General features: G+C 42.9%; 2 long non-coding RNA genes across 2 annotated transcripts; both read left to right on the forward strand.

The window, feature by feature from the left end:
* Window positions 1-22,454: 22,454 nt before the first annotated feature.
* LOC148686363 (uncharacterized) lies at window positions 22,455-29,820 on the forward strand. Its single transcript, XR_015949387.1, has 3 exons — window positions 22,455-22,543; window positions 27,799-27,915; window positions 29,637-29,820. It is a non-coding gene; the product is annotated as an uncharacterized LOC148686363 (long non-coding RNA).
* Window positions 29,821-38,080: 8,260 nt separating this feature from the next.
* On the forward strand, window positions 38,081-45,984 carry LOC148686364 (uncharacterized). The gene is made up of 3 exons (XR_015949146.1): window positions 38,081-38,300; window positions 44,486-44,584; window positions 45,678-45,984. It is a non-coding gene; the product is annotated as an uncharacterized LOC148686364 (long non-coding RNA).
* The last annotated feature ends 26,105 nt before the right edge of the window (window positions 45,985-72,089 follow it).

Below are 72,089 nucleotides of genomic sequence, written 5' to 3' on the forward strand. Positions count from 1 at the left end.
AACGACTAAACAAACAACAAACAACAAAACAAGCCTTTGGTTTGCCAGGTTTTATCTGGAGGTTTTGTGCTGCATGGTGGAATAATGGGTGGTAAGCAAGGGGGATTAGTGGGGATGAGGTTGGGGATGGGGATGGTTTGCCTATTTGAAAAGCACTTTGTTGAGCTAAAAAAAACCCTCTCATTACAGCCTTGCTGGTGCCCCACACTACACTTAAATCTGTTTCTTTATTTAGATTGAGGTAAACAAATTCTTGCAGGGACCAAAGCCCCTTATTCACAGTTCGTTCACTTTGCAGTATGGCATCATTTAACCTCCACCTAAATGAAGAACATTTTTCACCTGCTATTGTCATCAGAATAGCATTATGGTCAGATAGTGTTTTAGGTTGAATTCCACCTGGTTATTAAGGAATTATGTGTGCTGGTAAAAAACGTGAATTGGCATTCTAACAGATGCTTAATTTGCCATAAATCAATTAGACACCATGTTAAAAAATATAATTGGTAGTTCTTTGACTCTGTTTTCCTTATAGTTCTATTCTACATCAAGGGAAACAACACCATTGAAGTCACCCATCATTATTATTCTATTATTCTGTTTTCTCCTATATTGTCCTTCAGAGACTAAGGATGGAGGAAAGAAACTCTGTGATCACTAAAAGTCAGCATGGGTTTCTGAAAAATAAGTCATGTCAGACTAATCTGATCTCATTTTTTGACAGAATTACAAGCCTGGTAGATGAAGGGAATGCTGTGGATGTAGCCTATCTTGATTTCAGCAAGGCCTTTGACGAGGTGCCCCATGATATTCTTGTAAAGAAGCTGGTAAAATGTGGGCTAGACAATGCTACCATTCAGTGGATTTGTAACTGGCTGACTGACCGAACCCAAAGGGTGCTCATCAATGGCTCCTCCTCATCCTGGAGAGTAGTGACTAGTAGGGTGCCACAGGGTTCTGTCTTGGGCCCAGTCTTATTCAACATCTTCATCAATGACTTGGATGATAGGCTTGAGGGCATCCTGAGCAAGTTTGCAGACGACACCAAATCATAGCTGCCAAATCTCCTGTATTCCCCATGAAACTCCCGTTTTTCCAGCTGTCCCCAGCCGAAAAAACAGATTTTTTTCTTTTTCCCCGGTTTATTCTGGCGCAACGGCCATTTTAGAACTGGGCGGAGCATGCTCAGAAGCGACTTTTGATGCTGCTCTGTCCAGTTCCAAAATGGCTGCAGCGCGACTTCTGGTGCGGTGGCCATTTTGGAACTGGGCACAGCAGCATCAAAAGTCACTTCTGAGCATGCTCCGCCAAGTTCCAAAATGGCTGCCGCGCTACTTCCGGTATGCTACTTTCGGTCCGGTCCCTTATTTTTCAGAGAGAAACTTGGCAGGTATGCACCAAATTGGGAGGGGTGGCTAATACCCCAGAGGACAGGATCACACTTCAAAATGACCTTAACAGATTAGACAACTGGGCCAAAGCAAACAAGATGAATTTTAACAAGGAGAAACGTAAAGTACTACACTTGGGCAAAAATAAAATAAAATAAAAATGAAAGGCACAAATAGAGGATGGGAGACACCTGGCTTGAGAGCAGTACATGTGTAAAGGATCTAGGAGTCTTGGTAGACCACAAACTTGACATGAGTCAACAGTGTGCAGCGAGAGCAACGCTGCGCCCCTTAGAACCCCGGGTAGAGCGTCCCGGCGGCGAAACTGCTCAGCGGAGCCCCAAACCGGACTCCCCAACTCTCCGGCAAGCTCTAATAAGAGCACCGGAGCGAGAAGGGTAGAAGTCGCGGGGGCCATTTTTGAGCGCCATCATTACCCTGGTGGAGGGAAGCTCCGAGCCGGAGGCGGAGAGCGCTGGATCCTTCCAAAGAAGATAATTAAAGAGACTGTGAGTAAAGATCTGAAAATTATCATTTGTACTTCAATGTGGAACAAGGGAAGAGGCTTACAAAAACGGAAGTCGGTCTCTCCCTTTTGATTGAACTAATAAGCAGAAACCGGTCCCAAAGCCAGTAAACAAAGGGTTAAAACCGGGAAACCAACAAGGAAGATCTTCGAACTCCCCAACCTGAGGCAGGGCGAAGGGAGGGGAGATATTTTAAGAATAAAAATCCCTGCAAGTAAGAACCCTGGAATTGTCGCCCCAGGAGATACAGCAAAATGTTTTATGAATGAGAGTTTTGACAGCTGTCAAAGAAACTTTGTCGCGAGGACTGGTTAGAGGCATTAACTGTGTTGCAAAGTAAGAAGGAAAGAAAAGACGGAACTTTGTTTCAAGAGAAACTACTAGTGGATTATAACATGGATCTTTTTTCCAGCCAAGATGGCTAGATGGCAAATCCTAGAGGTCTGAGACCCCATTGTTCTTTTCCCTCCTATCTCTATTCTGACCTTGAAGGAGAAAGAATGTCAACGTCCGGAACAGATGTTTTCCAGAGGAAAGTATTGAAGGCATTGAAGCTGCTTGGAGATTTGTTGGAAGGGCAAAGACAATTTAGTCTACTTTTAAAAGGACCTTTGGACCAGGAACAGGAACAACAACCAAAAAGGAACTTGGAAGAGGAGAAAGAAGATGAAAAAACTGTCCCTGAGGATAATGGGCAAAAGGAACCAGATGTAGCACCACAACAAGAAAAGAAGGAACAAGAGACAATTTCGAACTTGGACATGATGGGTTTTGAAATGGAAAACCAAAACCAAAAAATGAATGGGAGATTCGAGGAAAGATGGGAATCAAAGACTAAGAAGAGGCAGAAAGAGGGGAGGAATAAAAGAAGGATTTTAGAATGAGAAAGAGTGGGGGTAGGATGAAAAAAGGGCTGTTTATTTGTGTAACAGGACAGAAATTATATGTTTTGAAATCTTGGCTGTATAACGGATTTGCTGTATTGAAGGGGGGGAAATTCTAGGGAAGAGGATGAGGTTAAAGTGTAATATTAGGCTAGAGGTAATGTTTGAACAGAGAAGTTTAATTTAGGAAAATTTTCTTGGAGGAAAGATTAGGCTGAAGGGGGGGGAATTAGATAAATTTGGAAAAATTAGAGGTATGAGGCGGAAAATCTGATTAGATTAGCTATTAGATATTGGAATAAGGGGAAAGATAGCTTGGTGGCTCACTGTCTCTTTCTCTCCCTTTCCCCTGGGACCCCTTGGTGGCAGGGAGGGGCTCTAGGAGGGGAGGGGGGCGGTGAAAGACCAAGCTATAAAATGGAACATCTTCAACTGCCTGTCACTCATGGGGCCTTCTCGTGGCAGGAGGGGTTCCATGGGATGGGGGGATGGGAGAAGATGAATTTTACGATAACCAGAATAAGAGATAAAATGTAAAGATAATGAATAGCTATATGAATTTATGTTTAAAGATTATGTGAGGATATTATTAGAACGAAACTGCTATTAATAAGTATGATAAGGTATGAAAATCAATAGGGGAAAGATACGGGGAAGTCACAAAAATAATGTTAATCAATTGAGGTTTGAATTTATATGAGGGTTTTTTTTGTTTCCCCCCTCCTTTTTTCTTTTTTTCTTATTTCTTATTTCCTTTTTCGATTTTTTCCTTTTCTGTTTCTTTTTTTAAAAGACATGTAAGGAAGGATAGCTGGGTGGACATCCTCCTTTGTCCTCTCTTGTCACCCTGGGGCCCACTGGTGGCAGAGGTGGGCTCGGGGGGGGGGAGGGGATAAACCCAGCTACAAATTGGACCACCTTTGACTGTTCGCCTCGCATGGGAATTCCTTGTGGCAGGGGGGGGCCGTGGGGGGCAGCGGGAAGGGGTGGTTTCTATTAAATCTATTAAATCTAAAGACTTACAAGGGTCGGAGGCAAAAATAGGGGGGTGAGCACTCAATACACCCCCTCCTTATACAACAGCAAAGCACGGGGCTTTTCTGGAGAAAGGAACAGCGGCGTAAGAAGGCAGAACTCCGTGCCGGCACCCCTCTTATCAGTGGTGGTGGAGGCGACGGAGAGGAGCCGAACGTAGATCGCAAACGCAATCAAGTTGCCTATCGACAGAGCGCCCCCGAATCCGCCTAGTAAGCGCCCAGGACTCCCTGATCTGAGAAGAGGAAAAGTAACTGGTTTGGCAGCACGGAAGAAAATTTAAGATCAAGGATACTGTAACAAACCGGAGAAGAAAGATCAGGGGATTGTTTGCAACATCGCGAAAAGAACCTGCTAAGTATAACTCTATATGTTACTTTTTTAAAGGGACTATCTAGTGAGGAGCTTGTCACACTGTAGCATTGGGAGAGACTGAACTGAAAGAAGGATTTTAGACTCCCGTTCCCCCCCCCCAATCGGCTCTTTAAAATAAACTTCAAAGCAGAGAGAACAGGACTTTGGAAAGGAGTGGTGGGGGAGGAAGAGGCTGAAGTGCCAAAAGCAATTTACAGCGTGTATCAAAGAGAGGAGTAAGGACATTTTGCCTATTCAACTTTGCTTTTCACAACTTTATGCGAGGGGGAAGACCTTGGAGAAGGGCAAAATGGAGACCTAAAATGTGCTAAGTCACGTAGCCTTTCTTCTTCCACCTTCTTTACGGAAACAGAGGAGCAAGGAGAGAGCAACTAAGGGAATAAAGTAAAGTGGCCAAAGGGAAAGCAGAGACAGTCAAACAGTGACACCCTGTGTATAGAAAGAACTTTTACAGCTTGCAGTTCGTAATTTTAAACACATTGTGCCTAAAGACCAGCTAACATATAATAGAGAGGGTGCTGCATCTGGTGGACTGAATGTTGTATAAGACGCTAAAGGGAAAATAATGTCTTGCTGAAATTGAGCCAAGGGGGGTTCCCAAAATTGAAAGGAGCAAATCAGGACGTGTTTATAAGTGTGGGCAAGGCTTGTCTCTCTTTTGAAAAAATATATTGGACTTTGTAAAACATTTCAGGATAGGAAAATGATGTCAACAAGGAGCACGAAAGCAGGTGCATCAGGAAATCAAAATAGAAGACAATCGATGACTGCAGACAATGATGCATTAGCTGACATAAAGGAGCTGATTACTGAAATGAATAAATCGTTAAATGAAAAATTAGATTCGATGGAAGCTAAAATTGAACAAAATTCTAAAATGATTTCAGAAAACTCTAAAGTGATCTCAGAAATGTCGGGTCAGATAAAGGAACTGAGTGGCAAGAATAAGGAATTAGATAAAGCGGTGAAAGAGGTGAATCTAAAAATAAATAAACAGGATGATTCGATAAAGAAGATAATTTCAGAAAATAAAGAAATACAAAAAGTACAAGCAGCAGAAGAAGAGGAAAGACAAAGATTGAAGCAGCAGCAAGAAGAGTTGGCAGACCAGATAGCCATGCTGGAAATGAAACAAAAAGCTTTAATTCTGCGCGTGAGGGGCGTGCCAGAGGTCCCAAATGAGCAAATAGATGAAAAAATAGTAAAGGAGCTAGCAGCATGGCTAAATGTTAAAGAAGAGGATCTTTGGTTAGATATAGATATTCAAATGTACAATTATTGTACAATTTATTGAAAAATGATTTTTGGTAACTGCACTGGATGGTGGAGGCTCGCTAGGGTTTCATGCAGGACCTTTGCAGAGCTACTAGTACCTGGAGATGCTGGGGTCCTTCTGCATGCAGGACAGATGTTCTGCCAGTGAGCCACCACCCTTCACCAAAGGGACTGGCTGAGGTTGACTCACTGGAGCTGCTTTCCTGGTTCCAGGGTTTAAGGGCCAGAAGTATAAAGCAGCATCCTATGTTTCTGAGGAGAGGGAGAGGGAGGGGAGGGGAGGGAGGGAGGGAGGAAGAAAAGAGGGAGTGGGAGGGAGAGAGGAAGGAAAGAGGGGAGAGAAAGAAGAGTAGGAAATAAGGAAGGGAATAAAGAAGGAAAGAAAAAGAAAGAGGGAGAGAAGACGGAAAGGGAGAAATAAGGAAGGAAGTAGAGGGAAAGAAAGAATAAGAATGAGGGAGAGGAAGAAAGATGGGAAGGACAGAAGGAAGGAAGGAAGGAAGGAAGGAAGGAAGGAAGGAAGGAAGGAAGGAAAGAGGGAGCAGGAGGGAGAGAGGAAGGAAAGAGGTGAGAGAAAGAAGAGTAGGAAAGAAGGAATAAAGAAGGAAAGAAAAAGAAAGAGGGAGAGAAGACAGAGATAAAGAAGGAAGGAAGGAGAGGGAAAGAAAGAATAAGAACGAGAGAGAGGAAGAAAGAAAGGGAAGGGGGGGTCGCCACCTTGATTCAGCGCCAGAAAAGAGCGCGAAGGGACCCAGGGGCAAAAAGCATTTCCCGTGCAGCGTGAGGCAGAGGGTGTCTGTTTTAGGAGAAGTGCGTAAAGCCTCAGAGTTGCACGTTCGTGAGGCTGAGCCGCGGCAGGAGGAGGAGGAGGTGAGGCAAGAGGAGGAGGAGGAGGCGGCGGCTTGCCAGGTCGGTGCCCGGCAGTGCCGTGCGGAGAGTCCCGAGCCTCTGGGACGCAGCAGTGCTCTGTAGCACTTTGAATCCTCCTCCTCCTCCACGAGGCGCTGCTGGGTGCTTTGTCTGTGCTTCAGCAGCAGCAGCCATTTCCAGACACCGAGCCGTGGCAGGAGGAGGATTCAAAGTGCTACAGAGCACTGCTGCATCGCAGAGGCTCAGGACTCTCCGTGGGGCGCTGCTCCGGCCGCCTTTCTACCCCCCCCCGGCCCAGCTGTTTGTCGGCACTTTGTCGGCGCGGCGCTTCAGCAGCAAGGTCCCACTGCTGGGTCCCGCTGGCTGGGGCGCTCGGCGGGCCACATGACGAGGTCTGGCGGGCCGGATTTGGCCCCCAGGCCTTGTGTTTGACACCCATGAGATAGAGCATGTATTGAAAAAAAGTCAATGGGATGTGATATGCTTACAAGAAGTTCATGTTGCAAAAAAGCATGAAAGAGTTTTGAAAAATAAAAAATTGGGGGAAGAATTTGTTTCGCTAGACCGGAGAAAGAAAAGAGGGGTAGTAACATACATCAAACGTAATATCAAAACAGAAAAGATATTTCAAGATAAGGAAGGGAGAGTGGTCGGACCGAGACTCTATCTCCCCAACGGTAATGTTATGGTAATAAATATCTATGCACCAAATTGGGGGGGGGGATTTTTTTCAAGAAATTAAGTGATTGGATAGGAGACCATGTGAACGATGAAGAATTAATTCTGGTAGGGTACTTTAATGGGGTGGTGAGACCGGATCTAGACAAATCAAATAATGGGAAAAAGAATAAAGGGAAATTACCAGGCGTGTTTTTCAATATTGTGGAAAACTTTGAATTGGTAGATTGTTGGAGATTGAGAAATGAAAGGGAGAGAAAGTATACATTTTTCTCAGAATCTAAAAAATCAGCTTCAAGAATAGATATTATGTGGGTATCTAAAAATTTAATCTCAAAATTAGTTAAAACTGAAATAATGACAAAGTCCTTGACAGATCACAATCCGGTGATGTTGAAGATAAAAGATAATTATAAGAAATTAATCCGATGGCGTCTAGATGAGAGTGTTTTAAATGATGAGAATTTTGTAAGCAAAATGAAGAAAGAAATTAAGGAATTATTCCAAATCAATGAAACAGAAGATATGAGCCTAGAAACAGTCTGGGATGCAAGTAAAGCATTCATAAGAGGTATGTATATACAACAAAGAAGCAAAATAAAAAAGGAAAGGGAAAAGAATTTAAACATAATTAAGGGGAAATTAGAGGAAGGAGAAAAAGAATTAGCTAAAAATCCTAAAAATGAGAAAGCAGCAACACAAGTTAAAATTTGGCAAAATGAGTTATCTGCATTAATGGGCTATGAGATAGAAAAGAAAATCAAATGGGCAAAACAGAGAACATTTGAAGCCGGGGGGAAAATTGGGAAATTATTGGCATGGAGGTTAAGGAAACAACAAAGCAGGCAAATAATCACAAATATCAGAAATGGTGGAGAAAATTGGACTAAAAGAGAAGATATACAAAAATGTCTTGTGAAATATTACAAGAAATTATATACAGGGAGGAAAGTAGAGGGGGCGAAAATAGAAGAATATCTAAAAACTTGCAAAGTACCACAGATAAATGAAGAGGAGAAGAGAATTTTAAACAACCCAATATCAGCACAAGAGATTCATGAAAGCATAGGTAAACTCAAAATAGGGAAATCACCGGGACCTGATGGCCTTTCAAATTTACATTATAAAGTATTTAGATCAGAATTAGAAGAGACGTATCAAAAATTAGTAAATAAAATATTGGAGAAAGGTGTTATTCCAAAAACTTGGCAAGAGGCGTATATAACATTAATACCTAAAGGAGATAAAAGTAATGACCATCTCCCTACTGAATTCAGATTATAAAATTTTCACCGGAATTTTAGCAAATCGTCTGAAAGGGATTCTCAATAGAATTATAGGAACAGATCAGCAGAGTTTCTTACCAGAAAGGAAGATGAGCAAAAATGTGAGAATATTATTAGATCTCAAAGAGTTTTTGGACTGGAACCCTGGGAAAAAAGCAGTGTTTATATTCCTGGACGCAGAGAAAGCTTTTGATAACGTAAATTGGAATTATATGGATAAAATGATGGTGAAAGTAGGAATAGAAAGGAAATTTTTCCAAGGTATAAATGCAATATATAAAAAACAAGTAGCGAAGCTGATCATTAACGGGGAATTGTCAGATGAATTTGAAGTGTCAAGAGGGACATGTCAGGGGTGCCCATTGTCACCTCTCCTGTTTGTGTTAACGATAGAATGCTTGTTAAAAGTAATAAAGGAGGATGAGAACATCAAGGGGATTAAAGTTGGGAATAATGTGTTTAAAATCAAAGCATTCGCTGATGATGTACTGATAATGGTAGAAGATCCAATAGATTCAATAAAAAACATTAAATTGGCGTTACAAAAATACGGAGAGGTGGCAGGGCTAAAGATAAATTGAAAAAAAAACTAAAATAATGGTTAAAAATATAAGAGGAAAAGAAGAAGAGGAGATGAAAGCAACAGCAGAGTGGGAAATTGTAAAGAAAGTAAAGTATTTAGGAATTGAAATAACAACAAATAATATAAATTTATTTGAAAATAATTCTGTCAAAATTTGGAAATCTATTAAAAAAGATTTAGAAAGATGGGGAAATCTAAAATTATCATTCTCAGCTAAAATTGCAGCAATCAAGATGTCAGTTTTACCCAAAATGTTATTTCTTTTCCAAATGCTCCCTATTATAGATAAAAAAGAGGTTTTCGAGAATTGGAGAAGGGATCTAAGCAAATTTATATGGGAGGGAAAAAAGCTAGAATTCAATTTAGGTTACTTACTGATATTAAAGAAAGAGGGGGGGGTGGGGAGTCCCAGATTTAAAGATTTATTATGCTGCGGCAGGCTTGTGTTGGGTCAAGGATTGGATAAAATTGGAAAATAAAGAAATTTTTGATTTGGAAGGGTTTAGAAATTTAGCAGGTTGGCATACATATTTATTAAATGAAAAGAAAGGAAATTTAAAAGAATTCTCAGACCATGTTTTTAAAAAAGCATTATTAAAGATTTGGATGGATTATAAACACCTGTTGGAATCAAAAACGCCTTGGTGGACATCACCTTTGGAGATGACGGCTTTAAGTAGCAGAACTTATGATAAGAAATGGTTAACGTATCAGGAATTATTAATAAAGGAAAATGGGAAATTAATATTGAAACCGTATCATGAAATCAGGGATAAGTGTTTGAGCTGGCTGCAGTATCATCAAATGCAGAGTCTATTGAGCAAACATAGGGAAATTGGTTTTGCAGATAATAAATCTAAGTTACAGGAGATATTATTAGACAACGAAAGTAAACCATTGGCAAAATTATATAGTCATCTGTTAGAGTGGGAAATGAAGGATGAAGAAGTGAAATGTACAATGATAAGATGGGCACAAGACCTAGGAAGACCAATTTATAGAACGCAGTGGGATAAATTGTGGAGGGAAGGTATGAAATTTACAGCTTGTACAAATATAAAAGAGAACATGATGAAGATAATATATAGGTGGCATCTCACACCAGAAAAGCTAGCAAAAATTTATAAAACTAATTCGAAAGAATGTTGGAAATGCAAAGAGAAATTGGGAAATTACTTTCATTGCTGGTGGCAGTGTGATAAAATTTATGAATTTTGGAATAATGTGTATGAAAAGCTAAAAAAAGATGCTGAGGTTTACATTTGAGAAAAAACCAGAAATACTTTTATTAAGCATGGTGCCAGACAATTTCCCTAATGATAGGAAAAAATATTATTATATGCATGTGCAGCAGCACGCCTCCTTATAGCAAAGAACTGGAAAGGAGAGAGAGTACCAACAATTGGTGAATGGCAAGAAAAATTAGTGGAATTCATGAATTTGGCAAAGATGACAGCAGCAATTAGAAATATTTCAATACAGAAAAGCAAGGCAGAATGGAAATATGTTGAGGACTATTTTAAAAAAGAAAAGATAAATACAAATTTGGTGATATGCTTCGATTAAAATACATATAGAATGAGCAACAAACGGATAATAAATAGAGGAAAGATCAATTTAGCAGATGATATGTGGATAGAGATAAGTATATATGGATATATTGGTGGGGGGGGGGAAGATAGAGCAGGATAAAGGAAGAACTGACAAAGGGAAGTGATGTTCAAACAATAGGAAGTGTTTTTTAGCTGTACTGTATTTTAGTGTTTATGTATGTGGTGTTGTTTTTTTCTGTGTATGTATGTGTACATATATCTCATATGCGAATGTATGTGTATGTATGTATATATATATATATATATACTGTATTCCCCTTTTTTCCTTTCTCTTTTTATCTTTTTTTTCTTCTGTGCATCCTTCTTTTGTTTTGTTTAGGTCTTTTCTTTTTCCTTTTTCCTTTTTTTTGATTTGGAGTTGGCTTTGTACAATTCAATGTATGAGTTATGATTTATGATTTTGATTTATGTTTCTGCTTTGTAATTATAAAATATGAAATAAAGACTTTTTTATATTTAAAAAAAGGAGTATAGCATCTAGATCAAGGGAAGTAATAGTACCACCGTATTCTGCTCTGGTCAGACCTCACCTGGAGTACTGTGTCCAGTTCTGGGCACCACAGTTCAAGAAGGATACTGACAAGCTGGAACGTGTCCAGAAGAGGGCAACCAAAATGGTCAAGGCCTGGAAACGATGCCTTATGAGGAACGGCTTAGGGAGCTGGGTATGTTTAGCCTGGAGAAGAGAAGGTTAAGGGGTGATATGATAGCCATGTTCAATATATAAAAGGATGTCATATAGAGGAGGGAGAAAGGTTGTTTTCTGCTGCTCCAGAGAAGTGGACACGGAGCAATGGATTCAAACTACAAGAAAGAAGATTCCACCTAAACATTAGGAAGAACTTTCTGACAGTAAGAGCTGTTCGGCAGTGGAATTTGCTACCAAGGAGTGTGGTGGAGTCTCCTTCTTTGGAGGTCTTTAAGCAGAGGCTTGACAGGCATATGTTCAAGAATGCTTTGGACTAGATGACCCTTGTGGTCTCTTCCAACTCTGTGATTCTATGATTCTATGAAAAACTAGTTTGGTTGGGATATTTTTTAAAATAAACTTTTATTGAAACACACATTACAAATCATACACAAACTTCGCATTACCAAGGAAACACACTCAAATACAAAAATTCTTAATTCTAAATTCTAATATCATCACAGTTAAAAAATTTACACCAATAAATTTATACATTCCCACTTTCCCACCCCCTTCCCACTGCCCCTCACCCATATGTAATCTCAATATCCTCCTTTTTATCCTTCAATTGTGTTAATTTACCATTTATTTATCTTCCGATTCATTTTGTTGATCTTATCTTGTATTTCCCTGCACGTTTTACACCTTATCCATCAATATAGTTATTCGTGTATTCCTGCACACCTTCCCACTCCTTTATTACTTTCTGAATTGAATGGCCTCTGATGCATGCTGTAATTTTTGCCATTTCTACAAACTCGCCAAATTTAATTCTCCATTCCACTAATTAGTAGTTTGGTTGGGATTTTAAAGTGTACTTTACTAATCTGAACATTCTAAGCGAAGATTTGAACCTTAGGAGAACTATTAGTTCCCCCTAAGTAAGACCACATTTTCAGAACCACGGCTGAAGTTTCCTCATACTTCCCTATGTATTGAAATGGTGGTGTGAATTGACCCTCATGTCGTCTCTTGGAGTTACCATTGTCCCCTTTCTCTTTTTTAACTGCTTTAGTCTATGATACCTTGAGTGAACAGCCTTCTTTCAGACCTGGGAGAGGGAACTTATCTTTATGCGGAAGGAAGAGAAAAGCACAAATAACAAGGAGCAGGAATGGAAGCATGGAGGACATATTGGAATCAGAAGAGTTCTGTGCACCACAACAAAGCTCCTGGTTCTTCAAAGGAGGAACAATGATTTCCACTCCCTCCCAACAGGACGGGACAACCTCTTTGCTTCATCCCTTTACTGGCATGTGTCCAGAAGCATTCTGTCCCCATTAACTGTGGACATAGAGAGTCCAGTGGGCATTGACTGGAAAGAAAACGAACACACAGTGTAACACTGAAGTGAGTGGGAAGACCACTGTTTTGTACATCCTAAGACACAATGTGAACCTTTCAAGAACTATCCTTGGAAATTGGCACTCATCTGAATTTTGTACATATGTTGAACGCTTCATGCCTCACTTGAAAGTGCAATTATTATTTTGCAAGTCATTGCCCATGGGACCCTCTGTCTCTGATAAGAATGGAGTGTACCTAAGGGTACCTGGGCAGATACATCATCAAATGGATAAAAGGAAGCTGCTTGTCCGCCCCAGTAGAAGTGAGTGCAGATCACCATTGTCTCCTCTGTAACCAAGAGCTCTGCTGTGGCGACAGCAAGATGTCCCTCATGGTTCAAATGCTGCTTCTGGGTATCTGTGTTAGCCTCTGCCTTCCTGCTGGAGGTAGGTTCCTTTCCCCAGTGCTGGGAGGAGGTTTTCCAACTTGTAATCCAACCTTGGATTACCATTTGTTGAGAATCACAAGTGCAGAAAGTGCTGTGGAGCTCAGGTCCTACTTGTGGGCATCTAGTCAAGGACTGTGAGAAGAGGATGCTGAACTCAATGGGCCACTGCCCTGATCCAGCATTGCTCTTCTTAGGATCTTCTACATAGATTATACTTGAGGTTGCAGGTTGGTATCTTGGAGTCTGAGAGGGACTCCATAGCAGCTTCTACCTCCACAGTCAGAGGCGATATGTCCCCAAATACCATGGGATTCACAAGTGGCTGAAGTGCCATTGAGGTCACATCCTACTTGTGAACTTCCCAAAGGGATCTGTTGGGCCTCTGTGAGAACAGGATGCTGGACCAGCTGGGCTATCGGCCTGAACTAACAGGCTCTTCTGGTGTCTTATGCATTGATTACCCATTCATTATCACCTGAGTTTCAAGACTGATATTCTGATATCCCTCTGGTTCTGTTTTTGATGCAGATGCATTGACATGTCGAAGTTGCATGACCGTAGGTGAAGTACCATGTCGCCGTCCAGGTATATGCTTAATAGACCCTAGACAATTTGTATGCAGTGTCTGGAGGTTGAACAAAGGTAAGAGATTTAGATTTCCCCATTGCATATAATTATGAAGGGTGGTTAATATATCACATAAATACCTTTATAAGGAAATGTATGTTGCTATACTAACATGGCGATCAGGGACACAATGCTGGCCATGAAAAGTTAATCAATATGACTTGCTGCAGAAATTCCATATTATTACAGTCCTTTCTCCTTCTGGAATTTTGTTTCCTGTCATGGAAACGACAAGACCCTCTGAAACAGTTTGTCTAACGTCCTGTATCCTGGAAGAGAATCCATGGCTTAAAGCAGAGATGGAGAAAAGGTGAAGCTCCCAATTTGTTGGACTACAGTTCCCATTGGCCTTTGATATTGTCCAAGTTGGCTGGGGCTGGTGGGAGCTTTAATCCACAACAGGTTGGCCACTCCTAAACTCAAGGATAGGCCGAAAACTGAGCAATGTTCCATTATTGGGCACTGGCAAGGAGCAACTCCTAAGTGTCCTTCAGATCACACACTTCCTGTTCTATTTTAACTGAAGACCTTCCACATGCAAACCATTTGCTCTGCATGCTTTTTCATTATACTGTTGTGCGTTGCAGTTTTTACCCACAAAAATAGTCTAGATACACAGCCGTGTCCCTCCTGCTTACGTGCATGAGCCGAAGAGAGAGGGCTGCTCCATGGATGGGCAGAGCAGATGTGCAGGGAATAAGCCTCCCTGCATATCGGCTCTGCAAGCCAAAACTGTCCCTCCTGCATGCAGCCTTGCCTCTCTGGCTGCTGCATGTGAGCCACATGGACAGGGAGGCTTGCAGAGTGATGGACAGGGTGTCTTCTTCCTGCATATCAGGTATTAGCCGGGAGCCTTAAAAGCCTCGTCTTAGCTCTGCTGCACCTCCAGCGCATGAGAAACACCTTTTCAGCGCCCTTAGAGGATATCCCCTTTGTGGGATGTTTAGAAAGGCAGGAGTGGATACATTATTTTATAATATGCTTCCTAACTTGCGCTAGCAAGTTCCATATCCTAGCAGAGTTCCAAACACCCCCCTTTTAAAATTACACAGTGGTTAGCTTGTTGCTGGCTCGTTTGCGCCTCACTCTTTGAGATTCCTGGTAATTCCCTTTTTATATCCCTCCTAAAAGAATGGACACGGCCATCTGATTAAACTTAACATAAAAGTAGTTTACTCACAGATTCATTCAGGTTCACAGACAGATTCCTGAAGGCAGGCTTAGGTTACGTAACTATATATCTACATGAATGGAGAACACACTGAGCAGAACATGGAGGCTGTGTGCTCCACTGTCCAAGAAGAGGCCACACCCACATTAAGTCAGATGCAAAGGAAGTTTGTAGCAGCTCAGGAGGAAGGAGCGAGTTTTCTTCTAAGTGATACAAAGCATTCCCCAGCGTGTGCATTGCAGGAGTGTTGTATTTGACTGCAATCCCACAGAGTCTTCTCATGAACCAGAGGCAAAAAAGAATAAGGGCTGGTAGTTTCATGACACTCAGAAGTCGGGGGAATGAACACCCAGGGAATGAACAATTCATTTGTTGTACTCTGATAGATCATGGTATTATGTCCTGATTTAGGTGTAGTGTCCAGGAGGCAAAAACATAAATGTCTTTTCTTTCTCTCTCTCTACGTTCATTCCGCCTGCCACCATAATAGGTGGGGTAAATGTGATGAAACGTTTTAGCTGCCTGCCGAGGGGAGCTAAAGAATGTCACGACCCCCCCAGTGGGAACCCACCATATACTTCAGAATATAGCTGCTGTGATAACAGAGACTATTGCAATTTGGATCTGTAGACGGGAGCTGAAAAGAACCTGAAGAAGACTGCAAATTGAAGCATGTATAGGATCTTCTGCTTATGGCCACCGTTTCCCATATCATCTCCTTGTGCTTATTTCATGCAGTTTTCAATGTGTGTGTAGTTTTTAAAAAATAAATAATAAATAAATAAAGGCAACTGCTACACACAAATACAGCTAGGAGCAAGATGATTATGATTATCTATTATCTATCATCTATCTATCTATCTATCTATCTATCTATCTATCTATCTATCTATCTATCATCCATCTATCTATCCTGCTTGGATGCCATAGTGGCTTTTAAGTGCTTTATAATCATCAGATCAATGATCAGATCCAAATGTAATTAAAAAACACAATAAAATAATTTCACCAAAACAACAGAAATGTTCATGTCATTTCCAGATTTTGGAGATGCACCATTTAGAGTGAAACTGAGTTGTCTATCAAGCATTGCCACAACATTCAAAACCTATAGTTCATAACACAAAGGCTGCTTAAATGTGATTGCGTGTATGATGGGGTCAATATGATAAGATATCTTTATTGTCATTGTCCCCTTGCGGGAACAACAAAATTACTCGGCTGCTACATCCACTCAGATAAAGCATTCCGCATAATCCAAAATTACAATACCTAATTAAAAACATAAATATAATACAAAATAACAAGTAAAATAAGCTGACTTCAAAGTCCAGGCTTTCCATTTAAGGCCAAAATCGCTCTAGAGAAGAAACTGTTCCTGAGACGGCTCGTTCTTGCCTCCGGCATTGTTCTATATCTCCGTCCCGATGGCAGGAGCTCAAAGAAATGGTGACCAGGGTGCGTTGGATCTCTTGATATGTCTAGTGCTTTTCTATGGCACCTGGTGGTGTAGATTTGTTCTAAGGTGGAGAGTGAGCAGCCAATAATGCTCTCTGCTTTTTTAATAATTCTGCATAGCCCTGCTCTATCCTGAGAAGTACAGCTTCCGTACCACACACCTAAACCATACGTGAGCACGCTCTGTATGGCACAGTGATAGAAGGCAAGCAGCAGCTTTTGTGGAAGATGGTTTTTCCTTAAAATTCTCAAAAAATACAGTCTCTGCTGCGCCTTCTTCACAAGACCCCTTGTATTAACACTGCAGGACAGATCCTCCTGTAACTCAATGCCTAGAAATCGAAACGTTGTTACCCGCTGCACACAGAAAAGGAAATTAAGGAAGTCATAAAAAAAATGAAAAAAGGAAAATCACCAGGGCCAGATGGCATTCCATTAGAATATTATAAAGAGTTAGAAGAAATTATAATAATCCCCCTAAAACAACTAATGAATGAATTACCAAATAAGGAAAATATCCCAGAAAGTTGGAGGGAAGCAACAATAACATTGCTTCCAAAACCAAATTTGAATTCGGAATCACCAAATAATTATAGGCCCATATCATTATTAAATTGCGATTACAAAATTTATGCGGGAGTATTGGCAAACAGATTAAATTCAATTTTAGGTGAAATAATACATGAAAACCAGGCGGGATTCATTAAAGGGAGACAAATAAGAGACAATATTAGGAATGTAATTAATATTTTAGAATATCTGGAGAGTGATAGAAGTAAAGAGGGCGGAATCCTATCGGTAGATGCAGAGAAGGCATTCGATAATGTTTCATGGTGTTTTTTGGAGAAGGTATTGCAGGAATTAGAATTAGGGGACAAATTAACCAAAGCGATTGGAATTATATATAAAAAACAAAATGCAAGAATCGTGATAAATGGAAAATTGACAGGAAAGATAGAAATATACAAAGGGACTAGACAGGGATGCCCACTGTCCCCCTTATTATTCATAACAATATTAGAAATTCTAATGAAAAATATAAGAGAGGACAACGAAATTGAGGGGATTAAAGTTGGGAAAAACAGATATAAGGCGCGAGCCTTTGCTGATGATTTAATAATAACGACCGAGAACCCGTTAGAGTGCATTCCAAAGGCAATAAAGAAAATAAATGAATTCGGAAAATTGGCAGGATTCAAAATAAATTATAAAAAAAGTGGAATGTTGGTAAAAAATTTGGAAGAGGAAGATAAAATAAGGTTACAGGAGTTAACAGGAATTGAAATAATGAAAAAAATAAAGTATCTAGGGATACAAATGACGCCAAAAAATATTGATTTGTACCAAGAGAATTACGAAAGAATCTGGAAAGAAATAAAACAAAAATTAGGGATGTGGACAAAATTAAAACTCTCAATTTTGGGAAGAATCTCAGTTATAAAAATGATTGTATTACCCAAGTTAATGTTTTTGTTTCAAAATTTGCCAATTTTAGGGGGGAGGGTAAATTGTTTCAACGAATGGCGAAAAGAAATAATAAAATTTGTGTGGGATGGAAAAAAACCTAGAATAAAGTATAAAATTCTAATAGATGCAAAAGAAAGAGGGGGATTTGGTTTACCAAATTTGGAAATATATCACGATGCGGCAGGATTGGTTTGGGCAAAAGACTGGATAGAATTAAAAAATAATTTGGTGTTAGATTTAGAGGGAGTGGGACTTGGATTCGGATGGCATAAATATCTAATGAAAGAAAAAATGGAAAATCATAATTGCTTCATGGAAAATATAATCAGAAAGTCAATATATAAAATTTGGAAAAAATACCACAAAATTTTAGAACCCAAAACACCATGGTGGATATCCCCATTTGAAATTGAAGCCGTAAGAAAAATCAATATGAAAACAAAATGGCCGACATATGAGGAGATTTTGGAAAAGAAAGATGGAAAATGGAGCTTAAAAGATTATGAGAAAATAAAAAATCATTGCAATGTATGGCTGCAATATTATCAGATAAGGCAAAGATTTCAATTGGATTGCAAATTAGGATTCGAAAACGAAGTGTCAAAATTTGGGAAAATCATATTAGGAGGAAAAGGAAAATATATAAAAAATTTATATCAATTGATTTTAGAATGGGAAACAAAAGACGAATTAACAAAAGAAACGATGATCAGATGGGCACAAGATTTTGGGAAAGTAATAACAATAGAAAAATGGGAAAATTTATGGAAGCGGGATTTAAGATTAGTGACAAATTATGATTTGAAGGAGAATTTTTATAAAATGCAATACAGGTGGTATTTGACGCCTTCTAAATTATCCAAAATGTACAAAGGAACAAATAATATTTGTTGGCGGTGCCAAGAAGAACCTGGGATCCAATTACATATATGGTGGAAATGTAAAAAAATTAGAAAATTTTGGGATGAAATATATAATGAATTTAAAAAAATTCTAAAATACCCCTTCAAAAAAGATCCAGAGATGTTTCTGTTAGGGATAATAAGTGTTGAAATAAAAATAAATGATAAAGTATTAATAATGCATGCGACAGTCGCCAGCAGAACATTAATCGCAAAGAATTGGAAAAGTAAAATAGTACCGACAAAAGAAGAATGGTTGGAAAAATTGATAAATTATCAAAATTTGACAATTAGAGCGGAGAGAACAAAAGGAGTGAAAGAAGAAAAAATAGGAAAAAATTGGAACTTATTTAAACAATATCAGAAAAAATTAGTAGAAAAAACCACTCTTCTAGCGGATATATAAAAGACACAGGATAAGAACAAGCCACATGGACAGGGAGGCTTGCAGAGTGATGGACAGGGTGTCTTCTTCCTGCATATCAGGTATTAGCCGGGAGCCTTAAAAGCCTCGTCTTAGCTCTGCTGCACCTCCAGCGCACGAGAAACACCTTTTCAGCGCCCTTAGAGGATGTCCTCTTTGTGGGATGTTTAGAAAGGCAGGAGTGGATATATTATTTTATAATATGCTTCCTAACTTGCGCTAGCAAGTTCCATATCCTAGCAGAGTTCCAAACACCCCCCTTTTAAAATTACACAGTGGTTAGCTTGTTGCTGGCTCGTCTGCGCCTCACTCTTTGAGATTCCTGGTAATTCCCTTTTTATATCCCTCCTAAAAGAATGGACACGGCCATCTGATTAAACTTAACATAAAAGTAATTTACTCACAGATTCATTCAGGTTCACAGACAGATTCCTGAAGGCAGGCTTAGGTTACGTAACTATATATCTACATGAATGGAGAACACACTGAGCAGAACATGGAGGCTGTGTGCTCCACTGTCCAAGAAGAGGCCACACCCACATTAAGTCAGATGCAAAGGAAGTTTGTAGCAGCTCAGGAGGAAGGAGCGAGTTTTCTTCTGAGTGATACAAAGCATTCCCCAGCGTGTGCATTGCAGGAGTGTTGTATTTGACTGCAATCCCACAGAGTCTTCTCATGAACCAGAGGCAAAAAAGAATAAGGGCTGGTAGTTTCATGACACTCAGAAGTCGGGGGAATGAACACCCAGGGAATGAACAATTCATTTGTTGTACTCTGATAGATCATGGTATTATGTCCTGATTTAGGTGTAGTGTCCAGGAGGCAAAAACATAAATGTCTTTTCTTTCTCTCTCTCTACGTTCATTCCGCCTGCCACCATAATAGGTGGGGTAAATGTGATGAAACGTTTTAGCTGCCTGCCGAGGGGAGCTAAAGAATGTCACGACCCCCCCAGTGGGAACCCACCATATACTTCAGAATATAGCTGCTGTGATAACAGAGACTATTGCAATTTGGATCTGTAGACGGGAGCTGAAAAGAACCTGAAGAAGACTGCAAATTGAAGCATGTATAGGATCTTCTGCTTATGGCCACCGTTTCCCATATCATCTCCTTGTGCTTATTTCATGCAGTTTTCAATGTGTGTGTAGTTTTTAAAAAATAAATAATAAATAAATAAAGGCAACTGCTACACACAAATACAGCTAGGAGCAAGATGATTATGATTATCTATTATCTATCATCTATCTATCTATCTATCTATCTATCATCCATCTATCTATCCTGCTTGGATGCCATAGTGGCTTTTAAGTGCTTTATAATCATCAGATCAATGATCAGATCCAAATGTAATTAAAAAACACAATAAAATAATTTCACCAAAACAACAGAAATGTTCATGTCATTTCCAGATTTTGGAGATGCACCATTTAGAGTGAAACTGAGTTGTCTATCAAGCATTGCCACAACATTCAAAACCTATAGTTCATAACACAAAGGCTGCTTAAATGTGATTGCGTGTATGATGGGGTCAATATGATAAGATATCTTTATTGTCATTGTCCCCTTGCGGGAACAACAAAATTACTCGGCTGCTACATCCACTCAGATAAAGCATTCCGCATAATCCAAAATTACAATACCTAATTAAAAACATAAATATAATACAAAATAACAAGTAAAATAAGCTGACTTCAAAGTCCAGGCTTTCCATTTAAGGCCAAAATCGCTCTAGAGAAGAAACTGTTCCTGAGACGGCTCGTTCTTGCCTCCTGCATTGTTCTATATCTCCGTCCCGATGGCAGGAGCTCAAAGAAATGGTGACCAGGGTGCGTTGGATCTCTTGATATGTCTAGTGCTTTTCTATGGCACCTGGTGGTGTAGATTTGTTCTAAGGTGGAGAGTGAGCAGCCAATAATGCTCTCTGCTTTTTTAATAATTCTGCATAGCCCTGCTCTATCCTGAGAAGTACAGCTTCCGTACCACACACCTAAACCATACGTGAGCACGCTCTGTATGGCACAGTGATAGAAGGCAAGCAGCAGCTTTTGTGGAAGATGGTTTTTCCTTAAAATTCTCAAAAAATAAAGTCTCTGCTGCGCCTTCTTCACAAGACCCCTTGTATTAACACTCCAGGACAGATCCTCCTGTAACTCAATGCCTAGAAATCGAAACGTTGTTACCCGCTCCACACAAATTCCATCAATCAAAAGTGGCTGGACCTTGTTCCTCTGTCTCCTAAAGTCCACCACAAGCTCCTTTGTTTTCTTTGTATTTCTGAGCAAGTTATTAACTCTGCACCACTCTGTCAGCTGCTCCACCTCATCTCTATAGCCCGTTTCACCCTCCTTATCAGAGAAGATCGGCAGGAGGGCTTGGGTGATATCATACAGGGTGTGGGGTGCGTGTTCCAATTGGGATCCCCCCCTCATCTGTTTGAGGAGCTGTGAAAGATTCTGCTCTTGAGGCAGCCTTCCCTTTCTTGCTCTTTTCCTGCCTGCGTGAGTGAGAATGCCTCTTGAATTCCTGTGATGCAGATTACTGGGGGCGGTGTATTGTTTGCTCAAGCTGAGGAAGTTTGGAGTCTGTGTGTGTGTAGAGTGCGTGTGTCGGCAGGACGGCTTGGGTGTTGTGTTGCTGTGAAAGATCCTGCTCTCGAGGATAGCCCACAATCTCCTCTGCTTGTTTTTAGTATCTCCTTTGCCTTCCCTGCTTCATTGTGTCCTGTGCGGGTGTGTTTTGATCAGATTTCCATGAGAGCTGATTCCTTCTTCCCCCAGGATTATTTACAACAACAACAAAACCGTTTATTGTGAGGACCATGCCTGTACACAAATATCAACACAACAATAATTAAAAATGTTAAAATTCATTACATACTGTAAGGGGAAGAGAATATAGAGATCCGCTTCCCCTCATCAGGAGCAGCTGCTCCCCAAGCAGCGGGAACAGCGAGGACGCTCAGGAGTCCTGTCAGGAAGTGGAGAGAGAGGGCCAGGGCTCTCTCAGCAAGGGAGAGCCCCTGCGACACATTAGAGAGGAAGAGAGAGGGGGGAAAGGGGGGAGAAGGAAAACATGGAGCGCAGACCTTTTCCCCCGGTTCCGGAATTACGCAGGAGAAGGAGGGGAAAGAGATTTGCCGTCCCCAGGCTCTTATGCTGGAAAAGGTCCTGGGGCGGTTCAGTGCCGGATTCTGCGTCGGACTGAAGCAGACATGTTGTACAGACCCAGTTCACTGTAAATAGGCTGCACTAAATAAGAACTGCTGAAAGACAAGCATGTGGAGCGTCGTTGCTCTAGAGTAGCCACAACAATCCCCTGACACATACTATCCCAACAAAACCTTCATCCCACAAAACAGGAAGAGAAGGAAAACAAGCAACGAGTTAAACAGACGATGAAGGGGTCTTTACTTTATCATCCATAAATCTTTCCCTGGCTTTCATGGCCTTCATCACAAAGACCGCTACCACATGGGTAATCTGTGGGTTAGCATCAACTATAATTTGCAGCATCGCGTCTCTAAAGCCCGAGTAAATGGGGCAATAGAGGAGGTAATGTATAAGATCCTCTTTAATTTTCATGAAGCAAGGGCATAAACGGTGTTCTGCTGGGATTTTTGTAAATCTACCGGTCAGGTATGCAGTTGGCAATGTTTGAAACCGGACCATAGTGAAAGCTCTCCGAAGGGTGGGATCAGTGATATCCACCAGGTAGTTGGCACAGATTTTGACTGCTTTTACTCGGGGAAACCAGTAGGAAAACCCAGAATTTTTTTATCTTCGTGGTGTCTAAAAAGGCGTCTTTTTCAACGATCCATTCCCGAACTTTATCAGGGCTCCACAGTTTGAGAATATTAAACTTGGGTAGATTGTATCTGGATACAATATCTAATAGGTTTTGACACCAAGTAGTATTATGTTGTAAAGATACAAAGGCTTGTTTAGCCAATAAGGTGTTTGAGGCATCTGCGAGGTTGATGAAAAAACGCAGAAATCTTAAGTGGGCCCTGGCAGACACAGAAGGTAATCCTACTTCCACTCTTAAGAAGGCTGCCGGAGTACCCTGAGGGAGGCCTAGAATTCTTCTGAGATAAAATTTTTGGGAGATTTCAAGCAGTTCTAGCAGCTTCTGATTCCATCTCCAGAGTTCTACCCCATATAGCATATGGGGAATCACTTTTCCAACAAAAGCTTTTATTGCCAGGATCACCAGTTGCCCTCCCCTCGTATTAAACAAACCTGAGCAGAGCACCGATTGTCCTACGTGTTAGAAGGGTTACAGCCTTGAAGTGGGCAAGCCAGCTAGATGTAGCTTGGAAAGTGATACCAATATATTTTTTTAAAAGGACACTGTTCAATTATGTGGTCATCGAAAGACCATCAAAATGTGTGGCAAGGTCTAGCAAACTCTGCAGCCTCAGAGCTAAGTTTCTTGGCATTCTGTGTGTGTCAGACCATGCCTGCCTGCCTGCTTGCTGGTGGGCGCTGCACATTTCCCTCACCTTGTCCCTGTGATATTCTCAAATTACGTAGCTCTCCAGCACGGGTGGCAAGCATTTGTTTTGTTTTAGAGTAGAACATGTGTCTCTGCACTATCTTAAGCCCTGTGCTCTTTATTTACCTTTGTCCTGGCGAATCCTCACCAGGAGCCACCATCACGTGCTTCTGTTTTGGGCTTTTCAACTTCCGTTCACTCTCTACAGTCAATTCATACTGTCCCAAGCTGCGTTTTTATGTATTTTTTATTATACTCAGGCATTAATTTAGATTCCAGATACTTATTTAACTGCTTCTGCCCTGTTCGTTTCAATTTTATTATTGCCATTTACTGTTGTATTTGTTGATTAAAATCATTATTTTACGTATTGTATTGTTTTTTGTGCACCACAAATGCAATATGTGCAGTGTGCATAGGGATTCGGCCTCCCCCCCCAAAAAAAAAATATAGTCCGGCCCAGGACAGGGTCTGAGGGACGGTGGACCGGCCCCCAGCTGAAAAAGGTTGGGGACCCCTGCATATGAGGATATTCATATAACACAAAGGCTGCTTTAATGTGATTGCATGTATGATGGGGTCAATACAAGTTTTATCCAGTGCTTCACAAATGCACAAGGCCTGCAACTGTGAAGCCCGAAGACGCTGCTGATGTAGATTTTGGCTGCATCCGTACATATTTAGGTGTGCAATAATCTATTCTATGATGTCATCGCAGTTCTCCATATGACCATGCAGTATAAAATCCTTAAATTAGGGGAAATGTTGGCTGGATGGATGCAAGATATTAACTATTTACAGGTAGGTAGCCGTGTTGGTCATGTATAATGAGATAAGAATCCAATGTCTCTATTCAGACCAGGTCTCTCCATGGTTGTAAGTTTGGTAATAAGCTGCAATTCAGCAGCTTCTCTTTCCAGTCTATTTCTGAAATTCTTTTTGTAATAAGACAGCTACTTTGAGATCTTGTATAGAATGTCCTGTGTGATTGAAGTGTTCTCCTACTGGTTTCTCTGCCTTGTGATTCCTTTGGCATAGGGTTTCACCTGTTTATCCAATATAGAGAGCTGAAGGGCACTGTTGGCATTTGATGGCATACAGAATGTTAGAAGATGAGCAATTAAATAGGCCTGAGATGGCATGTTTGATGTTGTTGGGGTTAATAATGGTGTTGTCTGGGTGTATTTTATTTTACTTCTATTTTATAAACAATTTGACGCCCTTTAAGATGAGATAATGTGCTGTGAAGTCACTGAATGGGTCTGGAACCCAACGCATATTGGCCTGGAGAAAAGGAGACTGAGTTGAGATATTATAGCCATCTTCAAATGTCTTAAGAGCTGTCACATGGAAATGGGAACAAGCTTGTTTTCTCCTGCTCTGGGGGGTAGGATTCGAATCAAGTTACAAGAAAGGAGACTCTGACTAAATATCAGGAAAAAACCTTCTGATGGTAACAGCTATTCCACAGTGGAATGGTTTCCCTTGGGAGGTTGTGGGCTCTCTTTCCTTGGAGGTTTTTAAGTAGAAGTTGGATGGCAATCTGTCATGGATGCTTTAGCTGAGATGCCTGCATTGCAGGAGGTTGGACCCTCCAACTCTATGATTCTATGATTCATAAGTAATGTGACTTTTACAACACAAGTTAAAGATCTTTGAACAAGGATTTTTGTTTTTGTTTTTTGTTTGTTTAAAAAAGGGAAAGGAGCCCCATGAAGGTTAAGTCCAGTCAAAGGTGACTATGGGGTTGTGGCGTTCATCTCCCAACCAGGATCTGGTTCCCAAAGTCAATTGCGAGCAGGGCTAACATTTAACAAGGGGTTATTAAACCCTGTATGGTGGCACAGGGGCAATAATCCATGGTGAAAGATCTTTTCTCTGCTAGTTCAGTTGGTAGAACATGAAATTCTTAATCTCAGGGTCATGGATGCGAACTCCACATTGGGCAAAAGATTCCTGCACTGCAGGGGGGTGGACAAGATGATCCATGTGGTCTCTTCCAGCTTTATAATTTTGAGATTCTTTGACCCCTGGCGCTGGCCAAACATTAGTTTCATATCATATTGTTTTATAGTCAGAGCAGTTTTGAAAGGTTCAGTTCACCATCTTGATTTAAAATGGTATCCAATGGTATCCAATTATAGAACAAAACCCCTTCCTTAGTCCCAGGAATCACCATGCCAAACTGGACAATGAAATCTTCTGTAATGTCTCAAACAGTGCAGTTTGGTATTGTTTGGTCTACCCTCTTGACCAGGGGTCAGCAACCTGTTTCAGCCATGGTTTTGTCCACTGTCTCTCACACCATGTGGTGGGCCGGACTATATTTTGGGGGGGGAAAAGGAACCAATTCCTATGCCCCATAAATAACCCAGAGATGCATTTTAAATAAAAGCACACATGCTACTCATGTAAAAACATGAGATTCCTGGACCGTCCAGGGGCCGGATTGAGAAGGCGATTGGGCCGCATCCGGCCCACGGGCCTTAGGTTGCCTACCGCTGCTATTGATATTGCAAAATGAAGCTATTAGCAATGGTAAATCTCCATGGGAAGCAATTCATAAATGAAACAATAACTAAAAAAATAAATAAAGTTGTGGAGAGGGAATGAAATTTCGGAGATAGATAACTTTTCTAAATATTAGTAAGAGATATTTTCCCTTTGAAAACAATGATAAACACAACCCTTGCTGGCTTCCCATTTCATGACTGTGAACAGCCAGAGATGATGTATTTGTAAATGCCACAAAAACCGTCAAACTACCCAAAATAAACTAAACTTATAATGTCCAATTAAACAAAGTTCTTACAGGTTATGGACCTGGTTTTTCATTTTCTTCTCTTTTTTCTTCTTTTCAAAATAATTTCGAGAGAAAATGTTGTTCCTGGTATCCGTAGAGTGCTGAAAAAACAGTCTATAAAGTTGTAGGAAAGACAGTGTGCTGGCGTTCTACCGCTGTTTCACCCAAGACTGCTGTTTCTCCCACAAGGGGGTCAATTCGTAGGGGTAGGCAAATAGCACACTCCCTACGTTTTCTGGACTTCTTCAGTAGTCTAGTCTCAAAATATTGATGTGTTTACTGGTGTTAAATATCATTGAAGATACAATTTCTTGGCAAAACCTTACAAGATTTAAGAAATTTAGTCTTGTAAGCTTCAGCCAATAAATTGAGACTAGACTACTGAAATTAACAATTCCCAGCACACTTAACAGTTCCCAGCACTCTTAACTAGCTACAGTTACCAGGCTTCTCAAACTCACAGTAGTATAACAGTGCTGTCAATGTATGGTATTGATCGGAAAATAGGAAAAACCCATTCTGCAACTACAGGTCTTTCAAAGTTGGCCTGGCTAGGCTGTGTTTGATTCCTTCTTCTATGGAATTGTATAAGCTGCTGAAGGTATTTGCTTGAATGCTTCCTAGCTTCCTGGATTTGCAACTGGTGACTACAATCTTAATCCCTGATCTGTACATATGTTGAACGCTTCATGCCTCACTAGAATGTGATCATTTCAATGTGCAATTATTATTTTGCAAGCCATTGCCCATGGGACCCTCTGTCTCTGATAAGGATGGCGTGTACCTAAGGGAATTTGGGCAAGCACATCATCAAATGGATAAAAGGAAGCTGCTTGTCCACCCCAGTAGAAGTGAGTGGAGATCACCATTACCTCTACTGTAACCAAGAGCTCTGCTGTGGCGATAGCAAGATGTCCCTCACGGTTCAAATGCTGCTCCTTGCTATCTGTGTTAGCCTCTGCCTCCCTCCTGGAGGTAAGTTCCTTTCCCCAGTGCTGGGAGAAGGTTTTTCAGATGGGAGCAATAAACCTTGGATTACCAGTTGTTGAGAATCACAAGTGCAGAAAGTGTTGTGGAGCTCAGGTCCTACTTGTGGTCATCTGGTCAGGCACTGTAAAAAGAGGATGCTGAACTCAATGGACCACTCTCCTGACCCAGCAGAGCTCTTCTGAGGTTCTTCTACATAGATTACACTTGAGGTTCAAGGTTGGTATCTTGGAGTTTGAGAGGGACTCTATAGCATCTTCTACCTCCAAAGTCAGAGGCAACATGTCTCTGAATACCGGGAGATTCTCAAGTAGCTGAAGTGCTATTGAGCTCACATGCTACTTGTGCGTTTCCCAAAGGGATCTGTTGGACCCCTGTGAGAACAGGATGCTGGACCAGCTGGGCCATTGGCCTGAACTAACAGGCTCTTATTGTGTTCTTATGCATTGATCACCCATTTACTATAACCTGTGTTTCAAGACTGTTATTCTGATAACCTTGATATTCTCCCTTTTGATGCAGATGCAGTGAAATGTCGAATGTGCATGTCCCCATTTGAAGGAAGTCCATGTCTCCCTCTAGCTACATGTGAAGCAGACCCTAACTCACGAGTGTGCCATGCCTACAAAGTGACCAGAGGTAAGGGAACTACACTTTGCTATTGCATATAATTATGAAGGGTGGTATACTATATCACAGAAATATCTTTATAAGGAAATGTATGTCGCTATACTAACATGGCAATCAGGGACACAATGCTGGCCAAGTTCGTCAATATGACTTGCTGCAGAAACTTCATATTATTATTATTATTATTATTATTATTATTATTATTATTATTAACTTTATTGAAAATAATCAAAAAACATAAAAACGTAAAATTTACAAATCATGAAGTACAAACCTTCAAATAATACATAAAATTGTAAATATACTCTATTACACGACTTTTATTTCTCCGCTTAATTCAAATTAAATCCTCATACAGTAAATAAACATACTATACTAAGTAAAATGAAACGAATAAAATTATCCTCTCCTCCCATACAACTTCCACTTTTCTTCCTCCCAGGTTAACTGAATTGATCTAGTTACTGCTTCCATTAACTTGATATACTTCCTTGAATATTCCTCTCATGAACATAATTATGTGAACAATACAGATTGTTAGAAACAGATCCAGGTTTTTAGTGTGGGACAATGCCTTTTCATATAATCTTCGAATTTCTCCCAGCTTTGATGAAAATTCTGTTTGGTACCGCCTCTGATTGAATTTGTTAATTTCACCATATCCCAAATAGCCAAATAATTTCTCCTGCCATTTGCTAATTTTGGGTATTTCTTGTTTTTTTCCAATATGCGGCAACCAAATTTATTGCCGCTGTTGTTGCATAAAGAAATGTCATATTATTACAGTCCTTTCTCCTTTTGGAATTTTGTTTCCTGTCGTGGAAACTGTAGGACCCTCTGAAACAGTATGTCTAACATCCTGTATCCTGGAAGAGCACCCATGGCCTAAAGCAGAGATGGAGAAAAGGTGAAGCTCCCAATTTGTTGGACTACAGTTCCCATTGGCCTTTGCAGTTGTCCAAGCTGTTTGGGGCTGTTGGGAGCTAGAGTCCACAACAAGTTGGCCATTCCTAAACTCAAGGATAGGCCCAAAACTGAGCAATGATCCATTATTGGGCACTGGCAAGGAGCAACTCCTGAGTGTCCTTCATTTGCAAACCATTTGCTCTGCTTGCTTGTTCATCATACCAGTGTGCAGTGTGGTTATTTCCCGAGAAAAAAAAAGTCTGGGAACATAGCCCTGTCCCTCCTGCTTACGTGCACGAACTGGAGCGGCAGGGCTGTCCGTGGATGGGCAGAGCAGACGTTCCAGGAAGAAGCCTCCCTGCATGTCAACTCTGCAAGCCACAACTGTCCCTGCGAGCCACTGGGACAGGGCAGCTTGCAGAGTGACGCACAGGGTGGCTTCTTCCTGCACATCAGTTGTTAGCCGGGAGGCTGAAGCCCCTCTTAAAAGCCCTGCTGCGCCTCCAGCTCATGAGAAAACCCTTTTCAGAGCTCATAGAGGATGTCCCCTTTGTGCTCCAGGGACAGTCTTCTCATGAGCCAGAAGTGCATTGGGAAGAGATGTGTTCCAGCTGAAAAAAAAAAGCCCTGCCAATGTGCCAGCTGGTTCACAACTGTGGCACAACCTGGATCCTGTGATTAGCATGGCTGATAGTTTCACCACACTCACAAGTGGGGAGAATGAAGAGCCAGGAGAGGACTTCATTTGTTGCAGCCAGATAGGAAAAACATAAATGTCTTCTGCTTTTCTCTCTCTGCTTTCATTCTGCCTGTCACCATAATAGATGGGAAAGTTCAGCAGAAAATTCTAGGCTGCAAGCCTAGGGACCCTGAATATTGCAACAGCCAAACCAGTATCGGTGGAGATCATGCTGAACATAGCTGCTGTGACGATAAAGACTTCTGCAATGAGGATCTGTAGATGGGAGCTGAAAGCAACCTGAAGAATGACTGCAAACTGAAGCATGTATAGGACCTTCTGCTTTTTTATCTTCTCTCCTTGTGTTTATTTGATACAGAGTTATCAAGGTGTTTTTTTAAAAAAAATATTGAAGGCAACTGCTATGCACAAATACAGCTAGGAGCAAGATGATGATGATTATCTATCATCTATCTATCTATCTATCTATCTATCTATCTATCTATCTATCTATCTATCTATCATCTTTCTATCCAGTGTCCATGCCATAGTGCCTTTTAAGTGCTTTATGAACATCCAATCTATGATGAGATCCAAATGTAATTAAAATATAAAATAAAATAATTTCACCAAAACATCAAAACATTCATATTATTTACAGATTTTGGAGATGTAATATTTGGAGTTGTCTATCAAGCATTGCCACAGCTTTCAAAACCTATAGTTCATTTGCCTCTCTGTTTTCCTGCTTCCCTGTGCTATAGATGCATATGAGGATATTCCTATGACACAAAAGGCTGCTTTAATGTGATTGCATGTATGATGGGGTGAATACAAGTTTTCTCCAGTGCTTCACAAATGCACAAGGCCTGCAACTGTGGAGCCCGAAGGCGCTGCAGATGTAGATTTTGTCTGCATCTGTACATATTTAGGTGTACAATAATCTGTTCTTTGAAGTCATTGCAATTCTCCATATGACCATGCAGTGCAGGATCCTAAAATTAGGGATTATGCTGGCAGAATGGATGCAAAATATTAACTACAGTGGTACCTCGACAACTGAATGACTCGACCTCCGAAGGTTTCAACTTCCGAAGTCAACAACCCCACGGTCCTTTGGCTGCGTGAGGTCGGCACATGTGCAGAAGCGCGAAATCGCACTTCGCGCATACGCAGAATGGGTGCTTGGAGAACCGAAGACTTTGACCTACGAAGACAGCCGCGGAACGGATCGTCTTCGTAAGTGGAGGTACCACTGTATTTGACGCCCTTTAAGATTAGATCATGTGCCCTTTACGATTAAATTATCACTGAATGGGTCTGGAACCCAAATCTTACGGGGAGCGTTTGAAGGAGCTTGTTATGTTTAGCCTGGAAAAGAGCAGACTGAAACGAGATGTGATAGCTTGTTTTCTCCTGCTCTGGAGGGTAGGATTCAAACCAATGTCTTCAAGTTATAAGAAAGGAGACCCTGGCTAAACACCAGGAGAAAAACGTCTGATGGTAAGAGCTGTTCGATAGTGTAATGGTCTCCCTCAGTAGCGTAGGAAGGGGGCAGAGGGAGCGCATTGCCCCCGGTACCATCTCTGTCAGGGTGACAAGAGGGCACCCCACGGGGGTGCCATCACGCTGCTGCAGCTCTGTACGAAGGATCCTCTGCTCGTGGCTACACCCTCCGCTTCCGCCTCTTCACCCCCACAGCACGGATGGAGGGGCAGCAGGAGGAGCAGCAGCAGCCGGCCGGCAGCAGTGGCAGCAGCAGTGGCAAAGGCCATCGCCTCCCCGAGGCACACCATCCCTGCCCGCGTCTTCTGTCACTCTAACCACCGCCGCCACAGAGTCACCACCACTGTCTTGGACGGAGCAGGGTGGGGTGGGGTAGGCCCGTGTAGGCGGACAGCGGAAAGAGAGAGAGACCTGCCAGGGTCTCCCTCTCTTGCGCACCCGATGCATGATTCTTCTGATGGAGCGGGGCAAAGGGCTGGATGCGTAAGGCAGAGGGAGCGAGCAGAGCCGCACAGACATTTGCAGCGCTGTCAGCCAACCGCCCGTACGGGCGATGGCTGCAGCCGCGAGCAAACAATCCTGCCACCATACGGACAGTGCATGCATGCGCTCTATGTAGCGGTGCTGCGCATGCACCATATGGTCGGTTTGCCCCACCCCTGGCCGGGTACCATTCATGCTTCCTTCGCCCCTTCCTTCGCCTCTGATTCTATAAGTAATGCCACTTTTACAACACAAGTTAAAGGTCTTTGGATCATGCATGTGGCACTCCCTGGGACAGGGACATGGTGGGTCAAGGTTGCAGTGAGTGCTCAGTTACTGTTGCAGCCTGGAAGTGCATGACCACCTTCAGGTGTCACCAACAGCTCCTTGAATTCCCTGCCTCCTTGCCCCAAACCATCTCCTCCCCAGCAGTTAGTCCTGCCACCACCTGCAGCATGCTTCCCCATGTGCTACTGCTGGTGCAAGCATTACCACTTCATGCATTACTACAGGCAGACTTTTCACCTGGGCAGTGTGCACATAAATCCATCAGCGCATCCACTATGGCACTGGTTCACAGACTTCTTCTGGGCCATCCCCACCCTTGGTTCTGTAAACTCCTCAGCAATGTCTCCTACCTTTTAAAGAGCAGACTGAAACAAGATGTTTCTTTGTCAGGGTGACGAGGGCACCCTGCAGCTCCGTACGAAGGATCCTCTGCTCGTGGCTACACCCTCCGCTTCCGCTTCTTCACCCCCACAGCATGGATGGAGGGGGAGCAGGAGCAGCAGCAGCAGCAGCCGGCACGGCAGCGGTGGCAGCAGCAGCGGCAAAAGCCATCGCCTCCCCGAGGCACACCATCCCCTCCTGTGTCTGCTCTTGCTCTAACCACCGCTGCCTCAGAGTCACCGCCAGTGTCTTGGGCGGAGCAGGGTGGGGTGGGTGGAGAGAGAGAAAGAGAGAGCGACCTGCCCGGCTCTCCCTCTCTCACACACCCAATGCCTGACTCTTCTGATGGAGCGGGGCAAAGGGCTGGGCGTGGAAGGCAGAAGGAGCGAGCAGAGCCGCACAGACCTTTGCAGTGTCGTCAGCCAACCGCCCGTACGGACAAAGGCAGCAGCTGTGAGCAAACAATCCTGCCACCATACGGACAGTGCACACATGTGCTGTATGTAGCGGTGCTGGGCATGCACCATATGGTCGGTTTGCCCCACCTCCGCCCGGGTACCATTCATGCTTCCTTCACCCCTGGTCTCCCTCTCTGATTCTATAAGTAATGCCACTTTTACAACACAAGTTAAAGGTCTTTGGATCATGCATGTGGCACTCACTGGGACAGGGACATGGTGGGTCAAGGTTGCAGTGAGTGCTCAGTTACTGTTGCAGCCTGGAAGTGCATGACCACCTTCAGGTGTCACCAACAGGTCCTTGAATTCCCTGCCTCCTTGCCCCAAACCATCTCCTCCCCAGCAGCTACAGTCCTGCCACCAACCGCAGTGTGATTCCCAGATGTGCTACTGCTGGTGCAAGCATTACCACTTCATGCATTACTACAGGCAGACTTTTCACCTGAGCAGTGTGCACATAAATCCATCAGCGCATGCACTATGGCACTGGTTCCCAAACTTCTTCTGGGCCATCCCCACCCTTGGTTCTGTAAACTCCTCAGCAATGTCTCCTACCCTTTAAAGAGCATCAATCAGAACAGCACAACCCATCAAGGAAGATAATAGCACAATACAATTTACGACACTAACTATTAATTCCACATCCCCCCCCCAAAAAAATCCAATAATAATATTTTAGTTTCATTAATTCAACAAAATGTATGGACCTGATGCCAGTCTGAAAGTCATTTAGAACTCCAGCAAACATAGCTGTCAACGTTCGGATTTGAAAATAAGGGATCAGCAGCCTCACCTGTCCTGGGGACAGTCTACGGTACATCTAACAATCCAACATAGCAGCGGGAAACGGCGCTGGAATAAGGGAATTTCCAGCAAAAAAAGGGAAAGTTGACAGCTGTGCCTTAGATTAAGGGAGTTTCCCGTGAAAAAAGGGAGGGTTGGCAGCTATGCCAGCAAGCCCCTGCTTCCCCCTTGACTCTTCATGACCCCTAGGTAAGACCACAATTTCAGAACCATGGCTGAGGTTTCCTCATGCTTCCCTATGTATTGAGATGATGGTGTGGATTGACCCTCACATTGTCTCTTGGAGTTTCTATTTTCCCCTTTCTCTTTTTTAAATGCTTTAGTCTATGATACCTTGAGTGAATAGCCTTCTTTCAGCCCTGGGAGAAGGAACTTACCTTCAAGTGGAAGACCGAGAAAAGCACACATAACATGGAGCAGGATTGGAAGTATGGGGGACATATTGGAATCAGGAGGGTTCTGTGCGCCACAGTATTGCTCTAGGTTCTTCAAAGGAGGAACAATGATTTCCACTCCCTCCCAACAGGACGGGACAACCTGTTTGCTTTATCCCTTTACTGGCATGTGTCCAGAAGCATTCTGTCCCCATTAACTATGGACATAGAGAGTCCAGTGGGCATTGACTGGAAAGAAAACGAACACACAGTGTAACACTGAAGTGAGTGGGAAGACCACTGTTTTGTACATCCTAAGACAAGATGCGAACCTTTCAAGAACTATCCTTGGAAATGGACACTTATCTGAATTTTGTACATATGTTGAACGCTTCATGCCTCACTGAATGTGCAATTATTATTTTGCAAGTCATTGCCCATGGGACCCTCTTTCTCTGATAAGGATGGAGTGTACCTAAGGGTATCTGGGCAGGTACATCATCAAATGGATAAAAGGAAGCTGCTTGTCCGCCCCAGTAGAAGTGAGTGGAGATCACCATTGTCTCCTCTGTAACCAAGAGCTCTGCTGTGGCGACAGCAAGATGTCCCTCATGGTTCAAATGCTGCTTTTGGGTATCTGTGTTAGACTCTGCCTTCCTGCTGGAGGTAAGTTCCTTTCCCCAGTGCTGGGAGAAGGTTTTCCAACTTGTAATCTGAAATATAATTACCATTTGTTGAGAATCACAAGTGCAGAAAGTGCTGTGGAGCTCAGGTCCTACTTGTGGGCATCTAGTCAGGCACTGTGAGAAGAGGATGCTGAACTCAATGGGACACTGCCCTGATCCAGCATTGCTCTTCTTAGGATCTTCTACATAGATTATACTTGAGGTTGCAGGTTGGTATCTTGGAGTCTGAGAGGGACTCCATAGCAGCTTCTACCTTCACAGTCAGAGGCGATATGTCCCCAAATACCAGGGGATTCACAAGTGGCCAAAGTGCCATTCAGTACACATCCTACTTGTAGACTTCCCAAAGGGATTTGTTGAGCCTTTATGAGAACAGGATGCTGGACTAGCTGGGCTATTAGCCCAAACTAACAGGCTCTTCTGGTGTCTTACGATTACGCATTGATTACCCATTCATTATCAACTGAGTTTCAAGATTGATATTCTGATATCCCTCTGGTTCTGTTTTTGATGCAGATTTATTGAAATGTCGAGTGTGCTTGAACGCAGGTGAAAAACCATGTCACACCCCAGGTATATGCATAGCAGACCCTGATCTTTTTGTATGCGGTGTCCGGAGGTTGATCCAAAGTAAGAGATCTACATTCCCCCATTGCATATAATTATGAACGGTGGTAAATATATCACAGAAATACCTTCATAAGGAAATGTATGTTGCTATACTAACATGGCGATCAGGGACACAATGCTGGCCATGAAAAGTTCATCAATATGACTTGCTGCAGAAATTCCATATTATTACAGTCCTTTCTCCTTTTGGAATTTTGTTTCCTGTCATGGAAACCACAAGACCCTCTGAAACACTTTGTCTAACGTCCTGTATCCCGGAAGAGCACCCATGGCTTAAAGCAGAGATGGAGAAAAGGTGAAGCTCCCCATTTGTTGGACTACAGTTCCCATTGGCCTTTGATATTGTCCAAGTTGGCTGGGGCTGGTGGGAGCTTTAATCCACAACAGGTTGGCCACTCCTAAACTCAAGGATAGGCCGAAAACTGAGCAATGTTCCATTATTGGGCACTGGCAAGGAGCAACTCCTAAGTGTCCTTCAGATCACACACTTCCTGTTCTATTTTAACTGAAGACCTTCCACATGCAAACCATTTGCTCTGCATGCTTGTTCATTATACTGTTGTGCGATGCAGTATTCCCCCACAAAAATAGTCTAGATACACAGCCGTGTCCCTCCTGCTTACGTGCATGAGCTGGAGAGAGAGGGCTGCTCCATGGATGGGCAGAGCAGATGTGCAGGGCATAAGCCTCCCTGCATATCGGCTCTGCAAGCCAAAACTATCCCTCCTGCATGCAGCCTTGCCTCTCTGGCTGCTGCATGTGAGCCACATGGACAGGGAGGCTTGCAGAGTGATGGACAGGGTGTCTTCTTCCTGCATATCAGGTATTAGCCGGGAGCCTTAAAAGCCTCGTCTTAGCTCTGCTGCACCTCCAGCGCACGAGAAACACCTTTTCAGCGCCCTTAGAGGATGTCCCCTTTGTGGGATGTTTAGAAAGGCAGGAGTGGATATATTATTTTATAATATGCTTCCTAACTTGCGCTAGCAAGTTCCATATCCTAGCAGAGTTCCAAACACCCCCCTTTTAAAATTACACAGTGGTTAGCTTGTTGCTGGCTCGTCTGCGCCTCACTCTTTGAGATTCCTGGTAATTCCCTTTTTATATCCCTCCTAAAAGAATGAACACGGCCATCTGATTAAACTTAACATAAAAGTAGTTTACTCACAGATTCATTCAGGTTCACAGACAGATCCCTGAAGGCAGGCTTAGGTTACGTAACTATATATCTACATGAATGGAGAACACACTGAGCAGAACATGGAGGCTGTGTGCTCCACTGTCCAAGAAGAGGCCACACCCACATTAAGTCAAATGCAAAGGAAGTTTGTAGCAGCTCAGGAGGAAGGAGCAAGTTTTCTCCTGAGTGATACAAAGCATTCCCCAGCGTGTGCATTGCAGGAGTGTTGTATTTGACTGCAATCCCACAGAGTCTTCTCATGAACCAGAGGCAAAAAAGAATAAATAATCAGCAATCCCTGCTGATTCCCTCAGAGAGGGCTGGTAGTTTCATGACACTCAGAAGTCGGGGGAATGAACACCCAGGGAATGAACAATTCATTTGTTGTACTCTGATAGATCATGGTATTATGTCCTGATTTAGGTGTAGTGTCCAGGAGGCAAAAACATAAATGTCTTTTCTTTCTCTCTCTCTACGTTCATTCCGCCTGCCACCATAATAGATGGGGTAACTCGGATTAAATATCTAAGCTGCAGGTCGAAGACAGATAAAGATTGTTCCAACCCCCCCATTACGAACCACCCATTTACTACACAATCTAGCTGCTGTGGTGACAGAGACTTTTGCAATGAGGATCTGTAGACGGGAGCTGAAAACAACCTGAAGAAGACTGCAAATTGAAGCATGTATAGGATCTTCTGCTTATGGTCACCTTTTCCCATATAATCTCCTTGTGCTTATTTCATGCATTTTTCAATGTGTGTGTAGTTTTTTAAAAATAAATAATAAATAAATAAAGGCAACTGCTACACACAAATACAGGTAGGAGCAAGATGATGATTATCTATCATCTATCTATTATCTATCTATCTATCTATCTATCTATCTATCTATCTATCTATCATCTATCCTGCTTGGATGCCATAGTGGCTTTTAAGTGCTTTATAATCATCAGATCAATGATGAGATCCAAATGTAATTAAAAAACACAATAAAATAATTTCACCAAAACAACAGAAATATTCATGTCATTTCCAGATTTTGGAGATGCACTATTTAGAGTGAAACTGAGTTGTCTGTCAAGCATTGCCACAACATTCAAAACCTATAGTTCATTGCCTTTCGTCTCCCCACTTCCCTGTGCTAGAGATGCATATGAGGATATTCATATAACAGAAAGGCTGCTTAAATGTGATTGCATGTATGATGGGGTCAATACAACTTTTTTCTCCAGTGTTAAGAACAGTTTCAGACCTTCAGAACGAATTAAGTTCTTAACCCGAGTTACCACTATCTATCTATCATCTATCTACAGTATATCTATCTATCTATCCATCCTGCTTGGGTGCCTTAGTGGCTTTTAAGTGCTTTATAATCATCAGATCAATGATGAGATCCAAATGAAATTAAAATATACAATAAAACAATTTCACCAAAACATCAAAACATTCATATTAGTTCCAGATTTTGGAGATGTGATATTTGGAGTGAAGCATTGCCACAAATTTCAAAACCTATAGTTCATTTGCTTCCCTGTTTTCCCGCTGCATATGGGCAGACAACCCCAAACTACGGCCCGGGGACCGGATGCGGCCCTATTGGCTTCATTATCCGGCCCACGGAAGGTCTGTGGATCAGCATGGGCATACTGCACTTTTAATTTTTTTCCCCAGTGAGAGCCTTTTTTTTAATGCCTCAGCATTCCCCCTCCCTCTTCCTCCCTCCCTCCTCCAGTAGCAGCCAATCACCTTTAAAAGTGTTTCAGGCCCCAGCCAATGGGCGGGCAGCAGCTGCATGTGCGCAGTGCCCAGAGGAGGAAAGGGGCTGTGCTGAGCTGGCTGAATGCCATCTCCAGCAGCCCCTTGCTGGAGCCAGCTAGAGAAGATCGGCAGGAGGGCTTGGGTGATATCATACAGGGTGTGGGGTGCGTGTTCCAATTGGGATCCCCCCCATCTGTTTGAGGAGCTGTGAAAGATCCTGCTCTTGAGGCAGCCTTCCCTTTCTTGCTCTTTTCCTGCCTGCGTGAGTGAGAACGCCTCTTGAATTCCTGTGATGCAGATTACTGGGGGTGGTGTATTGTTTGCTCAAGCTGAGGAAGTTTGGAGTCTGTGTGTGTGTGGAGTGCGTGTGTCGGCAGGACGGCTTGGGTGTTGTGTTGCTGTGAAAGATCCTGCTCTCGAGGATAGCCCACAATCTCCTCTTCTTGTTTTTAGTATCTCCTTTGCCTTCCCTGCTTCATTGTGTCCTGTGCGGGTGTGTTTTGATCAGATTTCCATGAGAGCTGATTCCTTCTTCCCCCGGGATTATTTAACCGTCCCTGCGTGCCTTTGGGGTGCCACCAGAAAACAGGAGGTTTGCAAAGTGCACGTGTGTCCTGTGGTGTTGTTATTCTTCCTCCTTTCTTTGCAGCCTCAAAGCTAAGTTTCTTGGCATTCTGCGTGTGTCAGACCATGCCTGCCTGCCTGCCTGCTGGTGGGCGCTGCACATTTCCCTCACCTTGTCCCTGTGATATTCTCAATTTACGTGGCTCTCCAGCAAGGGTGGCGAGCATTTGTTTTGTTTTAGGAGTAGAACACGTGTCTCTGCACTATCTTAAGCCCCATGCTCTTTGTTTACCTTTGTCCTGGCGAATCCTCACCAGGAGCTACCATCACGTGCTTCTGTTTGGGGCTTTTCAACTTCCGTTCACTCTCTACAGCCAATTCATACTGTCCCAAGCTGCGTTCTTATGTATTTTTTTTATATTATACTCAGGCTTTAATTTAGATTCCAGATACTTATTTAACTGCCTCTGCCTCGTTCTTTTGAATTTTATTACTGCCATTTATTGTTGTATTTGTTGATTAAAATCATTATTTTACGTATTGTATTGTTTTTTGTGCACCACAAATGCAATATGTGCAGTGTGCATAGGGATTCAACCTCCCCCCCCCCCCAAAAAAATAGCCCAGCCCAGGACAGGGTCTGAGGGACGGGGGACCGGCCCCCAGCTGAAAAAGGTTGGGGACCCCTGCATATGAGGATATTCCTATAACACAAAAGGATGCTTTAATGTGATTGCATGTATGATGGGGTGAATACAAGTTTTCTCCAGTGCTTCACAAATGCACAAGGCCTGCAACTGTGAAGCCCGAAGGCGCTGCAGATGAAGATTTTGGCTGCATCCGTACATATTTAGGTGTGCAATGATCTATTCTTTGAAGTCATCACAGTTCTCCATATGACCATGCAGTGCAGAATCCTTAAATTAGGGATAATGCCAGCTGAATGGATGCAAAATATTAACTAATTGATGTCCCTTAAGATTAGATTATGTGCTTGTGAAGTCACTGAATGGGTCTGGAACCCAAGCCATACGAGCAGTGTCTGAAGGAGTTTGGTAGATTTAGCCTGGAAAAGAGCAGACTGAGGCAAAATATGATAGCCATCTTCAAATGTCTTAAGGGATGTCACATGGAAATGGGAACAAGTTTGTTTTCTCCTGCTTTGGAGGTAGGATTCAAACCAATGCCTTGACTAAACACCTGGGGGAAACCTCTGATTGTAAGAGCTGTTCGACAGTGAAATGGTCTCCCTCTCTGATTCTATAAGTAATGCAACTTTTGCAACACTTTTTATAACACTCACTGGGACAGGGACATAGTGGGTCAAGGATGCAGTGAGTTTGGGGGAGCGCTCAGTTGCTGTTTAATAATAATAATAATAATAATAATAATAATAATAATAATAATAAATTTATTCCCCACCCATCTGGCCAGGTTCCCCCAGCCACTCTGGGCGGCTTCCAACAAAACAGCCTGGAAGTGCATAGCCACCCTCAGGTGTCACCTACAGCTCCTTGACCTCCCTGCCTTCTTGCCCCAAACCATCTCCTTCCCAGCAGCTGCAGTGCTGCCACCACCAGCAGTGTGCTTCCCTTATGTGCTAGTGCTGGGGCAAGCATTACCACTGCATCTATTACCAGCATTACCACTGCATCTATTACACTTTTCACCTGGTGCACATAAATCCATCAGCGCATGCACTATGGCACTGGGTCAGAAACTTGTTTTGGGCCTGTTGGGACTTTCATTCTCCCATCTGTTTAAATTCCATTCTGTGAGAATAGGAGCATAAAACTTTTACTTCCATCCCTTGTTCTGTTCTCTCTCGGAGAAGTGATGTGAGGAGAAGCAGACATGACTGTTCCGTCCTTTAATTCCGAAGATTGTCAATAAAGAGACTTGATTGTCACATTCCACCAGCCTAGCTGTCGCTTACTCTGCTATTACGTACACACATCACAAGGTGTGAGTCCTGCGGAATCTGGAGGAGTGGATGCTCTGCTTTGTCACTCCGGAAGGTGCCAGTCGGCATTGACAGGGCCATCCCCACCCTTGGTTCCATAAACTCATCCGCAATGTCCCCATCCCTTTTGAAAGCACTATTCAGAACAGCAGAACCCACCAAGGAAGATAATAGAACAATACAATTCAAGACACTAACCATTAATTGCACATCCCCCCCCAAAAAAAAATCCAATAATAACAATTTAGCTTAATTAATTCAACAAAATGGATGGACTTGATGCCAGCTTTTCAAAGTCTGAAAGTCATTTACAACTCCAGTGCCCCCTCCTTCTCACTCGCTGGATCATCACCTTGTCATGGTGAGTGTGCTCGCACATTCCTATGACCCTTGTGAGCGAAGCCGTTGGGAATTTCATACTCTCAGCAGAGTCACCCAAAGCGGTAAGGTCAAAGGGAAGGAGCTAGACAAAAGAATGATCCAAGAAGTCCTCAATGGCAGAACAGGTGGATGATAACAAGGTATATGTTACAATGGCTGTGAAGGCGGATGGAGGCTGCAGCTGATAAGAATCTACTGGTCGTCGCAGCTACTCTTGCCATCGGAACAGAGCCTTACTGTGAAGACAGTTCGTTGGTTAGTGTGCACTGATCTACACACATAAATTCACGCAAAAGCGTCTTCCAAAAACCCGTCCCAAACTCAAACCACAAAAGTCCCATGGCGACTGGCAAATGGTAATGGGGACAGGATCGTGAAATCTGGAAGCCCCTAGTCATGAACCGGCACATGGGCTGTGGGTACAGATTCAGTCATTCTGACTTAAAGAATGAGGCAATTGAGCAGCTCAGCAGCTGTATCCATGACTGATCAGCCCTTTTTAGGATCCACTCTGCTCACCCCCAAAATGGGGAGGGGCTAGAAAACATGCCCTAAACATAGTCTGCCTCCCCTTTTCCCTGACTGGATTACCACGCCCAGTGGGGTCACCACCCAGTGGTCGTAAAAGGCAATTGAACTTCGAGCATCCTGAACGCAGAACTGCCATCATTGCAAGAAAGCTGCAGCATTTAAACATTGATATTGCAACACTTCAAGAGACTCGAAGAGCAGGCGAGGGACAATGGAAGGAAGAAAAAGGAGGCTACACATTCTTCTGGAAAGGTCTATCTGAAAAAGAATGTCAAATACATGGGGTGGGCTTTGCTATCTGTCACAGGCGCGGTAGCGGCTACTCTAGAGTAACGACTCCTCACGACGTTGCCTTTTCATGCTTTTATTTAGTGAAAGCTATTTGCAGTGCAGAGTCAGTACTATGTACATGTTGTCAGTCTGGGTCAGAACCTCCGAATGGAGGTTCCCACATTTTCTTCCAGCAAAGTAACCTAGGAATATTGAATCTCCCCCCCCCCGCCTCCTGCGCAATTCCGGGGTCGGCGGGAGAGGTCTTCTGGTCGCGCTTTCCCTGCTTCCCATTTCCTTTCCTAAGCGGAGCAATGGCTCTCCTACCTTACCTGAGCCATGTCCCCTACTTCCTGATTCCCCGCTGGAGACATCACCCTCCCCACTCTCACTGGCGCTGGGCGAAGAGCTTGTGCTTAAGATGGGAGGAGGCTGTCTGTAGCTGCTCTCCCTCACACTATCAAAAGCGATATTGGGAAGCTCCTGTCAGAAGACCCTACCGGCATTAATGAGTGACTCTCAAACCTTCGAATAAAACTCACCAGAAACCAATAGGGTACTATTATAAGTGCTTATGCACCAACACTGGATGCCGATGAAGACATTAAAGAAATTTTTTACTCTCAGCTGGATATCGTCCTATCAGAGACGCCTAAGGAAGATAAAATTATCCTCCTGGTGATTTTAATGCAAGAGTTTGGTGAGATTTCGATTTGTGGCCTCAGATTATTAGTAAAGAAGGAACTGGCAACAGCAACCAGAACAAAATCTTACTGTCGATGATATGTGCAGCGCATAACCTTGTTATTACCAGCACACTCTTTCGACAGAAAAATAAATTTAAAACTTCATGGAGGCATCCTTGGTCCAACCACTGGCACCTCTTAGACGATGTTATTTTCCATGCTAAAGATCAACGTGATGTGCTCCTTACCAGAGCTATGATGAGCACTGACAACTGCTGGACAGATCACTGACTGATATGCTTCATGATGGCTATCAAGATTATAGCTCAATGCAGGCTTCAAGGAAGGAAACCAAGGCACAAAATGAACACTCAAGCCCTTCAAGATCCCATTAAGTGGGATTGCTTCCAAATGTTTCTGCTTTCAGAATTCCCCGATAACATTGAGGAACACTGGACCAAGCTAAAAACATCCATTATTGCAGCCTGTGAACAAACTACAGTGGTACCTTGGGTTACGGACGCTTCATGTTACAGACTCCGCTAAACCAGGAATAGTACCTCGTGTTAAGAACTTTGCTTCAGGGTGAGAACAGAAATCGTGCTCTGGCGGTGCAGCGACAGCAGGAGGCCCCATTAGCTAAAGTGGTACCTCAGGTTAAGAACAGTTTCAGGTTAAGAATTCCATAATTAATTAAGTTCTTAACACGAGGTACCACTGTATTGGATACCAAACCAAGAAACACCAGGACTGGTTTGATGAGAATGACAATGAGATTGAACACATGATTAAGAAGAAAATGAAGGCCACTAAGAAAAAAATACTATGCCAACGCTAAGGCTGAGGTTCAAAGAAGAACCAGAGAACTAAAAAGCACTTCATGGATTTTTTTTTATAAAAAAAAAGCTCAAGAGATCCAGCAATGGTGTTGACCTCACAGTGCTGAGGGTGTTGACCTCACAGTGCTACAATTCCCAGCACTCTTAACTAGATACAGTTTCCAGGATTTTTGAACTCACAGTAGTATAAGAGTGCTGTCAATATATAGCATATATCTGAACATAGGAAAAACCCATTCTGCAACCACAGGTCTTTCAAATTTGGCCTCACTAGCTGTTTTGTATTCCTTCTATGGAATTACATAGGCTACTGAAGGTATTTGCTTGGATGCTTCCTAGCTTCCTGGGTTTGCAACATGTGACTACAATCTTAATCCCTGATCTGTACATATGTTGATAGCTTCATGCCTCACTGGAATGTGATCATTATAATGTGCAATTATTATTTTGCAAGCCATTGCCCATGGGACCCTCTGTCTCTGATAAGGATGGAGTGTACCTATGGGTATCTGGGCAAGCACGTCATCAAATGGATAAAAGGAAGCTGCTTGTCCACCCCAATAGAAGTGATTGGAGATCACCATTGCCTCTTCTGTAACCAAAAGCTCTGCTCTGGCGACAGCAAGATGTCCCTCATGGGTCACATGCTGCTCCTTGCTATCTGTCTTAGCTTCTGCCTTCCTCCTGGAGGTAAGTTCATTTCCCCATTGTTGGGAGAAGGTTTTTCATATGGAAGCAATAAACCTTGGATTACCAGTTGTTGAGAATCACAAGTGCGGAAAGTGTTGTGGAGCTCATGTCCTACTTGTGAGCATCTGGTCAGGCTCAGAAGAGGATGCTGAACTCAATGGGCCACTGCCCTGATCCAGCAGAGCTCTTCTGAGGTTCTTCTACATAGATTACACTTGAGGTTCAAGGCTGGTATCTTGGAGTCTGAGAGGGACTCCATAGCAGCTTCCACCTCCACAGTCAGAGGCAATATGTCTCCAAATACCAGGGGATTCACAAGTGGTTGAAGTGCTCTTGAGCTCACATGCTACTTGTGTGTTTCCCAAAGGAATCTGTTGGGCCTCTGTGAGAACAGCATGCTGGACCAGCCAGGAAATTGGCCTGAACTAACAGGCTCTTCTGGTGTTCTTATGCATTAATTTACTGTCACCTGTGTTTCAATACTGTTATTCTGATAACCTTGATATTCTCTCTTTTGATGCAGATGCAGTGAAATGTCGAGTTTGCAAGTCTGTATCTAAAGGATGTCCCCCTTCAAAAACATGTGAAGGAGAAGTATGCCATACCAGTGAAGTGATCGTAGGTAAGGGAACTATTCACTATTGCATGCAATTATGAATGATGGTATATATATCACAGAAATACCTTTATAAAGAAATGTATGTTGCTATACTAACATGGCAATCAGGGACACAATGCTGGCACTTGCTGCAAAATTTTCATATTATTACAGTTCTTTCTCCTTTTGGAATTTTGTTTACTGTCGTGGAAACCATAAGGCCCTCTGAAATACTTTGTCTAACGTCCTGTATCCCGGGAGAGCAACCTTGGCCTAAAGCAAAGATGGAGAAAAGGTGAAGCTCCCTATTTGTTGGACTCCAGTTCCCATTGGCCTTTGCAGTTGTCTAAGCTGTTTGGGGCTGTTGGGAGCTGAAGTCCACAACAAGTTGGCCATTCCTAAACTCAAGGATAGGCCACAAAACTGAGCAATGATCCAGTATGGGGCACTGGCAAGGAGCAACTCCTGAGTGTCCTTCAGGACTCTCTACCTGATCGATTTTAACTGGAGACCCTCCATATGCAAACCATTTGCTCTGCATGCTTGTTCATCATACCAGTGTGCATTGTGAGTTTTTTTCGTAGGAAAAAAGTCTGGGAACACAGCCCTGTCCCTCCTGCTTACGTGCATGAGCTGGAGCGGCAGGGCTGTCCGTGGATGGGCAGAGCAGACATGCAGGGGAGAAGTGATGCACAGGGTGGCTTCCTCCTGTGCACCAGCTGTTAGCCGGAGACTGAAGAGCCTCTTCAAAGCTCTGCTGCACCTCCAGCTCATGAGAAAACCCTTTTCAGAGCCCATAGAGAATGTCCCCTTTGTGCTCCAGGCACAGTCTTCTCATGAGCTGGAGGTGCATTGGGCTGAGATGTGTTACAGCTGAACAAAAGCCCTGCCAGTGTGCCAGCTGGTTCACAACTGTGGCACAACCTGGATCCTGTGATTAGTACACACTCACAAGTGGGGAGAATGAAGAGTCAGGAGACGACTTCATTTCTTGTAGCCTGTAGATCATGGCATTATGTCTTGAGTGAGGTGTAGTAGCCTCTGTGTCTAGATAGCAAAAACATAAATGTCTTCTCCTTTTCTCTCTCTACTTTCATTCTGCCTGTCACCATAATAGGTGATGCAGTTATGGAGCAAAGTCTAGGCTGTAAGTCTCAGAGATTTCAATATTGTAACAGCCACTCCAATCTTAATGGAATTGTTGCTGTACATAGCTGCTGTGACGATAAAGACTTCTGCAATGAGCAGACGGAATCAGAATCAGTAGACGGGAGCTGAATACAACCTGAAGAATGAGTGCAAATTGAAGCATGTATTGGATCTTGTGCTTATGGTCACCTTTTTTAAATATTCTCTCCTTGTGTTCATTTGATGCAGAGTTTTCAAGGTTTTATTGAAAAAAATTAAAGGCAACTGCTACGCACAAATACAGCTAGGAGCAAGATGATGATTATCTATCTATCTATCTATCTATCTATCTATCTATCTATCTATCTATCTATCTCTCACATTGCCACAACTTTCAAAGCCAATAGTTCATTTGCCTTCTGTTTCCCCACTTCCCTGTTCTATAGATGCATATGAGGATATTCATATAACACAAAAGGCTCCTTTAATGTGATTGCAGTGCTTCACAAATGCACAAGGCCTGCAACTGTGGAGCCCAAAGGCGCTGCAGATGTAGATTTTGGATGCATCCATACATATTTAGGTGTGCAACAATCTATTCTTTGACGTCATCACAGTTCTCCATATGACCATGCAGTGGAGAATCCTTAAATCAGGGATAATGCTGGCTGAATGGATGCAAAATATTTAGTATTTGACGCCCTTTAAGATTAGATTATGTGTTTGTGAAGTCACTGAATGGGCCTGGAACCCAAACCTTATAGAGCATTTGAAGGAATTTGGTAGTTTTAGCCTGGAAAAGAGCAGACTGAGGCAAGATATGATTGCCATCTTCAAATGTCTTAAGAGATGTCACATAGAAATGGGAACAAGTTTGTTTTCTCCTGCTCTGGATGATACAATTCAAACCTATGTCTTCAAGTTATAAGAAAGGAGACTCCGATTAAACACCAGGAGAAAAACCTCTGATGGTAAGAGCTGTTCAACAGTGGAATGGTCTGCCTCAGTGGTGTAGGAAGGGGGGGCGGAGGGAGCGCATCGCCTATGGCACCATCTCTTGCAGGGTGACAAGAGGGCACCCCATGGGGGTGACATCATGCTGCGGCAGCCACGTGCGAAGGATCCTCTGCTCGTGGCTACACCCTCCGCTTCCGCCTCTTCACCCCCACAGCACGGATGGAGGGGCAGCAGGAGGAGCAGCAGCAGCCGGCCCGGCAGCAGTGGCAGCAGCAGTGGCAAAGGCCATCGCCTCCCCGAGGCACACCATCCCTGCCCGCGTCTTCTGTCACTCTAACCACCGCCGCCACAGAGTCACCACCACTGTCTTGGACGGAGCAGGGTGGGGTGGGGTAGGCCCGTGTAGGCGGACAGCGGAAAGAGAGAGTGACCTGCCCGGGTCTCCCTCTCTTGCGCACCCGATGCATGATTCTTCTGATGGAGCGGGGCAAAGGGCTGGATGCGTAAGGCAGAGGGAGCGAGCAGAGCCGCACAGACATTTGCAGCGCTGTCAGCCAACCACCCATACGGGCGATGGCTGCAGCCGTGAGCAAACAATCCTGCCACCATACGGACAGTGCATGCATGCGCTCTATGTAGCGGTGCTGCGCATGCACCATATGGTCGGTTTGCCCCACCCCTGGCCGGGTACCATTCATGCTTCCTTCACCCCTTCCTTCGCCTCTGATTCTATAAGTAATGCCACTTTTACAACACAAGTTAAAGATCTTTGGATCATGCATGTGGCACTCGCTGGGACAGGGACATGGTGGGTCAAGGTTGCAGTGAGTGCTCAGTTACTGTTGCAGCCTGGAAGTGCATGACCACCTTCAGGTGTCACCAACAGCTCCTTGAATTCCCTGCCTCCTTGCCCCAAACCATCTCCTCCCCAGCAGTTAGTCCTGCCACCACCTGCAGCATGCTTCCCCATGTGCTACTGCTGGTGCAAGCATTACCACTTCATGCATTACTACAGGCAGACTTTTCACCTGGGCAGTGTGCACATAAATCCATCAGCGCATCCACTATGGCACTGGTTCACAAACTTCTTCTGGACCATCCCCACCCTTGGTTCCGAAAACTCCTCAGCAATGTCTCCTACCCTTTAAAGAGCATCAATCAGAACAGCACAACCCATCAAGGAAGATGGGCACAATACAATTTACGACACTAACTATTAATTCCACATCCCCCCCCAAAAAAAATCCAATAATAATATTTTAGTTTCATTAATTCAACAAAATGTATGGACCTGATGCCAGTCTGAAAGTCATTTAGAACTCCAGCAAACATAGCTGTCAACGTTCGGATTTGAAAATAAGGGATCAGCAGCCTCACCTGTCCTGGGGACAGTCTACGGTATATCTAACAATCCAACATAGCAGCGGGAAAAGGCGCTGGAATAAGGGAATTTCCAGCAAAAAAAGGGAAAGTTGACAGCTGTGTCTTAGATTAAGGGAGTTTCCCGTGAAAAAAGGGAGGGTTGGCAGCTATGCCAGCAAGCCCCTGCTTCCCCCTTGACTCTTCATGACCCCTAGGTAAGACCACAATTTCAGAACCATGGCTGAGGTTTCCTCATGCTGTCCTATGTATTGAGATGATGGTGTGGATTGACCCTCACATTGTCTCTTGGAGTTTCTATTGTCCCCTTTCTCTTTTTTAAATGCTTTAGTCTATGATACCTTGAGTGAACAGCCTTCTTTCAGCCCTGGGAGAAGGAACTTACCTTCATGTGGAAGACCGAGAAAAGCACACATAACATGGAGCAGGATTGGAAGCATGGGGGACTGTTGGGATTTTGGACGGTAAAGAGTTAACACTCTAAAAGGCGTTCTGATTCACTGGGTGCCTGCCCAGGTTATCCGGGCATTTCTCCTTTGTTCTGTGTTAGTTGGTTTTGGTTTTGGTGAGAGTGAGACAGAGAAAAGCACTGCAGCCATGCAGCTTGCTTCTGTAGGATTTTCTGTTCATTTATGCTAAAGAAATAAAGACTTTTGTTAGATTAAGAAGCACTGGTGTCAAGCTGTTTATTTGGGACACCACTAAGACACAGGCAGCTGCCATTCCTTGCTGCGTTTGAACTCTGCAATGTCTGACAAGGGAGAAGCAGGCTGAGCACTGAGGAAGCATGTGGGCGGCCATAAAACGCCAGAACAGATCATAATTCAAGCTAATCAAAGTGCCGGGCAGCAGACTCCATGGGTCAAAGGTTTTATGACCCACAAACAAACATACTACAACAGGGACATATTGGAATCAGGAGGGTTCTGTGCGCCACAGTATAGCTCTAGGTTCTTCAAAGGAGAGACAATGATTTCAACTCCCTCCCAACAAAATGGGACAGTCTGCTTGCTTTATCCCTTTACTGGCATGTATACAGAAGCATTCTGTCCCCATTAACTATGGACATAGAGAGTCCAGTGGGCATTGACTGGAAAGAAAATGAACACACAGTGTAACACTGAAGTGAGGGGGAGGACCACGGTTTTGTACATCCTAAGACAAGATGTGAACCTTAAAAGAACTATCCTTGGGAACTGACACATCTGAATATTGTATATATGCTGAAGTCTTCATGCCTCACTGGAAAGTGATCATTTCAATGTGCAATTATTATTTTGCAAGCAATTGCCCATGGGACCCTCTGTCTCTGATAAGGATGGAGTGTACCTAAGGGTATCTGGGCAGGTGCATCATCAAATGGATAAAACATAGCTGCTATTCCTGCTCAGTAGAAGTGAGTGGAGATCACCATTGCCTCCTCTGTAACCAAGAGATCTGCTGTGGCGACAGCAAGATGTCCCTTAATGTTCAAATGCTGCTTCTGGGTATGTGTGTTAGCCTCTGCCTTCCTGTTGGAGGTAGGTTCATTTCCCCAGTGGTGGGAGAAGGTTTTCCAACTTGTAATCCAACCTTGGATTACCAGTTGTTGAGAATCACAAGTGCAGAAAGTGCTGTGGAGCTCAGGTCCTACTTGTGGGCATCTAGTCAGGCACTGTAAAAAGAGGATGCTGAACTCAATGGGCCCCTCTCCTGATCCAGCAGAGCTCTTCTGAGGTTCTTCTACATAGATTACACTTGAGGTTCAACTGTTAATCCAAGGTTTATTTCTTCCATCTGGAAAACCTTCCCCCAGCACTTACCTCCAGCAGGAAGGAACTTACCTCCAGCAGGAAGGCAGAGGCTAACACAGATAGAAAGGAGCAGCATGTGAACCATGAGGGACATCTTGCAGTCACCACAGCAGAGCTTTTGGTTACAAGAAGAGGCAATGGTGATCTCCACTCACTTCTATTGGGGCGGACAAGCAGCTTCCTTTTATCCATTTGATGATGTGCTTGCCCAGATACCCTTAAATGCACTTCATCCCTTTCAGAGACAGAGGGTCCCATGGGCAATGGCTTGCAAAATAATAATTGCACATTGTGATGATCACATTCCAGTGAGGCATGAAGCCAGCAACATATGTACAGATCAGTGATTAAGACTGTAGTCATCAGTTGCAAACCCAGGAAGCTAGGAAGCATCCAAGCAAATACCTTCAGTACCCTATGCAATTCCATAGAAGGAATCAAAAACAGCTAGCGAGGCCAAATCTGAAAGACCTGTGGTTGCAGAATGGGTTTTTCCTATGTTCAGATCTATGCTATATATTGACAGCACTCTTATACTACTGTGAGTTCAAAAATCCTGGAAACTGTATCTAGTTAAGAGTTCTGGGAATTGTAGCACTGTGAGGTCAACACCCTTAAGAAACTCCAGTTCTTGGGGTTCCTTGGGGAAGCCGTGGCTCTTTACGTGATGTCTTCTTCTTTGGCTATCACTCGTAGCCAAGTGAGATTGTCTTCCATAAACACGGTTTTAACAATGGGTCCGTAAGTGACTGTGGAGTAAGGCGTGTCATTTAAGGGCGGGGAATTATTATTTTTTTAATTTGCTCAATGAGGGGTTCTAAAAATATGTTATTGCACATGAGGAATCCAAATCTGCAATTATTTTTATGATTGGTAGATGTTTAGCTTGGTAAATTGAGATCTGTTTGAAATACACTTAAAAAAAGCCGAAAACTCGCATTTTGAAGCGAAGTTAAAGTTTTTAATCATTTTATACAAGCAAAAATATAAAGAAATTTTGTTTCCAGCTGTAACAACATATCATTACTTTATCTTAGGCATCCCCAAACTGCGGCCCTCCAGATGTTTTGCCTACAACTCCCATGATCCCTAGCTAACAGGACCAATGATCAGGGATGATGTGGATTGTAGTCCAAAACATCTGGAGGGCCGAAGTTTGGGGATGCCTGCTTTATCTTATAACGTCCTATTATAGTAAAAAAAAGAATAATAAATTAACAACTTCAAGGGCTGGTGTCACATGATCATGTATCTGCTGAGGGCCCACATCTGAGTAGGAGAGCCCCTGGCAGAAGCCCCCTGGACCATGCTCTTCAAAAGAAGTGTACACTGTTAAAATTTGATTCCTGTAGAATCTAAAGGCCTGCTCTTGATCCTCACAAAGATGGTGTCAGACTTAGAGAAACCATATTCCATGCAGGTCAAGACTTCTGATCATTTAATGGTTCTGAAGCAGGAGAATATATAGTATTTCCATCCTTCCATCACTGTGATAGAAGGGTTACCATAATGCTTATTATCCATGCTACTATTGAAGGAACTAAAATATTGTCTTTTTAAAATGTGGCAATCCTTATCTTAAGATTGGGTGCCTGCCCAACAGCCTTAATCCTACACTATCAGAATGCTGTTTTTGCACCCCCAATTTATCCAATAAGGAAAGACCGTCACTCGACTGAACTTTGGTAGCTCTACTTTACAGTGTATTTTTAACACCTCCAAGTAGTTTATCCAGTCCTCTGCATAGACTTCCTTATCGTGTTTATCATCATAGCTATTCTTCAAAGAAAACATGCTTTTCTCCTTCATGGGAATAAAATTCTGTTTGCAAAGGGTGGGAGTGAGCAACAAAGGGACACAAAAATGATGTTGGTGGGTGAGGATCCCAGCTCCTTTGATGACCACACAATTGTTCTGGTACCAGAGATGCTCTGTAACATATTCAAGCAAGACCCCAGCCCCAAGTCTCCAATGCAAACAGAAGACAATTGTTAGGGTTGGTTAGATGTCCTCATGCCACCCCATTCTGTCTATCTCGGATAGATGAGAAATCTACTTGTCAGAGCATTTCGGCTTTGAAACCCCAACGACCTCAGTGGGTGGACTGGTGGTAGAAAGCAAAAAAGATATCACATACTGTTGTATAATATTAATATTAATATTAATAGTACAGATAACTACAATACATATATAAGAGAACTACAATACAGTGATACCCCACAAGACGAATGCCTCATGCAACGCAAAACTCTCAAGATGAAAGCGTTTTGCGTTGCGCGAGGCGACTCGCAAGACAAAGTTTCCTATGACCGCGCTTCGCAAGACAAATAGGAATGCATTAACTAAATGGGTAGACTGGGTAAACCGGGAAAATGTTAAACCGTGCTTTGCAAGATGAGTTTTTTGCTATACAAAGCAACTTGCAGAACAAATTAATTTCATCTTGCAAGGTACCACTGTATCTTGTAATCAATTTTAGGCAATCATCAAAATTGGGGAATAGTCTATATGTTTATAAATGACAGGAAAATTTAAAAAATGTTAAAAAGTAGGAACTTTTCACATAGAGATTTACCAAGCAAGACCTCAATTTTTACAAGGAACCAAAATATATTTCAAATAACATCATCATACTTTTTAACACCCCTCAAATCAGGATTTTTAAAGATGAAAAATTCAACACGCCCTACTGTGGAGGCCAATTCTGGATCCACACGTCCTTCCACAATGCCGACATTGGTTTCCAGGTGGGAGTTGATCACGGTGTGGATTACGTGATGTAGGAGTTCTTTAAATGTATGGTGTTGCTGCAACCTCTTTTAAATGAGGGGAAAACATTGCACTGCTCTTGTGTGTGCCCCAAAATGCCCCAGAAACATCTCTGGCTGTTCACAGTCATGAAATGGGAAGCCTGCAAGGGTTTTGTTTATCACTGTTTTCAAAGGGAAAATGTCCATAGCTGCCAAGTTTTCCCTTTTCTCACGAGGAAGCCTATTCAGCATAAGGGAAAATCCCTTTAAAAAAGGGATAACTTGGCAGCTATGGAAAATGTCTCTTACTAATATTTAGAAAAGTTATCTATCCAGTATTCCTATCTCCGAAAGTTTATTCCCTTTCCACAACTTTATTTATTTTGTTATTGTTTCATTTATTAATTGCTTCCCACGAGGCATCCCATGGAGATTTACCATTGCAAATTGCTTCATTTTGCAATGTCAAGAGGGTAGACCAAACAATACCAAACTGCACTGGTTGAGACATTACAGAAAAGTTCATTGCCCAATTTGGCATGGTGATTCCTGGAACTAAGGAAGGGGTTTTGTTCTATGATTGGATACCATTGGATACTATTTTAAATCAAGATGGTGAGCTGAACCTTTCAAAACTTCTCTGATTGTAATATAATGTGATACGAAACTAATGTTGGGCTAGCGCCAAGGGTCAAAGAATCATGAAATTGAATAGAGTGGGAAGGAACCACATAGATCATCTTGTCCAACCCCCTGCAGTGCAGGAATCTTTTGCCCAATGTGGAACTCGCCCCCATGACCCTGAGATTAAGATTAAGAATTCCATGTTCTACCAACTGAGCTAGCAGAGTCAATACCGGTAGGTCTCTCCCCATGGCTTATTGCCCCCATGGCAATATGTCTCCCCACCATACAGGGTTTAAAAAGCCCTTCTGAAATGTTAGCCCTGCTCGCAATTGACTTTGGTGGGGCAGATTCTGGTTGGGAGTTCCCTGGATTAGCCCAGATCAAGGAGAAAAGTCAGATACTGTTTCTTAGGCAAGGGTGTGAGAGAGAACATGTATAAATTCACTCCAGATTAATACAGATATCAACTTGGATAAAGATATCCACTTAGAAGGCTTGTTCAAAGTGGAATGTTTTGAGTAGGTGCTAAAAAAGACAATAGAGAAGGCACCTGTCTGCATGGGAGAACGTACCATTATATTCTGTGAAAACATAGTGAAGATATCTATGCATTTAGAAAACTCTGGTCCATGTTTCACAAGCATACAGTAAGGTTGGTAGTACAATAGCTTTGTAAACAAGCATTTTTGTTTCCCTGTGAAGGTCTCAGTTCTCAAAGACAATTGGGAGAAAGCCGCACTCGCAGAGCTCAGGTGATGCTGGATTTCAGCATCAATGCCAGCCCTTGTAGAAAGATAACTGCCCAGGTAGGAGATGTGATCAACATTTCCCAACGATTTACACCATTGAGTTGGATTTGTGGCGCTGCAGAGGGGTTATTTTGTACTACTTGGTGCAGCACTTTGGTTTTTTGGATGTTGGGTGATAGGCCAAGCTTTCCGTAAGCTTCTGCAAAGATATTAAGGATGGTTTGGAGGTCATCCTCTGAGTGTGCGTACACTATGTTGTCATCAGCATACTGAAGCTCTATGATGGAAGTTACGGTAACCTTACTCTTTGCTTTCAGCATGCTCAGATTGAAGAGCTTTCCATCTGTTCGATATATGATTTCTACTCTGGTGGGGAGTTTCCTTTCAACGAAGTGTAGGATCATGGCAATGAAAATAATGAATAGAGTTGAGGCAATAACACAACCCTGTGTAACACCTGATCCCACTGTGGATGGTTCACTTCGAGAGCCGTTGTTATCTGTGATTGCTGCTGTCATATTATCATGGAGGAGCCGAATGATGTTCACAAATTTATCTGGGCAGCAAATTTTCACTCCATGGTCATATGGAGAACTGTGATGACTTCAAAGAGTAGATTATAGCACACCTAAATATGTAAGGATGTAGCCAATATCTACATCTGCAGCGCCTTCCTGCTCGACAGTTGCAGGCCTTGCGCATTTGTGAAGCACTAGAGAAAACCTGTATTGACCCCATCATACATGCCATCACATTCAAGCAGCCTTTGTGTTATATGAATATCCTCATGTGCACCAATAGAACAGGGAAGCGGGGAAACAGAGAGGCAAATGAACTATAGCTTTTGAAAGTTGTGCCGATGCTTGATAGACAACTCAGTTTCACTCCAAATATCACTTCTCCAAAATCTGGAAATACTATGAATGTTTTGATGTTTTGGTGAAATTGTTTTATTGTATATTTTAATTGCATTTGGATCTCATTATTGATCTGATTATTATAAAGCACTTAAAAGCCACTTTGGCATGGACACAGAATAGATGGGTGATATAGATCAGGCATGTCCAACAGGTCGATCCCGATCTACCGGTAGATTGCCAGGAAGTTTCTGGTCGATCATGAGTAGATTATTGGTTCCTTAGTGATCACCAGCCTAAAAGAAGAAGAAAAAGCCCTCCCCCCAAAAAAGCTCAACATCTCTTCTCCCTCCCCTCCCCCCAAGCTCAATAGCCAAAGCACAGAGAGCTCCTTCCTTCCTTGCCGACGGACTGCTGGCCACTCTGTGTCTGAGTGCATTGCGCAGGATGGCTCCTCCCCCTCATGCCAACAGAGTGCTCCTCCCTCATGCCGATGGACTGCAGGCCACTATGTGTGTGAGAGCATTGCGTGGGATGGCTGGATCGCTCCCCCTCCCTCAAGGACGTAACAGGGATGCTGCCCTGTGCCTATCAGAGACCGGATCCTAGCCTGCACCCTGCTTGGTCAAATGGGGATGCAAGCTGAGACTTGGGCAGTGCCAGGGGGAGAATCCGAGGGCTGACCATGGGCTTCCTTGGATCTGCCCCTTGCCCATTTAAGCAGCCCACACCTGGGACACTCCCTCTCCCTTCCCTTGCTGGTTTCCAGTGTGGAGCTCTGTAGGTCTCCTGCATTGTGACTAGGAAGGTCTTAGACCTTGCCTGGGATCTCATCCTTCCTCGGCTGCTCGTTTTTTGTATCCACACTGCCTCACCATGCTGGCAAGAGAGGTATAGGTGTCTGTCCCAGCTTCTGAATTTGCCGGGCTTCATCATTGCAAGGGAGCTTGGGAAACTGAGTTTCCTTGCTTGGTGAGTAGTTCCTTTGCGAGGGCTGAGGATCCTGGGAAACTGAGTTTTTCAGCCATTTGGGGCTTTCTGTATATGTGTGGGGGAAAGTTTTTCTCTTGGCTAAAAAGCTGTTTTTTGAAGCTGTTTTTGTTTGCTGTTTATATAACGTGGTCTTAAGTAATCAAAGAATTCTGGAATTGGATACCAGCACTTTTGGGCCTTAGTTGATTGTTGGTGCATTTTAAAAATAAAGCCACATGCAGCCAGGGGGCGGGCACTGGTTGGCTTGTTGCTTTCCTGTGCCTTCCAGGTGGGCGTGCTCTTGCTAAAGTTTGCAGCAAGGTTTGATTTCAAAGTGGTTTGTGTGCCACTTTGGCTGTGCGGTTGCAGGGGAATAAAGCTTTTGTTTTCAGTTCTGAGGTTTGCTACTGCATTTGCTTTTAGTTTTTTGGTTTACTTTGGAGGTAGTGTGGTGTGAGTACAGTTGTTTGGGCGCCATATGTGAAATCGAAGGCCTAGCACGCATCAACTGGCTCTTCAGATCTGTGTAAACTAGTTAGCTCAAAGGTTGTCACACTTTACAAAGCAGGCAGTCTTCTGTCTTACTTAGTTTTTAAATCAATTATTTCAGAAGTTCTAGTCACTACTGGAAAAAAATGAGTGGCCCCAAGAAGTCCAAAACCTATCATTTTCATAATGAATGGGAAATTGAGTTTTTCTTTGTGATGGTGAAAGAGAAGTGTTGTTGTTTAAGTTGTTGTTTAAGTTGGCCTTATCAAAAAAAGGGTAACTTGGAACGCCATTATAACGCTTTCCACCGTAGTAAATTTGGTGTTGATTTTCCAGTCAAAAGTGAAATTCGTAAACTTAAGCTCAAATAACTCAAACTCTAAAAGTTTCTTTTGTCCCCCATAAGAAAAGTATTTGGGCAGTGCTCCCCTCAGAAAAGGCTACCAAATCTGGTCACCCCCCCTTTCCTTCTCCCTAAAAGAAGCACAACAACTTTAAGCCGAGCCCCTAAAAATGGGGCATTCCTCCTCCCAAAAAAGGTCAACAACTTTGAACTGAACAAAATGGGGGTAGATCCCTGCTAGATTTTAATTTGGAAAGTAGATCACAGTCTCTTGGAAGTTGGCAACCCCTGATATAGATAGATAGATATAGACAGATAGATAGATAGATAGATGATAGATAGATAGATATAGACAGATAGATAGATAGATAGATAGATGATAGATAGATAGATGATAGATAGATAGATAATAGATAGATAGATGATAGATAGATAATCATCATCATGCTCCTAGATGCATTCGTGTGTAGCAGTTGTCTTTATTTTTTAAAAAATAAAACACCTTGAAAACTCTGTATCAAATAAACACAAGGAGAGAATATAGAAAAAGGTGACCGTAAGCAGACGATCCTATACATGCTTCAATTTGCAGTCATTCTTCAGGTTGCTTTCAGCTCCCGTCTACAGATGCTCATTGCAGAAGTCTTTATCGTCACAGCAGCTATGTTGAATAAGAACTCCACCGGTATTGGAGTGGCTGTCACAATATTTAGAACCCCTACGCTTGCAGCTTAGAATTTTCTCCTGAACTTTCCCATCTATCATGGTGACAGGCAGAATGAAAGTAGAGAGAGAAAAGGAGAATACATTTATGTTTTTCCTACCTGGCCACAGAGGCTAGCTGGCACACTGGCAGGGCTTTTTTCAGCTGGAACACATCTCAGCCCAATGCACCTCTGGCTCATGAGAAGACTGTCTCTGGAGCACAAAGGGGACATTCCCCATGGGCTCTGAAAAGGGTTTTCTCATGAGCTGGAGGTGCAGTGGGGCTTTGATGAGGCTTTTCAGACTCCTGTCTAACAGCTGATGCACAGGAGGAAGCCACCCTGTCCGTCAGTCTGCAAGCCGCCCTGTCCCAGTGGCTCGCATGTGCCAGCCAGAGAGGCAAGGCTGCATGCAGGAGGGACAGTTGTAGCTTGCAGAGTTGACATGCAGGGAGGCTTCTTCCCGGAACGTCTGCTCTGCCAGTCCATGGAGCAGCCCTGCCTTTCCGGCACATGCACGTAAGCAGGAGGGACACAGCTGTGTTTTTTTCCTAGAAAAAAACCCCACATTGCATACTGGTATGATGAACAAGCAAATGGTTTGCATATGGAAGGTCTCCAGTTAAAATAGAACAGGTAGAGGGTGATCTGAAGGACACTCAGGAGTTGCTCCTTGCCAGTGCCCCATACTGGATCATTGCTCAGTTTTGTGCCTATCCTTGAGTTTAGGAATGGCCAACTTGTTGTGGACTCCAGCTCCCAACAGCCTCAAACAGCTTGGACAACTGCAAAGGACAATGGGAACTGTAGTCCAACAAAGAGGGAGCTTCACCTTTTCTCCATCTCTGCTTTAGGCCATGGGTGCTCTTCCAGGATACAGGATGTTAGACGAACTGTTTCAGAGGGTCTTGTGGTTTCCACGACAGGAAACAAAATTCCAAAAGGAGAAAGGACTGTAATAATATGGAATTTCTGCAGCAAGCTTTTCATGGCGAGCATTGTGTCCCTGATTGCCATGTTAGTATAGCAACATACGTTTCCTTATGAAGGTATTTCTGTGATATATTGTACCGCCCTTCATAATTACATGCAATGGGGAAATGTGGATCTCTTACCTTTGATCACTTGGTAGGCATGGCACACTTGCAATGTATCGTCTGCTTCACATGTATTTTGAGGGAGACATGGACTTCCTTCAGATTTGGACATGCACATTCGACATTTCAATGCATCTGCATCAAAAGAGAGAATATCAAGGTTATCAGAATAACAGTCTTGAAACACAGGTTACAGTAAATGGGTGATCAATGCATAAGGCGGCAGCGGGGGATCAGGCGGCAGCGGGGGATATTTTCTCCCGGTCCTTGAAGGGTCCTGGGGGGGTCTGCAGAGCGTGCAGCCCCCCAAAACTTCAGGTAGAGTGACCTGAAGCCTTAGCGACTTGGCAGCTGTCATTTATTGATCTCCTTTCCCCCCCAAAGAGCCCTAGTAAGGGCGCGAGAGCGGGGAAAGTGGAGGCACGGACACAGCAAGCACATCGCTTCCCTTCAAAGGAGCAGCTCCGTTTTCTGGCGGCGGAACAGCGACCAGCTTTCTTCAAAAAATTATTTGAACTTGGAAACATCCTGGCCACAGTGAGTAAAACTTGAATTTTAAAGCAAAATTTGGCCATCGGGAGAACTTCTAAAAACGGAGGTCGGGTTCTCCCCCCCCCTGCAGAAGAACGGAAAGCAAAAACCAGCCTCCGCACTGTTTAATGAGACTTTGTATCCTTCATTTCTCTGACTCTTTGTAACGAACTAAAAGAGAGCAGGGCTCTAAAATAACCCTGCGGATCTGACTTTTAAAACTATAAAAAATCGCTTCGTTAAGCCTGGGAGCGGAGCTCCGTTCACTCCAGCCAGACACCCTTTGTGACGTCATAGAACAATCAATTCATGAACTTCTGTTCACCCTTTGACAGGCTTTGATCTGCCTGCAGCCTTCCATCAATGGAATAAAAGACTTTGTTACTGAAATTTGCAACTTTCTACCCTCAAATAATTAAGGAATCTTATGCTACATTGTTTTCCTCGTGAAAAACTGTTTCAGTTTCAGTATTCAGACCAGCTTATTGTGACTGTGCTTCTAGCTGGCTTATGCTGGGAAACTACAGATAACACTGACCTTGAAAGTCTGGCTTAACAATTGAAAGGCTGTCTGTTTACATCTGTTCTCTTTGATAAAAGGACATCTGGACTATAGTCTGAGAGACAACCTTTTGCTGTATTACTGAGCTGAGTACAATTATGTCAGGAACAGGGACCTCTACTGGCAAGACAAATAAAAAAATCTTCCCTTTCCTCCTCGTTTGAGGAACAGGTTTTAAATGCTTTATCAACACTACCAGCATTGAGGGAAGGATTAGAACGTAACACTCAAGAACAGCAGCGCACTACACAAGAACTGAGGCAACTTAGGGAAGAATTAGGAGCTATCTCTAAAGATATTTCACAAGTTAAAATTCAAGTGACTGGAATTGAACAAAGAGTGGCACAACTGGAAGAAGGAAGGGTACCCGACTTGGAGAAGCAAGCCTATCAGACGCAGGTTGCGCTTGCCTTCGTACAGATGAAACAGAGAGAGGGAAATCTCAGGATCAGAGCATTTCCTCTTATAGAAAAGGGTGATCTGAAAGCTACAATAATTGAAGAATTTGTGAAAGCCTGGGATCTATCGAAGGAAGAACTGGAATCACAGATTATCAAAGCATTCAGGTTTGGAGCAAGACCAAAGAAAGATAAAAACTTTATCAGTGACTGTATGATATCATTCCAAACCAAAGAACAAAGAGATAGAATCCTTGGCCTACACTACCAGAAGACTTTGAAGGTTCAAGAAACACAGATCATCCTTTTTAAAGATTTGCCTAAATTCTTTCTGGACCTGAGATCCCAATACGCTGACCTGGCAACCATCTTGAGAAGGAAAGGAATCAACTTCAAGTGGGACTTTCTGGAAGGCCTAAATTTTCAATTCCGACAGAAGAAGTTTAAAATTAAGTCAGTGGATCAGAAGAAAGAATTTCTTCAGAAATACGAGAGAGAGCTATCAGGACAGGACTCCTAACTTCAACTCCAGGACAACTAAACGATCCAATCGAGCTAGACTCCGATTCTTACTTAGGAGAAGGTGCAACTGCTGCAATCTAAGATGTCGTTGAGGATCTTGTCTTGGAATTCGAATGGATTAAACTCAAGACGGAAAAAGAACCAGGTTTACCACATCCTAGCAAAACAAAGATTGGATTTAATATGCTTACAAGAAACTCATGTCACAAGAGCCCATCGAAGAATCTTACAAAATAAGAAATTGGGAGAAGAATTTATTTCTTCAGATGAAGTTAAAAAACGAGGAGTGGTGATTTATGCAAAAGGAAAATTAAGCCCCAAATTAATATTCAAAGATGAAGAGGGAAGATATGTTGCAGTTGAAATAACATCGCAAGGCAAAAAAAAAATTAATCGTGGGAATTTATGCACCAAATGAAGGAAAATCGGATTTCTTTAAAAAAAAACTTCATGAAAAACTCTTGGACTACCTGGACTATAAACTATGCTTGTTGGGAGACTTGAATGGAGTGGTCTCTACATTAATGGACAGATCACAAAGACAAAAATGTGTTAATGAAAGAAGACTACCAAAGTCTTTCTTTGAATTGACTGAGAATTTTGATCTGATTGATACTTGGAGGTTGAAGAACCCGTTGGAGAAAGACCAAACTTTTTTCTCAAATGCCAAACAATTGTGGAGTCGGCTTGACTACATATGGATTACAAGAGAGTTGAGTCCGAGGATAAATTATGTGGAAATATGTCCAAGAACTTGCTCCGACCACAATGCAGTGTTACTAGATCTAAAAACATCTCTACAGGGTACATTCAGATGGAGAATGAATAATGCCCTGTTTAGAAATGGAAAAATTGTTGAGAAGGCCCAAAAGACATTAAAAGACTACTTTGATACAAATTTGAGGACAACAGTTGCGAGAAAAATGGTTTGGGATGCCAGCAAAGCAGTGATGAGAGGATTTTTGATTCAACAAAATGCAATTAGGAAAAAGGAATATAATGTAAAAAAAGAAAAGATTTTAAATCAAATTAAGGAAAAAGAAAAGAAATTAAGATGCAACCCTAAGAATTCACAGATTCAGAAAGAGATAAAGGTGTTGCAAACACAATACTCCCAATTGATGAATCAAGAAATAGAATCTAAAATCAAATGGATGAAGCAAAAATCGTTTGAATCGGCAAATAAATGTGGGAAACTGCTGGCTTGGCAATTGAAAAAGAGGCAGAAGTTGAATACCATCACAAGCCTTGTACAAGAAGGAAGACATCTGGAGCACCCGACGGAGATCCGAAAATGTTTTCAAAAATATTTTAAACAACTGTACAAACAGGAAAAGCAAAATAAAGAAGAAGTGGAGCAATTTTTGGACAAATATAAATTGCAGAAAATCCCAGAAGACAAGAGATCCCTACTTTTGCAACAAATTTCAACACAAGAAGTCGAACAAGCAATACAACAAATGCAACTGGGTAAAACCCCAGGACCGGATGGACTTTCTGCTACCTACTACAAAACAATGAAGGACTGGTTAATTCAACCATTTAAAGATTTATGTAATGAAATTCTGAAAGGAGGAGGGGCCCCTGAGTCTTGGAAAGAGGCCTATATCACGCTGATTCCTAAACCAGATACGGATAGAACGCAAATTAAGAATTACCGTCCAATCTCCTTGTTAAATGTGGATTACAAAATATTTGCCAACATTATGGCTTCTAGATTGAAAAAGGTCCTCAAAGATTTTATTCATCAAGACCAAGCTGGCTTTTTACCGGGAAGACATTTGAAAGACAATATTAGGAACGTGGTGGATATTTTGGAGATGTTGGAACAGAAAATAAACAAAAAAGCCACTTTAATGTTTATTGATGCAGAGAAGGCCTTTGACAATATATCTTGGTTATTTATGAAAAAGAATTTAGAAAAAATGGAGATGGGCCAGACTTTTTTGAATGGAGTAAATGCGATCTAAACCGAGCAAAAAGCTAAGATTATTGTTAATAATATGGTTCCAGAAGAAATTAGAATTGAAAAAGGTACAAGACAGGGGTGCCCCCTCTCCCCTCTACTTTTCATATCGGTCCTGGAGGTTCTACTAGACATGATTAGGAAAGACGATGAAATAAAAGGTGTAACTTTAGGGAAGAAACAATATAAACTTAAAGCCTTTGCAGATGACCTTGTTTTGACTTTACAAGATCCAGAGTCCAGTGCATAGCTGCCAAGTTATCCCTTTTTTACAGGGATTTTCCCTTATGCTGAATAGGCTTCCTCGCGAGAAAAGGGAAAACTTGGCAGCTATGGTCCAGTGTTCAAAGGGCTCTGGATCTTAAAATTTACTATGAAGCAGCTGCCTTTTGCTGGATGAAAGATTGGTTTCTGTTGGATAACACGGATATTTTGGATTTAGAAGGCTATGATAACTTGTACGGTTGGCATGCATATTTATGGTATGATAAAGTAAAGGCCCACAGAGGCTTCAAAAGTCATATAATTAGAAAAGCATTGTATAGCGTTTAGTCCAGATATAAAGATTTGTTAGAAAGAAAAACACCTAAATGGATTTCACCACTGGAGGCCAAGGTACATAAAAGAGTAAATATGGAAACCAGTTGGCCAAAATATAGAGATTTGCTGATTGAGGAAGGAGACCGATATAAGTTAAAAACATATGAGGAGCTGAAAGGTAAATTAGATGATTGGCTCCAATACCGCCAGATAAATGAAGTGTTCAAAATGGATAGAGTAGTTGGTTTTCAAACAGAGAGGTCAAAGTTGGAAACAGAATTGTTAGAACCTAAGACGAAAATACTTTCCAGAATGTATAAACTGTTGCTTGAGTGGCATACGAAAGATGAACAAACAAAAAATGTTATGACATTGTGGGCAAAGGATGTGGGTCATAATATTATGATTGAGGAATGGGAAAGACTGTGGCAAGAGAATATTAAATTTACTGCGTGTAGTTTACTAAGAGAAAATGTAATGAAAATGATGTATAGATGGTACCTTACACCAGTAAAATTAGCAAAGATCTACCACAATCATGATAATAAATGTTGGAGATGTAAAAAAGAAGAAGGTTCGTTTTACCACATGTGGTGGACATGTCCACTAGTAAGTGACTTCTGGAATAAGATTTACAATGAACTTAAGAAAGTGTTGAAAAACACATTTGTTAAAAAACCAGAGGCATTTCTAGTGGGCATTGTCGGGAAGGAGATACCAAAGAAAAGTTTATCCTTTTTTATGTATGCTACGACGGCGGCTAGACTTTTGATCGCCAAGAACTGGAAACTACAAACATTACCAACTATTGATGACTGGCAAATGAAGATGATGGAGTTTATGGAATTGGCTGAGATGACCGGAAGAATCCGCAACCAGGGGGAAGAAGCGATGGAAGAAGAATGGAAAGATTTTAAATTATATTTTAAAAAATATGCTAAAGTAACATTCTAGACAGGAATTAAGTTGTAAATAGTATGTGGAATTTAAGAATATGTAATATGAAAAGAAGAAAATAGGATTATATAAGGGGATTAAAAAGGTATAGAATTTGCTAAGAATAAATGTGTTAAAGAACCACAGGGAGGGGAACCCGGGGAGGTCCCAACATACAATGTGATGTAAAATAAGAATCCGGTGTTATATGTATTCGCTTTTTCTTTTCTTTTTCTCTTTTTTCTGTTTTTGATGTTTTTCTTTTTCTCTTTTGTATTTTTGAAAATTCTAATAAAAAATATCTTTAAAAAATTGCTTGGAGAAGTCAAAAACAAAAAAACAAAAAACAAAAGAGAGAATATCAAGGTTATCAGAATAACAGTATTGAAACACAGGTGACAGTAAATTAATGCATAAGAACACAAGAAGAGCCTGTTAGTTCAGGCCAATGGCCTGGCTGTTCTCACAGAGAATGGCATCCTGTTCTCACAGAGGCCCAACAGATTCCTTTGGGAAACACACAAGTAGCATGTGAGCTCAAGAGCACTTCAACCACTTGTGAATCCCCTTGTATTTGGAGACATATTGCCTCTGACTGTGGAGGTAGGAGATGCTATAGAGTCCCTCTCAAACAACAAGATACCAGCCTTGAACCTCAAGTGTAATCTATGTAGAAGACCCTCAGAAGAGCTCTGCTGGATCAGGAGAGTGGTCCATTGAGTTCAGCATCCTCTTCTCACAGTGCCTGACCAGATGCTCACAAGTAGGACCTGAGCTCCACAACACTTTCCGCACTTGTGATTCTCAACAACTGGTCATCCAAGGTTTATTGCTTCCATCTGAAAAACCTTCTCCCAGCACTGGAGAAACGAACTTACCTCCAGGAGGAAGGCAGAGGCTAACACAGATAGCAAGGAGCAGCATTTGAACCATGAGGGACATCTTGCTGTCGCCACAGCAGAGCTTTTGGTTACAGAGGAGGCAATGGTGATCTCCACTCACTTCTACTGGGGCAGACAAGCAGCCTCCTTTTATCCATTTGATGATGTACCAGCCCAGATACCTTAGGTACACTCCATCCTTATCAGAGAAAGAGGGTCCCATGGGCAATGACTTGCAAAAGAATAATTGCACATTCAGTGAGACATTAAGTGTTCAACATATGTACAAAATTCAGATAAGTGTCAATTTCCAAGGATAGTTCTTGAAAGGTTCACATCTTGTCTTAGGATGTACAAAACAGTGGTCTTCCCACTCACTTCAGTGTTACACTGTGTGTTCATTTTCTTTCCAGTCAATGCCCACTGGACTCTCTATGTCCATAGTTAATGGGGACAGAATGCTTCTGGACACATGCCTGTAAAAGGATAAAGCAGGGATAAGGGATAAGAGGCAATGGTGATCTCCACACACTTCTACTGGGGTGGACAAGCAGCTTCCTTTTATCCATTTGATGATGTGCTTGCCCAGATACCCATAGGTACACTCCATCCTTATCAGAGACAGAGGGTCCCATGGGCAATGGCTTGCAAAATAATAATTGCACATTGTAATGATCACATTCCAGTGAGGCATGAAGCTATCAACATATGTACAGGTCAGGGATTAAGATTGTAATAATCAGTTGCAATCCCAGGAAGCTAGGAAGCATTCAAGCAAATACCTTCAGTAACCTATGCAATTCCATAGAAGGAATCAAAAACAGCTAGCAAGGCCAACTTTGAAAGACCTGTGGTTGCAAAATGGGTTTTTCCTATGTTCAGATCTATGCCATACATTGACAGCCCTCTTATACTACTGTGAGTTTGAGAAGCCTGGAAACTGTATCTAGTTAAGAGTGCTGGGAATTGTAGCACTGTGAGGTCAACACCCTTAAGGAACTACTGTACAGTTCTTGGGGAAGCCATGGCTGTTTAAGTGACGTAGGAGTTCTTTAAATGTATGGTGGTGCTGCAACCTCTGTTAAACGAGAGAAAAACATTGCACTGCTCTTGGGTCTGCCAAATACATCATCTCTAGAATATAGGAAAAAGCAACCTGTGCATACACATACAACACGTAGGCAATAATTATTTCAAAGTATGAGAGGGACTCTATAGCATCTCCTACCTCCACAGTCAGAGGCAATATGTCTCCAAATACCAGGGGATTCAAAGTGGCTGAAGTGCTATTGAGCTCATGTCCTACTTGTGAACTTCCCAAAGGAATCTGTTGGGTCTATGTGAGAACAGGCTGCTGGATCAGATGGGCCATTGGCCTGAACTAACAGGCTCTTCTGGTGTCTTATGCATTGATTACCCATTCATTATCACCTGAGTTTCAAGACTAATATTCTGATATCCTTGTGGTTCTGTTTTTGATACAGGTGCATTGAAATGTCGACTTTGCATGGCCCCATTTGAAGCAAGTCCATGTGTCCCTGAAGATACATGCGAAGCAGACCCTGAATTTCAAATGTGCCATGTCTCCAAGTTGACCAGAGGTAAGAGACCTATCATATTTTTCTGTTTATTGGACGTCCCCATGTATAGGATGCCTCCTATTTTTGGGGAGTCCAGGTTAAGAAAATAGGGGGCAATTGCCCTGACTTGTTGAGCTTTTTTTGCGGAGGATTGCCCAGAGGCTAACAGCCACGCTATCTAACATGCTGCCTATCAGCTGTTCCATCGCTGGCAATCACTGAGCTTTCTTGGGGGGGGGGGGCAGAGGTGAGCTTTTTTGGGCGGGGGAGTGATGAAGCTTTTTGTTTCAATTACTTTTAGCATTTTTTGCCTTTCCCCTGGGACGTTCTTAGTCTGCTTGCCTCCTCACACTCAGCCCGCCCTACAGCTGGGAGAGAGAGAGGCTGAAGGCAGTCTGTTTCTGCTGCACGTGGTCCAGGCAGAGGCTGCACTCTCTCCCCTTCTGCTCTTCCTCAGGCCACATCCCACCCCACCGCCAGCACTCAGCACAGCAGGAAGGATAGCAAGCCGGCACATGCGCACGTATGCGCGCACACACAGACCCTCCTGCTCTCCCTCAGGCCATGGCGATCAAATATATCTCCTTCCTTATCCCACTCAGGCTGCCCTACAACTGCAGCGCTGCTCATGAGTAGCCAGGCACAGACTCCTCGCTGCACAAATGGACTGCCGTCAGCCTCCCTCCCAGCTGTAGGGCAGGCAGAGTGGGAAGAGGCAAGCAGACTAGGGAGGCCCCGGGGTCACCACTGCGAGGAGCTGCGACTGCAAGTGCATGTATGGCGGAAAGTTCCATATTTATTTATATATTTTATTGCTATATTCCGTGTATAAGGCGACCCACCTTTTTAAACTTCAAAATGGGGAGGGGGGGAGCTCGTCTTATACATGGCAAAATACAGTACATTTCCCCATTGCATGTAATTATGAAGGGTGGTATAATATATCACAGAAATACCTTTATAAGGGAACATATGTTGCTATACTAACATGGCAACCAGGGACACGATGCTGGCCATGAAAATTTCATCAATATGACTTGCTGCAGAAATTCCATTTTATTGCAGTCCTTTCTCTTTTTGAAGTTTTGTTTCCTGTGGTGGAAACTGTAAAAACCCCTGCAACAATACAGCCATACCTCAGTTTAAGTACGCTTCGGTTTGAGTACTTTCAGTTTAAGTACTCCACGGACCCGTCTGGAACAGATTAATCCACTTTCCATTACTTTCAATGGGAAAGTTCGCCTCAGGTTAAGTACGCTTCAGGTTAAGTACGGACTTCCAGAACCAATTACACTTATACTTCAGGTTAAGTACGCTTCAGATTGACTACTCCACTTTCCATTACTTTCAATGGGAAAGTTCGCTTCAGGTTAAGTACGTTTCAGATTGAGTACTCCACTTTCCATTACTTTCAATGGGAAAGTTCGCTTCAGGTTAAATACGCTTCAGTTTAAGTACTCTGCGGACCGTCTGGAACGGATTAATCCACTTTCCATTACTTTTAACTTTTAATGGGAAAGTTCGCTTCAGGTTAAGTATGCTTCAGGTTAAGTACAGACTTCTGGAACCAACTGTGTACTTAAACTGAGGTACCACTGTATGTCCAAAGTCCAGAATCCCGGAAGAGCAACCATGGCCTAAAGCAGAGATGGAGAAAAAGTGAAGCTCTATATTTGTTGGACTACAGTTCCCATTGGCCTTTGCAATTGACCAAGCTGGCTGGGGCTGGTGGGAGCTGGAGTCCACAACAAGTTGGCCAGTGCTCAATAATGGATCATTGCTCAATTTTGTGTCTATCCTTGATTTTAGAAGTATAGGCACAAAACTGAGCAATGATCCATTACAGTGGAACCTCGGTTTATGAACACCTCGGTTTATGAATTTTTGGTTTATGAACGCCGCGGACCCATCTGGAATGGATTAATTCACTTTCCATTACTTTTAATGGGAAAGTTCGCTTCAGTTTATGAACGCTTCACTTTATGAACAGACTTCCGCAACCAATTACACCCATGTTTCAGTTTATGAACGCTTCAGTTTAAGTACTTCATGGACCCGTCTGGAACAGATTAATCCACTTTCCATTACTTTCAATGGAAAAGTTCGCTTCAGTTTATGAACGGTTACTCCGCAGACCGTCTGGAACGGATTAATCCACTTTCCATTACTTTCAATGGGAAAGTTCGCTTCAGTTTATGAACGCTTCAGTTTATGAACAGACTTCCGGAACCAATTGTGTTCATAAACCGAGGTACCACTGTATTGAGCACTAGCTAGGAGCAACTCCTGAGTGTTCTTCAGATCACCATCTACCTGATCTATTTAAACTGGAGACCTTCCATATCCAAACCATTTGCTCTGCAGGTTTGTTCATCATACCAGTGTGCAGTGCGTTTTTTTCCTGGGAAAAAAGTTCAGGAACACAGCCTTGTTCCTCCTGCTTACATGCACGAGCTAGAGAGACAGGGCTGCTCTATGGATGGGCAAAGCAGATGTTCTGGGAAGAAGCCTTCCTGCATTCCAGCTCTGCAAGCCACAACTGTCCCTCCTGCATGCACCCTTGCCTCTCTGGCTGGCGCATGTGAGCCACAGGTACAGTGTGGCATACCGAGTGATGCACAGGTTGGCTTCTTCCTGCAGATCAGCTGTTAGCCGGGAGGCTGTAGAGCCTCATCAAAGCCCTGCTGTGCCTCCAGCTCATGAGAAAACCCTTTCCAGAGCCCATAGAGGATGTCCCCTTTGTGCTCCAGGGACAGTCTTCTCATGAGCCAGAGGTGCATTGGGCTGAGATGTGTTCCAGATGAAAAAAGCCCTGCCAGTGTGCCAGCTGGTTCACAACTGTGGCAGAACCTGGATCCTATGATTAGCATGGCTGGTAGTTTCACCACACTAACAAGTGAGTGGAATGAAGACCCAGGAGAGGACTTCATTTGTTGTAGTCTGTAGATCATGGCATTATGTCTTGAGTGAGGTGTAGTAGCCTCTGTGTCCAGGTGGCAAAAACATAAATGCCTTCTTGTTTTCTCTCTCTGTTTTTATTCTGCCTGCCACCATAATAGATGCTGGGGCTATTCTGCAGAAAAGTCTAGGCTGCAAGAGTAGGACATCTGCACATTGTACCGAACCCACTATTATTGACGGAGTAAATATACAACATAGCTGCTGTGATAACAGAGACTTCTGCAATGAGGATCTGTAGATAGGAGCTGAAAGCAACCTGAAGAATGTCTGCAAATTGAAGCATGTATAGGATCTTCTGCTTATGGTCATATTTTTCCATATCCTCTCCTTGTGTTTATTTCATTCAGAGTTTTCAACATGTTCTTTTAATAAAACAAAACAAATAAATAAAGGCAACTGCTACACACAAATACAGCTAGGAGCAAGATGATGATGCTCTGATGGATTCAGCTTGTAAGAGTGGAAGGCACACGGTCTCAGGTCCCCGTTCTCATCCTCTTGCAACAGAACCGCCCCCAGTGCCCTGTTGGATGCATCAGTCTCCACTATCATGGGCTGGTGCGGGTTGGGATGCACTAAGTACTCTTCTGAGGCAAACATGGCCTTGAGTCTCTTGAACACCCTCTGAGTCTCTTCTGTTCATTGGAACGGTCTCTTACCCCTTAAACAATTTGTGAAGGGAGCCATTAGTCCTGAGTATCTGGGTATAAACTTATGGTAGTAGTTTGCAAACTCCAGGAATCGTTGCAAGTCTTTCCTGGTTCTGGGTTCCTGCCATGTCACTACTGTCTCCACCTTGGCAGGATCCATGTGCACTCCTTAAGTAGTGCTGCAGTAGCTCAAGAACTCCATCTCCGTCCCATGGAACTGACACTTCTCTAACTTGGCATACAACCGATTTTCTCTGAGCCGTTGCAGCACCTCTTTCACGTGTCTCACATTCTCTTCAGGAGTGTCTGAGTAAATCAAAAGATCATCTAGATAACACAACACTGTAGAGTCCACCAGGCCCCCCAACACATGGTTGATGAATGCCTGAAACATCACAGTTCCTGATTGTAATCCAAACGGCATGACTAAGTACTCGAAACTGCTGCATCTTTTACAAAAGGTGGTCTTCCACTCATCTCCCGCTCTCACCTATATCAGGTTGTAAGCCCCCCTCAAGTCTAGCTTCGTGAAGATCTTTGCCAATCTCAACCTCTCCAGCTGGTCCCCAGTGCGTGGCAGGGGATAGCGGTTGGGCACTGTCGCCTTATTCAGGAGTCTGTAATCATTGCAGAACCTCAACTCCAAGGTGTTGCGATTTTTCATGAAGAGCACAGGGGCCTTACATGGGCGGATGAACCCGTGTGCCAAATTCTTGTCTAAAATTCCTTTAACATGGTTAACTCCCCCTTTGACATGGAGTGCAGTTGGCTGGTGGATGGCTGAGCCTCTGACAGCAAGTCAATTTTGCAGTCGTACATTGATGGGGAGCTTCCTTCTCGCAAAACACATCTCTGTAGGCCTTATTCTGTGGGGGTAATTGTCCTTCCTCTCCCGTGAGAGATCTGAAAGCTTCTGACTCTTCTCTGATGGCGTAAAATCCAAGCCTCTTTGATCTTGGCAGCTTTTTGCAGCTGGCTGTAAACCTTCGCTTGGAGCTAGTGTATTCATGACAGAAGTCACTGAATCGGTCTGGAATCCAAGCCTTACAAGGAGCATTTGAAGGAGGTTGGTATGTTTAGCCTGGAGAAGAGGAGACTGAGATGAGATATGATAGCCATCTTCAAATGTCTTAAGAGCTGCCAAATGGAAAGGGGAACAAGCTTGTTTTCTCCTGCTCTGGAGGGTAGACTTCAAACCAATGGCTTCAAGTTATAAGAAAGGAGATTCTGGCTAAACATCGGGGGGGGGGACTTCAGATGGTAAGAGCTGTTTGACAGTGGAATGGTCTCCCTCTATGATTCTATAATCAATAGAACTTTTACAACACAACTGAAAGGTCCTTGGATCATGCTTGTGGCACTCACTGGGACAGGGACATGGTGGGTCAAGGTTGCAGTGAGTGTTCAGTTACTGTTGCAGCTCCTTGACCTCCCTGCCTCTTTGCCCCAAACCATCTCCTCCCCAGCAGGTACAGTGCTGCCACCACCTGCAGCATGCTTCCCTGATGTGCTACTGCTGGTGCAAGCAGGAGCTGGGACCGAGCAACGGGAGCTCACCCCGTTGCGGGGATTCGAACTGCCAACCTTCTGATCGACAAGCCCTAGGCTCAGTGGTTTAACCCACAGCACCACCAGTGCCCCTCTCATTAAGACCATGCTTTCAGAACCATGGCTGAAGTTCCTCATGCTTTCCTATGTATTGAAATGGTGGTGTGAATTGACCCTCACATTGTCTCTTGGAGTTACTATTGTCCCCTTTCTCTTTTTAAAATGACTTTTCTATGATACCTTGAGTGAACAGCCTTCTTTCAGACCTTGGAGAAGGAACTTACCTTCATGTGGAAGGAAGAGAAAAGCATAGATAACAAGGAGCAGGATTGGAACCATGGGGGACATATTGGAATCAGTACAGTTCTGTGCACCACAGTATAGCTCTAGGTTCTTCAAAGGAGGAACAATGATTTCCACTCCCTCCTGACAAGACAGGAGAACCTGATTCCCCCCCCCCCCAATTGGCATGTGTACAGAAGTTTTTTGTCCCCATCAACTGCATAAATAGAGGGACCAGTGGGCAGTAACTTGAAAGAAAACCTGCTCTTTAACACTAAATCCAAACAAACAGCAATCTGCAGAAAGCCTGATTGCTGTTTATTCTG

The sequence above is a fragment of the Zootoca vivipara genome, chromosome 3 (genome assembly GCF_965207765.1).
Source record: "Zootoca vivipara chromosome 3, rZooViv2.hap1.1, whole genome shotgun sequence".
NCBI lineage: Eukaryota > Metazoa > Chordata > Lepidosauria > Squamata > Lacertidae > Zootoca > Zootoca vivipara.